Consider the following 72089-nt stretch of genomic DNA (forward strand, 5'->3'; position numbering starts at 1 on the left):
TGAAGAAATATTGTATTATGATTAGTCATTGTCGGATGTGCCTTATGGAAGTTGAAATGACTTTTCATCTTCTTATGCATTATCGTGAGGTGACCGGTATTTGGATTATTCTTTGGAGCATAACTCGAATTCAGGGTGTGATGTGCCTGAGTCACTCATGATAGTTGTTGGGAGGTTTTGATCAAGCCATCATATATGGAGGTCTCAATCATTGGATTATCATCTTATTATCTGCTGGCTATTTGGTTAGAAATAAATTGTCGTACTTTTGGTGATTGTATTTGACCGATGCGTATAATTCATAACGTCATTATTATGATACTATCTCAAAACTCATCCTGAAAAGCCCGTGGAATCAGTAGGTGTAAACATGAAAATTTGACATACCCCAATTTCCAATTTATAATTTTAAAATAATATATTGATTTTTTTTAATTCAAAATAATCCAAAGGAGAAGACAAAATTAAATTATGATTAATTATTGTGATAATTAAACCTTAATAAGGAAATTAAATAAAAAGAAAAAAATAACTTTGGATTAAAATATTATATTTATTTTACCCAAATTAAATTAAAAAGAGAGTGAAATAATTTAATTATAATTTTAGACATAAGTTATATGTAATTTATAGCCTAAAATAATTAAATAAATACCCTAAAATACCCAAAATTAAAATAAATTAACATAATTTTTATTATGTTGTCAAAAATATTTTTTGTATTAATTTGGTAAAAATAAAATAAAAGAAAGGGTTAAAATATTGATTTCAAACAACCATTTTATTAAAAAATAAAAACTGATGATCTAGTGTGGTCGAAATTAATTAAATCGGTTGCAATAGAAATTTCATCCATTGGATCAGTGCTTGCGTAGCCAGTTGTAACCAAAGCAACGCGCGTCCTAGACTACACAGGATCAACTAACGGAACATCAACCCCGTTAGCCCAAACGCCTGACAGACCACCAATAGATCGCAACAATGCGTTTTATTTTAATGAAACAACGTCAATTTGATCATCTTTTTCGTTGAGACAGAACAAACGCCAGAGAATCGTGCCCAATGTCGGCGTCCTTCCAAAAGCCTTGTCTTCGCCATTTCTCATCCTTATCCCTCAAAAATTCACCAATGTGCATGACTCTCCATCGCCATCATTTTTCCTATGGATTGAATTCAAAACATACCCTAGAACTAGGCCTGCGAAGACAAAACATAAACGAAGAAGATGAACTTTAGAAGCGAAATCGAATATGTATTTGACTTAGAACCGATCTAGCTTGGGTATAAATACTCCCTAGCTAAATTCCGAAAATTAGAAGAAACTCAAACCAAACCAAACCAAACCAAGCCAGTGCCAAGTTGAATCCTCTCGGTCATGAATGATAATTACGTCTAGGTGGCGACTCAAATCTGCAAAAGAAAGGCAAAAGAAAGTCGATGTACATACATACCGATTTTTGGGTGTACACTATTTACATGAATGCCATTGTTAAGGGCTAGTTCAATTATTAGACTAATGGTTTTACTAGTCGCATCAAATATAAAATGAGCTTGAGCACAATGGAGAGCTCTTTTCATTTTAGGGTTTGATCATGCTGAGAGTAAGGAGGTATACATAATGTTACGCGCTAGCAATGTATGAATTGTTTTCATTGGGGAATTGTTATAGCTTGTATGTTGAGTTGTCTCTGTACGATTACTATTGTGAGAAGTTGTGAGAGTTCAAAGTTCCTTCTAAGATCTCATTCTTTGGCTTGCGTGTATTTATGGCTAGATTTTGACGGACGACATATGTATGAAGAAATATTGTATTATGATTAGTCATTGTCGGATGTGCCTTATGGAAGTTGAAATGACTTTTCATCTTCTTATGCATTATCGTGAGGTGACGGGTATTTGGATTATTCTTTGGAGCATAACTCGAATTCAGGGTGTGATGTGCCTGAGTCACTCATGATAGTTGTTGGGAGGTTTTGATCAAGCCATCATATATGGAGGTCTCAATCATTGGATTATCATCTTATTATCTGCTGGCTATTTGGTTAGAAATAAATTATCGTACTTTTGGTGATTGTATTTGACCGATGCGTATAATTCATAACGTCATTATTATGATACTATCTCAAAACTCATCCTGAAAAGCCCGTGGAATCGGTAGGTGTAAACATGAAAATTTGACATACCCTAATTTCCAATTTATAATAATATTTATAATTTTAATATAATATATTGATTTTTTTTAATTCAAAATAATCCAAAGGAGAAGACAAAATTAAATTATGATTAATTATTGTGATAATTAAACCTTAATAAGGAAATTAATTAAAAAGAAAAAAATAACTTTGGATTAAAATATTATATTTATTTTACCCAAATTAAATTAAAAAGAGAGTGAAATAATTTAATTATAATTTTAGACATAAGTTATATGTAATTTATAGCCTAAAATAATTAAATAAATACCCTAAAATACCCAAAATTAAAATAAATGAACATAATTTTTATTATGTTGTCAAAAATATTTTTTGTATTAATTTGGTAAAAATAAAATAAAAGAAAGGGTTAAAATATTGATTTCAAACAACCATTTTATTAAAAAATAAAAACTGATGATCTAGTGTGGTCGAAATTAATTAAATCGGTTGCAATAGAAATTTCATCCATTGGATCAGCGCTTGCGTAGCCAGCTGTAACCAAAGCAACGCGCGTCCTAGACTACACATGATCAACTAACGGAACGTCAACCCCGTTAGCCCAAACGCCTGACAGACCACCAACAGATCGCAACAATGCGTTTTATTTTAATGAAACGACGTCGATTTGATCATCTTTTTCGTTGAGACAGAACAAACGCCAGAGAATCGTGCCCAATGTCGGCGTCCTTCCAAAAGCCTTGTCTTCGCCATTTTTCAATCTTATCCCTAAAAAATTCACCAATGTGCATGACTCTCCATCGCCATCATTTTTCCTATGGATTGAATTCAAAACATACCCTAGAACTAGGCCTGCGAAGACAAAACATAAACGAAGAAGATGAACTTCAGAAGAGAAATTGAATATGTATTTGACTTAGAACCGATCTAGCTTGGGTATAAATACTCCCTAGGTCTTCTTCTTTCAATCCATCTATCAAAATCCAACTATGATAGCCTATTCGAAGATCTTCAAAGGAGCTCCGACGACTATTTTTTGAAGAAATTGTTCTAGAGTTTCAAGCTTCAATCCAGAGCTTTGGAAAGCTTCATGAAGATCATAAGTGTGTTCTTCAATCATAAGTAAGCTTCCAAACAATCTATAATTCAAGTTGTGATTCTAAATTGAATTTTTTTCAATTTCAATTTGGTTGATCTTATTTAGTGTTAAATTTTGTACTTTCCATAGTCGAAATCGATCCTTAGACGATTTTAAGGCTTTTTATTGAAAAAAATTTCATCAATTCAACCCTAATAAAAAAAAATAATTGATTTGAATATTTGGAAATTTTGAATTTCGTGTTCTTGAGCTTTTGAGCTTGGATTTTGATTCAAATAAATGTCTAACATATTTTTAATCATGTTAGGATAAGTTTCAAATCATATAACATACATCCCGATAATGTTTGATCGAACTGAAATTTTTTAAAATAAAAGTTTAAATTTCAGTTTTAAAATTTGTTACATAGCTTGATTGATGTTCTTGTTTTGGTCATGTTTGATTAAAACATGATTTGAAAGTTGTTGGAACAAGAATTAGGCCATGAGATGGCATAATTCGAAAGTTCTCAAATTTTACCCTCAAAATCATTTTGAAAAATCAATCGTCTTAGTGCTCCATTGACCAATTTTAGGATTAGGTGTTGTGATCCCAACATCCAGTCGAGTTAACAACAAATTACTGATCACGTTTTCATGATTTGTATCAAAAGTCGTAAACTTGCAATTTTATACCAAATGAAGAATACTCGGTGTGCTTGGACCGAATCCCATAGGACCGAGGACCAAGAAGAAGGACTAAGTAAATTAACATAGGATCGAGACCAAGGACCTATGTTCTTGAGTTAGAACCGAGCCTTATGACCGATGTTCTTTAGCTAGACCGAGAAATCCGATCGAGGGTTTTCACCTAGGACCGAGAAATCTAACTTGGGACTAAGACTCCTAGGTCTTAGGATCGAGAGGTCCAAACCCATGACCGATGATCTCAACCCAGAGCTAACCCCATACCGAGAGGTTTCTACACCTCAACTAAGAAACATAGCCCTAGGCTAGTCTAGGATTGATTACACCTAGACTAGTAATTTTAGCCAAGGACCGATAACCCTTGGCACCCTAACCTAATACTCCGGTCCTCTGATCGAGTATCCCGAACCTGGATCAAGAGATTCCTCGGTTTAGATCGAGTCTCTCTGGTCCCCGAACGACAAAAAGGACCCAATCCTTATTACTAAGGTCCTAAGGCTTGTTTGATTCCACTTTTTAAAACTCAAAATTATTTTTGTAATTTAGGAACCCCAATTCATTTTCAAATGATCCCGAAAGATCGGAAAATGATTATAAAATATTTTTGGAATATTTCTCAAACAAATATTTTGACTAAGGCTTCGTTTGAAATTTATTTATAAATTCTAACACCCTTTTCTCATATTTTTCAGGTCCTTTACTCAATCCTCTAAACGCAATCGCATGTATGCACCTCTAAATAATTTTGTACAATTATTTATGTAATCCAAACTTATCCTTGTTTAGGACCCCCAGACTACTAATTAAAGAAAGTAAACGCTATAAATAAATCTTTTGAGATAGACTTTAAAAAATAAAACTGTTTCCAACGGGCGTAACTAAATAGAGAACACCTTATGGAAACTCTAGTATAAAGTACGGTTGTACACGTACATTTTATTGATTTTCTAAAATTAATTGGCGACTCTGTTTTCAAATAAATATTTTTTTCTTAAATTAATTATGCTTAATTAATTTAAACCAGATTTCAAATCAAATCGTCATTTGGTTACAACAGATTCCCAGATTATTAAATTTTGAATAAAATTAATTATTTTTATATAATTAATTTTAAAAGCTATCAGATACTATCAAAATCTTTTGAAATAATGTTTTATTTAAAATAATACCTAACACGCAAAACAATGTTGAAACCATCGAATCTCGAGCTACCTTGGGTCTCCCGTATTGCCACGTGTTCCCTGGCACGTGCTAAGCTACATAAGGATTTTTGTGGGTTATAGTTTGGGGAGTTCATCGCTCTTTTGAAGACCTTCGTGCACGTTAATTTTTTGGTACATGTGGTCTAAAGTGTTTGTTTTTCTACTTTATGATATTTTTTTATTTTAATTTTTTTTTTTATGTCATGTTGTGTTTGTTGTGCCTAAACGTAAATCAATTTTCAATTAAAAAATTTAAAATATTAAACAATACTAAAATAATTCAATTAATTAAAATTTCAAATAAACTATTTTACATTAAACAATAAATTTATTCAAAAAAAACTTAAAAAAAACATTAAATAACCCACATGAAACAAGCCTGATCAGTAATAGCTAGTTAGAGGACAATAATAGTTGAAAAAAGAAACTCTTAGAACATGGTTTTAAAATAAATATTGAATTATTTTACAATAATTGATGAGATTGATTTTAAAAAGTTAATTGTTTTTAGTAAAAAAAATTATAGGTATTAAGATAAAATGTTTTTTTTTAAAGAAATAGAGTGTTATATTATATTAGTTAATATTTTAAATATTAATAATAATAATAAGTATAGTTGAATTTAAAAAAAAAACTATACCAAATAAGGCGTAAACAATGGATTCCTCACCGGCCAAGCGTTGGAAACCCTCTAAAAATGATAGTTTTTAAACACCTGTCGGATACTTTATGGTTATTCGATACATATTTCGGTCTTCGAGTTAATCTTAATAAGTCAGACATTTTTTCTTAGATTCAGTTTCGAATAGAAGAAGGATGAGCTTGACAAATATGTTGGGGTTTAGAATCAGTGGTATTCCGTCAACAAATCTTGGTATATTATTGTGTGCTAAATTATGATTCAATGTCTTTTAAGATAAGATTATCACTAAAATGGAATGTAAAGTGTCTAGGTAGAAAAATAAAATAATTGCGAAAGAGGGTCGGCTAATCATATTTAAAAGTGTGTTGTCATCTATACCCACATATATGATTTATTTATTCATTCTCTTAAAAAGTGCGACGGTGAAAATGGAGAAAATAATGTGTAAATTTTTATAAGGGTTTTCTAAAAATTAAGAAAGTTTAGATATTCGAGATATGATTTGAGTTTAAGGTTTAGAGTTTACGATTTAGAAAGGTTTAAGAAAATTAGATCCTGAAAATATCTTAACAATTAAGTTGAGATCGACTGAAGTTTGATATCCAATTACTTACCCGAACACAATCTTGCTACTTTGACAAAAACAAGTTGTAATATTTAATTCAACCACTATTCATTATTGTTGGACGATTGGATTGGATTGGATTGGATTGGATTGGATTGGATTGGATTGGATTGGATTGGATTGGTGGTACGCGTGATGAGCTAGTCTTCAAGAATTGGATTTATTGCAAAAGTTTGGACAAGTACTAATGATGTTCAATTTCAAACCCAGGCCGGCCGAAGTTTAATTAAGGTATTGTTGGAATTTTTTTTTATTTATTTAATTTGTTATATTTTATATGTTACAATGAAAATATTAGTAATTTTTTTTAATTATATTTAACTTTACTAATCTAGTTAGTTAAATGTTAAAATAGAACTTACTAACCCTAAGTTAATAGGTTCGAGCCCGTCAGACGACAAATTTTACGCCTGATTAAATGGTTAAGTATGTTTGCGGGTTACATACTTAATCGGTTGAATAATTTTTTTTTTCTTTTGAAGGTGCCAAGGAGGGAGGGGCCTGGGCGGCTTTTTCGCTTGTCTCAACATATGGCCAGCTCTGTCAAACCTTAAAAAGAGATCATATATAAACGGCTACCAATAAATATTGTAGTTTCATACTTGTTCCTAGTTTCTCCGAACTTTATATAAAATAGTGTAGATTTAAATCAATTAATGTATTAAATTTTACTAGTTTCATACAATGTCTTTAAAGAATTAACATTATTTAAAAGAAGAAAAAATATCAAAGGCAAGATAAATAATAACAATAGTATTTGAAAAGACTTTAGCACTCAATTTTAAAATGTTAGTATATAATATTATTAATTATATATTATAAAATATATATTTTATTAAATAATATTATATTTTTTTTATTTATTTTCTTATAACACTAACTTTTTCTCTCTCTCTATAATAATATATTAATTTTTTCTATCAATATTATATCTAATATAATAATATTTTTTTCTCACCATAAATTTTTTATATCAATAACCCTAATTATATTGTAATCGTATTTTCATCTATAATATTTTGATTTTTTTTATCATAAATTCAACTCTAACCTAATTTTGAAAATCATGCTCTTAAATTAATTTTTTTTATATGTTTATTCTTATGTTTATCTTTATAATCTTTTCTCATTTAAAAATAACTATCATATTTTTTTTTATTATAGAAACATATTACCTAATATATCACAATTAATATTATCAATGGATACTTCAAAATCACCGAAAGCATATAATACGATCACAAGTAATTTTTCTATTTTTGAAATCAATGATCTAGTTATATATTTAATATGTTTTTGATAAAATATACAACTATTATATTTATTTTAATTTTGGAGGCAAAAAAATTTGAATTTGCATTTTTGCCTCCAAGCTATTGGGACCGGCCCTGATGGCCAACTCAGGTCCCCACCAGGTATCCTCCCAAATTTGATATTCATACGTCACACTCCACGAAACGTGAATGTACGTGCTCGAAAACCCTTTCGGAAGGTGAGGATATCACTTCCATGTTGATTCTAGTACGATGATTATACTTTTTGATGAACCGTTCAGATTAATCCAAGTCGTAATTACATTTGATCTACTCTACATAGAGAATTATAGTATACCAAATATATATAAAGGGGAACTTTTTATATTTCATATAAAAAATATATATAACTGAATTAAATTAAAGTTGAATGGGTATATATATAAAACTTTGGGACGTTTTCTATTTTTCTTTTGTTTAACCTGTTCCTTTTTTTTTTCTTGATTGCGATTGTTTTTTAAATACTATTGTTTTAAAATATACATGATAATTTACTTGTCTAGTTGCTAATTAAAGAAACTTTTCATTCAGTTCCTAATTAAGTTCTTGATTCTCAACTGTATTTTTTTCCTTTTTTTTGCTAATGCCTCAAATAGGGGTTGGATTTATGAGAGTAACGACTTACTGTATTTTGAACTTAATTAGTACCATAATGTTTTTTTTTTCCATTATTAGTTATGAATGTTTTAATGATGTTTGTCTTATTAGAATAAAACTTTAAGTGTCCAATGAACAATACCACGCACGCTATAGACTTAAATTGTAAACCACATTTCTTCACCAATTGTCTCTATAAATAAATAATGCTCCTTCCATCCTTCACATAGCAATTTGTATCTTTTAAGCAATGGCCATAATCGTCCTTCATGCTACGATTTTATTTCTAGCATTTACAGTGACCATTCTCCTTTTCAAAAAAATAACAACTACTTCAACTTTACCTCCTAAATCTTGTTTACCGCCAGGCCCTAAACCATGGCCGATTATTGGCAATATTTCAATAATAATAAGAAATAAACCATTTTATCGATGGGTGCATGATACAATGTCAAAAATGGGCTACGAGATATTTTGCATTCGCCTAGGGAGCGTGCATGTGATAGCTGTTACCTCTCCAGAGATTGCATGCGAGTTCCTGAAGAAACAAGATGAAAATTTTATGGCACGTCCTACGTTCCTATCAGCTGAGCTAGCGAGCGGTGGATTTTCCGGGACGATCTTTACGACAGTTGGTGACCAGTGGAGAAAGATGAAACGTGTAATGGTCTCTAACATCCTCTCTTCGGAAACTTTCCATTGGATGCACGACAAAAGAGCAGAGGAGGCTGATCATCTCGTTAACTATGTCTACAATGTTAGCCAGAGCAATGCGGACGGTGTAGTCAACGTTAGGGTTGTAACACAACACTTTTGTGGAAATATGATTCGGAATATGATTTTTAGTAAGAGATTTTTTGGGAAAGGCACCGAAAATGGGGGACCTGGAGCTGAGGAAGAGGAACATTTGGATGGGAGTTTCACTGTACTCAAGTGTTTGTATAATTTCTGTATTTCTGACTATTTTCCGTTTCTTCGACGTAGAATAGATCTCGATGGAAATGAGAAAAGAACAAGACAAGCAGTTGAGAGTGTGAGGAAATATCAAGATCCGGAAATAGATATGAGAATTAAACAATGGCAAGAAGGAACAAAAAAAGAGAAAGATGATCTTCTTGATGTTCTAATCACTTTAAAGGATGACCAAGGAAACACTCTATTGACATCGGAAGAGATTAAGGCTCAAATTTTGGTAATGAAAACATAAATCTCTTTTCTTATTGTTGTACACTTGTATATTCATAGTATAATCTTAAAGATAAAGAGAAGAAAATAAGAAAAAAAAATGAAAGTCTAATTTATTCACATAAATTTTCAAATTTATACAAATGCATTACAAAATAATTTCTTAATTAATATATGTGTGCAGGAAATAATGGTAGCAACAATTGACAACCCATCAAACGCGGTCGAATGGGCTATTGCTGAGATGATAAATCAACCAGAGACATTGGTAAGAGCCGTTCAAGAATTAGACCAGGTTGTCGGAAAGAACCGGCTTGTTCAAGAATCCGACCTGAACAATCTCAATTACATTAAAGCTTGCGTTAAAGAATCTTTTCGTCTCCATCCAATAGTCGCATTCAATCTCCCACATGTGTCTATCTGTGACACCATGGTGGCTGGTTATTTCATACCTAAGGGTAGCCATATTCTTTTGAGCTGTCCAGGTCTGGGACGTAACTCTAAAATATGGAATGAACCGCTTCGATTCAATCCTGAGCGTCACCTTAATTATGATGGCTCGCATGTGATATTGAATGATCCTGATCTCCACCTATTGTCATTTAGTATAGGTCGGCGTGGTTGTCCCGCGGTTAACCTAGGATCCACCATCTCAATTATGTTATTGGCTCGACTTCTTCAAGGTTTCACATGGAGCCCCCCTCCAAATACTACTTGCATTAAACTTTTGGAGGCTATTGATGAGATGTCTCTTTCCAAGCCTCTACTAGCCCTTGCAAGTCCGCGCTTGGATGAGAGGTTGTATGCATGCATCACTTAACCCTTAATAAATGCAAAGATATGGACAACTAAGTATAATGTATTTTTTGTTCTAATTAAGAAGCATTATTTTCTAAGCTATGTGTGCATGTGTCATCACGTTATATTTGAAGTACTTCAAAGGTCACCTAGTTATAAGTATGTGGCGTGTCTTATATAAGCTCTTTGTAATAAAATATAAATTTATTATATCATGTTTTTATTATTATGAATGTGTAAAGAGTTTTTGTTTTGATTATGATTTAATAAAATATAACATAACATAAGCATATATATATTTGGTAAAAGTTTCACCTAACAAACTCAAAAACACAATATTATTAATCATTTTGGAAACAAGATTGTTGAACTAGAGGGTAATGCAACCAATGCAATTGCATAAATCCCTCATTTTCAGTTTCAGGGTCCTAAATTTTAAATTATTAATATATAATATTATTAATTATATATTATATATTATAAAATATATATTTTATCGTATAATATTATATTTATTTTCTTATAATACGTTAATTTTTCTCTATATATATAATATTATATTTATTTTCTTATAATACGTTACTTTTTTCATATATATATATATATATATATATATATATATATATATATATATATATATATATATATATATATATATATATATATATATATATATATATATATATATATGAAATTATATTTATTTCTTTATAACACGTTAAAATTTTCCTTTTTCTCACTCAATATTATATAATAATATATATTACTTATTTCTCTATATTATATATAATATATTAATATATTAATTTTTTCTCTCTCTATTTTATATCTAATATATTAAAATAATTTATCTCTCCATAACTCTTTTATATCACTAAACCTAATTATATTTATTTTATTTTACTTCAACCTTAACAAAATCATCTTTAAGGTTAAATTTTAATACTTTTAAATTTAATATTATATTTATCTTATAATTTCTTCTCATTTTAAAATATGTATTTTTTTATTATACAAACATTATACCCAATATATCACAAATATTATCAATGGAGGTTTCAAAATCACAAAAAACATATCAATACTTATACTACCACAAATGATTTTTTTTTCTTTTTTATAATGAATGATCTATTTAATTATCTATTTAATTATATATTTAATATGTATATTTAATATATTTTTGATAAAATATACATCTATTATATATATTTATTTATATATATATATATATATATATTTATATATATATATATATATATTTATATATTTATATATATATTTATATATATATTTATATATTTATATATATATTTATATATATATATATATTTATATATATATATATATATATATATTTATATATATATATATATATTTATATATATATATATATATATATATATATTTATATATATATATATATATATATATATATATATATATATATATATATATATATATATATACTGACTAATGAATTCAAATATAAAAAACTAACATTAAAGCCAATTAATTATGGGTATCAAAATCAAATTTTACTTTTTGTACCGTACCTTAGCCGCCACATTCTCATCATTATCAAGAATGAAACAAATAAAAGAAAGAGTCAAAATAACAAGGAAATTAAAAAGCTTTGGAACATAATATAAAGTGGCCGGATACCTAGTACGAGTGGCTGGAAAATAACGAGCAAAAGGAGTAGAAGAAACCCTTTATACAGAATCGGTATTCATGCATATTGTCGCAACATTTTTTTTAAAAAAAAAAAAATCAAATCTTGGACAGACACAAGAGTTTCCATTCTTATAGTTGAGATATATTTATGCTGTTTGAAAATTATAAAATTATAATTTAATTTTTTTTGTTTAAAAAATATATAATAAAATAATTTTAATATATATTATCAATTTTATTAAAATATTAATTTGACATAACTAATTAGCATAACTTAAGTGTTAAAAGATTTTTTAAGTTTCAATTTTTATTAAAAAAAAATATCGGTTCAAACAATGTTAATTTTATAAATTTGAAAAATAAAATATATTTTTTCAACATTTTAACTTTATAAATTCAAAATCAAAATATTGGTTCAACATCTTAATTCTTAAATTAATATATATATATATATATATATATATATATATATATATATATATATATATATATATATATATATATATATTAGTTCAAAAGGTTAACTTATTAAATATTTTAACATTCTAAATTCAAAAATAAATTATCGATGGAAAACTTTAATCGTGTTTTAAATAATAAAATATTAAGTTATTTTGTTTGAAAAATATTAAAAAAAATAAAATTTGAAATTACAATTCTGTCCTAAAAAAATGTGATTGAGAATTATAAAATTATATTATATTAAATTTAATAAAAATTTTAATTTGAATTTCAATTCTTAATATTAAAAAGTTTACCAAACTTAAAAATTTCAACTCAAACAATGGTATTTTTAGTCATTTTAAAATAAAATTAGACTGCCTTGGGTGGGTCCTGTGCTCATTACATGCATGTTGCTATATTTCCAATGTTTATAATAAGTTTCCTTTCATTATATCTTGTCTAGGTAAAAAACAGAAAATTAGTGTTAAAATAAAAAAGAGAATTGAATTTAAAAAACTATTGTGAGTGGGCACTACATATGTCATTCTTTTCATATATATCACGTAGGGTGCATATATCACGTAGGGTGCTGACAATTTCACCCGACATGAAGATACAATCGAACCATGTTGGTGTTGGGTAATGTATTTTGAGTTCGGGTTAAAATTAAGACATTTTAACTTTTATTATGAAACAAGTCAAATGACTTAAAATAGAAACGTCAACTCGTTTACAATTTTCTTTTGTAGAGTACGTATTGTGTTTGTCATTTCCTGCTAATTTAAAATTAAATAAATTTGTGATTTAACTTTATTATTCTTTTATATTAATGACATTTTGATAGATAATAAAGAGATGTCATATTAATTATATCATATTAAATTGAGTAGGGTTTGAATTGAATCAGGTGAATAGGATAGATCATGTCAAATCAATTATAAATAAACCGATTAGGTTAGAGATTTGTCACGAATTATTAAACTATGTCACGTTCAGTTTAATATCGTTCAACTCACAAACATAACATGCCAACCTGAATCCAATCTGAATTGTTGTCCCTAATATTACTCAATCCAGATGATGGAGGAGAAAGGTTTATGACATAAAAATAAAATATGAAAGTGACTTGTATATTCTTTTGGCAACGTTTTTATTAAATTTTTATTTTGTATATATTATGACCCTTTAATTGCTTTTTCTTTAATGAATCTGATTTTATTAGAATTAAGATAACAAATGATCATGTATGATGATTGGAAATGTTATAATAAAATTTAAGTGAATGTGTCCAAAAATAAAATGATAAAAGAGTCAAATATTTGTTTTACGTTTAGTTTTTTCTATAATACAATTGTATCATATTAAATTCAAAGAGATTTCAAATAAAAATGGATACACTGATAATATTATCAAATGGAGATTTCAATCAATTTTAAATATAAAACAATTAATTATATTATCCAAACGAATAATTATATTAATTCTATATATTAAGTATGACATTTATCTTAACTAATTGTCATGCGATTGGTTATTGTAATGAACTTTTGTATTCTTTTTGTATTTAATTAATAATTTTTAATTATTTTTTAATAACTGATATTATATATATATAATAATAATAATAATAATAATAATAATAATATAATTAATTAACTATAGTTTAAATAAATGTTTGGACAATTTTAATGAATTTATTCTACATTAAACCTAACTAATAAAATCTAGCAAACAATATTTCATCACAACAAGTTCGATCTGGCTAAAAGATTATCCAAAAACAAGTTTTGGGGGTTCAATCTCAGACTCTGAGCTGATCCAAATTCTAGCTAATTAATGATATATGATGATGGTCCACCATTTGGATTTACTTTGAAGATTTAAAAGATTCATTGAACTTGATTTATCATTCATTATCTTTCTATTTTGCCATCCACTCATGTATATATAAAGTATTGAAACTAAGTTTTGTTTTATATAATTAATAGGCTTAAATTAGTGTTGAAAAAAAAAGTTTACTTGTGATCAATTGTGCTTTTTCTTCTTTGAGATCATTTTAGGATTTTGCTAACCGGTCAAATTGGGGATGGAATTAAGAAGTAACAATTGATGATATTTTAACACAAATATCATTTTTTTTTTCTCAATCGACCTCTCATCTCGAAACTTTATTTCCACTTCGGTCAAACAACTGATTTATTTATCCTCACTTCGACTATCAACTATCTCATTCCATATTTTATTCGGGTTCAAATTTGTTGTTCCAGATTTTGTGTTTCATATTGTAACACCCTCACAAAATTGATCATTTTATTGAATGAGTTAAAAGTAATAAAGAAAAATAATGAAAAGTCAAACATATTTGGATATATTATATATATATATATATATATATATATTATTATTATTATGAATGTTTTAAGATCGAAATGATGAAACTAAAAACTCATTTTATTCAATTTTATTTATATTTAACAATTTAATTACTTAATTTATCAGTTAAAACAATAAAAAAAATATTTTACTTTTGAATATTTTACATAAAAAACAACATTAAAAAAAATACAAACTAAAATAACAAATTTTTAATCGAATAATAATACTTTTTTTTCAAAAAACTTTATAAGTATCTTAAATAACCCAGCATCTGAGGAAAAAATAAACTCTTACATGTTTTTAAAATAAATCTTGGATTATTTTAAATTAATTAATGAGTGTTGATTTTGAAAGGTGCTTTTTTTAATGTTTAATTATGGTTGAATTAAAAATAATGAGAGTGAATGTTTAATTATGTTTTTTATATATATATATATATTTGTTAATAATTGCTCTGCTGATATTGAATAATCAGATTGGATGTTTAATTATGGTTGAATTAAAAATAAAAATAATTAAGTCAACCCAATTATTGTAAACCTTTTCCTCGTCGGCCAATAACTTGTTTGATGTTGGGATTTTTTTTTTATTAAATAGAAATTCTCCTATTAATTTTTTAAAACTATTTAATTAATCAACTTAAACTAACTCTACTTTATTTTTATAAAATTTAAATTTTAAATACAAAATCACATTAAAATTCCAAATAGCATATTTTATTGAATAATTTTTTTTTCTTCAAAATTTCAAAATAACCAAACATCAAACGAGCTCCAATTGTCTCCATAAATAATGCTTCTTCCATCCTTCATATATATATACATCTCTTCTCCACATAGCAATTTGCATATTCTAAGAAATGACCATCATAGTCCTTCATGCTACTATTGTATTTCTAGCTAGCATTTACGTTATTAACCATGCATTCTCTTTTTCAAGAAAGCATTAAGTACTCCATTAATACATCCTAAAGCTTTCTTACAACCCGGCCCTAAACCATGGCCAATTATTGGCAATATTTCAATATTGATAAGAAATAAACCGTTTTTTCGATGGGTGCATGACACCATGTCAAAAATGGGCTACGAGATATTCTGCATTCGTCTAGGGGGCGTGCATGTGATAATTGTTACCTCTCCAGAGATTGCATGCGAGTTCCTGAAGAAACAAGATGAAAATTTTATGGGGGACCTGGAGTCGAGGAAGAGGAACATATGCATGGCATTTTTAATATACTCTCTTGTTTGTATAATTTCTGCATTTCTGACTATATTCCATTTCTTTCGCATGGGAATGAAAAGAGAACAAGACAAGCTGTTGAGACAGTGAGGATAATTAAACGGTAGTCTAGGTAGGAAAACAATTATTCATAAATTAGAGTGATCTGTTTATTTTTATTTTTTCTTTGTCTGATTTATTCTAGGAGTAGATAACAAGATCCTTTTAAACTAGAGTGAATTAAATTAGCTCTTAGTCAACATCAGTTTACTTTCTAACATTGTTCATAAAAGATATAATTTTCACTATTGGTGAAATTGTAATCAAATTTAGGAGAAGAAATCTCTTTTACCGAAAAGAGTCGTTTGTGGTTAGGGATGACAATAGGTATATATGTAAACTTGATATTTGTAAGTGTTCGATAATCGAGTTGGGTGATTTTAAATTAAGTTTGGGGTAGGAAATGGAAAAGGGAGAAGGTTATGTGCATGATCGGGTTCGGGAACATAGTGTGCGAAACTAAAATTCTGATTATATTAATGTTAAAAAAATATTGAAGCCTTCAACCCTTAAACGATTTTACGTAAACTCTAAATTTTACGAGTTTACAACTTTTAAACGATTTTACGCAAACTCTAGATTTTGACAGCCTTGCTTAAACTTATTCTCAAACTCAAAATACAATAAATGTCACATCAAACAGTAATTCATCTAAAATTCAAAAACACATTTTCAAATTAAAAAATAATATTTTAAGAATATTTTATTTTACATCAACTTTTTAATTTTTTTAATAACTATCTGTATATTTATTAATTTTACAAATTAAATTCAATATTTTTTTCAAACTCACACATTAAAGAGAATTATAGTAAAATTAATTATAAATTAATAATTTATACATATAAAAAAAACAAATTAAATATTATTACATAAACTCAAATTACACTACACGAACACAAAATATTACATTAAAACAAATATTGTTAAAATAAATAAATTAAACATCATTAAATATTATTCATTATTATAAACTTTATGATATATTTATGATGAAACAAATATTATTAAAAATATATAGGAGATAAATAAAACTAAAAATATAAATAAATAATATAAAAAATTATTTAAAATAAAAGTTAAAGTATCAAATGAAATGTTTGAAATAAATAATATAAAAAATTAAATATTCAAATCAACAAAGGTTAAGTTTTTAAATTTAATTAAAATATGAATTTGCGAGCGAATTAAGGAATTCGCATTTTTCCGTTCGATTGGAGGGTAAAAATAAGTATGTTATTGTGTTTGTAGTAAGGTTGAAGTTGGTCATAGGGTGACCATTATTTATTTTATTTTACCCAGACTTCACTCAAATATAACTTTTTAGTAATAAAAAAAATATTGATCTATCTTAACTTTTCACTTTTTTTTTTTAAAATCAAAATATTATTTTTCTATATTATCTCTTTGTATCCAACCATAATAACTCTTTTAACTTTTTTCTTTATTTTCTATTCTTTTTAATTATTTATTCAACTCTTCTAACCACATTTGTAATATATATAATGTTTTTATTTGTGTTTTAAAATTTTGATATTACTAGTTTTAAAATTTATTTATATTTAATAAGTTATATTTCACACTTAATGGACGGTACCAAAAAATAATTTAATCTTCCTTGTTACATAACGATATGCATTTACAAACTAATTTCTATAAATGTGTGCAGGAAATGATGGTAGAAGCAATTGACAACCCATCAAATGAAGAATAATTATATAAATAGTCACTGGTAAAAAAAGGATCTTTACCGACGGTTTTTCCCGAGGGTTTTGTAAACCTCTCCTAAATACTCCCGAGAGGAATAAATCTTTCGCTATTAAAAATAGATTCCGAGAGGGGTGTAAAACCTTCGGGTTTGTTACTTATTACCGAAAGTTCTACAAAGAACTTTCGGTTTTTAACATCCCCAAAAACCCAAAAAAATTCTAAGTGTTGGGTGTGGGTTATTTGCGAAGGTTTTAGGAAAAACCTTCGGTTTTGAAGTCCCTTGGTTTTTTAATTGCGAAGGTTTTCAAAAAACCTTCGGTTTTGCCTTTTTTGAGAATTTCATTTCCGAAAGTTTTACAAAGAACCTTCGGTTTTGCACATTAAAAAAAAATCAAATTTTTGAAATTGGTTTTTCCGAAGGTTTTTTAATAAACCCTCGGTTTTGACTAATATCAAAACCGAAAGTTTTATGAAAACCTTCGGCCTCAACCTCTATAAATACAAACCCTAACCCTTCTCTTTTTCATTCCGCTCATCCCTCCTTTCTCTCTCTTCCGCCGCCGCCGCTTGCCTCCTCCCAGCCGCGGGTTCTTCTCCTCTCTTCAGGTAATTTGTTTGATTTGATTTTTTTTGTTTATTGTAAGATTTAGATTTCTTAAGTATAATAGATCTAGATTTATGTTAGTTTACGTTATTTTGTTTGATTAATATATATATACATATATCTGAAATGCATTTAGGATATGGGTGATTCGACATGGAATAGACTTCGGCGTACACCGGAGAAACTGCCTCTGTGTTACCAGAATATGATAGCACAATCAGAAATTGCGGCACGTGAGGAAGAGGTAAGAAAGATGACGCTGGAAATGGAACAAATCCGACTAAGGGATGCCGAAAGAGGTCGTTTGCTTAGTGAAATCAAAGCGGACCGGGCCGAAATGTCTCAGAGATTAGAGAATCTCGAACAGGAACTTGTCTTGTTGAGGAGTCGACTGAATCAACCACCCCCTCCTTCCACCCCATCTAATAATTAATTTCTAGATTTATTATGGATTTATTATGGGTTTATGACAGTTATGTTTTAATATTTATGAATTATTGTTATTATGTTTGTTTGGTTTGGTTGAATATGTTGGAAATAGTTATGTTTTTGTTGACTTTTCATATTTTTTAAAAAAAAAACCGCATCACCCAAACCGAAAGTTTATTTGAAAACCTTCGGTTTTGACCCATTTTTTTAAAAATCTTGAGGTAAAAACCGAGGGTTTATGTGAAAACCTTCGGTTTTTACCCCTCATTAAAAAAATCTGGGGAAGGGTAAAAACCGAGGGTTTATGTGAAAACCTTCGGTTTTTACCCTTGGGAAGGGTAAAAACCGAGGGTTTATGTGAAAACCTTCGGTTTTTACCCCTCATTAAAAAAATCTGATTTTTTCTAAGTTTGGGGAAGTGTAAAAACCGAGGGTTTATGTGAAAACCTTCGGTTTTTACCCTTCATTAAAAAAATCTAATTTTTTTCTAAGTTTGGGGAAGTGTAAAAACCGAGGGTTTATGTGAAAACCTTCGGTTTTTACCCTTCATTAAAAAAAATCTAATTTTTTTCAAAGTATGGGGAAGGGTAAAAACCGAGGGTTTATGTGAAAACCTTCGGTTTTTACCCCTCATTAAAAAAATCTAATTTTTTCCTAAGTATGGGGAAGGGTAAAAACCGAGGGTTTATGTGAAAACCTTCGGTTTTTACCCCTCATTAAAAAAATCTGATTTTTTCCTAAGTATGGGGAAGGGTAAAAACCGAGGGTTTTCAAATAAACCTTCGGTTTTGACCTTACACTAAAAAAAGCAGAAGGGTAAAAACCGAAGGTTTTCAAATAAACCTTCGGTTTTGACCTTACAATTAAAAAATCATAGGGTAAAAACCGAAAGTTATACTATTAACTTTCGGTTTTACCACTACCTGATTTGTTAAATTATTTTGTTTTAAACCTACTAATATAGACTCTTAACTAATATAATCAATTGTGTGTTATATTTTGAAAATGAAGATTGTGTTTGATGTTAAAATCTTTATGATTGTGTTTGATTATATAAAGAAGTGTATATGTATGTTTGTGTTTGATGATCATATGAATGTGTACAAATTTTGATCATTTATATTGTGTGTTGTTTTAAGGATATCAAATAACGTAAAATAATGACCTTCAAAGTCATTAGAAGGTTAAAGACCTATTAATTTAGCAATTTTTGAAATTTTAATTCCGAAAGTTAATTGTATAACTTTCGGAAATAACAATCAAAACCGAAAGTTATACAATTAACTTTCGTTTTTATTTGAGTTAAATTGTGCACATTTCAAAACCGAGAGATTTAGACATATCTCTCGGAATTTAATTGATCAAAACCGAGAGGTTTATTTAAAACCTTCGCAAATACCGAAGGTTAAGCTAATAACTCTCGGTTTTTCTTTAAAAGGAAAAACCGAAGGTTAAGCTAATAACTCTCGGTTTTTCTTCAAAGGAAAAACCGAAGGTTCATTCAATAACTCTCGGTTTTTCTTTCAAGGGAAAAACCGAAGGTTAAGCTAATAACTCTCGGTTTTTCTCATTTGAAGAAAACCCGAGAACTAGAGGATATCTTTCGGTAAATACACAATTATTTTTAACGACAGAGTCAATACCGAGGGATGGCGACAGTTACCTTAACTCTCGGATTTTGGTCTATACCGAAAGTTATAGGGTCAAAACCGAAAGTTATACAATTAACTTTCGTTTTTATTTGAGTTAAATTGTGCACATTTCAAAACCGAGAGATTTAGACATATCTCTCGGAATTTAATTGATCAAAACCGAGAGGTTTATTTAAAACCTTCGCAAATACCGAAGGTTAAGCTAATAACTCTCGGTTTTTCTTTAAAAGGAAAAACCGAAGGTTAAGCTAATAACTCTCGGTTTTTCTTCAAAGGAAAAACCGAAGGTTCATTCAATAACTCTCGGTTTTTCTTTCAAGGGAAAAACCGAAGGTTAAGCTAATAACTCTCGGTTTTTCTCATTTGAAGAAAACCCGAGAACTAGAGGATATCTTTCGGTAAATACACAATTATTTTTAACGACAGAGTCAATACCGAGGGATGGCGACAGTTACCTTAACTCTCGGATTTTGGTCTATACCGAAAGTTATAGGGTCAAAACCGAGAGTTTTCACTTTCGGTTTTGACCATTTTTTTACTAGTGAGTGATTCTGATTAGAGTTGGAAGGTAAAATAAAAATAGAGTTTAGAGATAGATATTTCATTACTCGACGAGAATGTACCGATGCCAACCCTAGCTGTGGTCGATTAGTGTGCTCATTAGGATCGGCCCTGACAATTTTGGGCCCTATGCAAATTTAAATTTTGGGGCCCCTAAAATAGTAAATAAAATTAATTTTTAATAATATAAATTGAGATATAAATGATTAATATATTATAATACGGAAATAAAAGATTAAAAAAGAGATAAAAAAGTTATATATATAATATATATTTAATATTAAAAGAGAAAAAATGAAAAAATAAGATTAATAATATATTACTATAAAATGTTAAAAAATGGGGCCTATAAAGGTGGGGTCCTATGCAAATGCATAGGTTGCCTTCCCCTAGGGTCGGCCCTACATGCAATAGGAATATGGAATTGTTGGAATCTAGAGAGTGAAATCTTTTCACTTTATCTGCGTAGATTTTGTAAGTTAATTTCAAAGCGCATTTACCATAATACACCTTATGAATTTTTTTAAACACGCCAAGTAAGGTTAGCTACACTACATTGGCTAATACACCTCATTAATATGACATGTAAATCGACAATTCAATGCCTAAGAAGCAATGTTCACAATTAGTCAATCTTTGAGGATCAAAGTTGGTCCTCTAAAAGGTTATTTGTGTCGTATTTTAGCTCTGCGTCAATCTGATGTCATTGTAAAGCTTGATTTACAACACAAAATTCCCATATGTTTACTTTATCTTGTTCAATATTTTAATGTATTAATTTGAATCTTTTTCTACATTTTCCTTCCTAAATTTTGTGAACGAGTTTCTTCATTGTAGTCTATCCACTATTCCGACATGCATTGGCAACTATATCTTACTTGTCGAGGTATAATATCTTTTGGTTCCAATATCTAGCAATTGTATGTATTAATATTCTTTTGACATTGATATGGTAAGAATACAGGTGAATCTTTCATCAAATCTTTTGACAGAGTTGCCAGATACTTTTGCAAGTTTACATATATAATTTGAAAGTTGGTATTTTTGTTTCATTTCTTCTTTTGCCCCATTCTTTTGCCATTGTATTTGTGGTAGAGCTAATAGTTATTTATAAATTATTTTGGATGTTAAATTATTGAGGAATTGAAGCACCATATATGCTCATATGCCAAACCGATAAACGTGCACAATTAATATCAAGCACGCATGTACTAGTTATGATTCACATTACAAGGGAAATTGTAGCATGATTCAAGAAATGACAAGGTTGTGGGAAAAAATATGTTGAATTTGAAGAATCATCTACATAAATTTGGATTGGGCTGAAGAAAGAATATGATTTTATTCCTATTTTGATAAGGAAGACCAATAATTATGAACTCAAGATTGAACACTAATTTATTAATACTTAGTGAATTTTGTTTAAGGAAACAAAAGATGCAGACAAATCATGGAATAGGAGATAAGATGTTTAAAGAGCATTAGTTCAAGGAAAAATTGAATTGAAACATGAAATAATTATCAAGCTCTTACCTACTTTTTGTTATGTAAGTTGTAAGCGAAAACTTTATATTTTCTTCCAATTTTAGTAATGTAAGCTAAGCTTAGAGCATTAAAATGCATAAGTTTAAAAGGTACATAAAGTGTTGAAATTGAAGCAAGGTTAAAGTTGCAATAATAATAATAATCTTAACACTCATACGCTATTTTTTTTGCTTTGGTATGCAGGTTCTTACACTTAGCAACAATGTCGAATAATGTCGACGGTAAGTACCTCCCCAGAATAATGTTTAAATGTGTAAAAATGTACCTTCTAAGACAATTTTTTAACTCTCATTCTATTTCAATCATTCACATTTTATATTTTAAAAGGTACCGCTGTCATTAATCAATGCATTGTGATTTTAGTTGAAAGGATGAGATCGATTTGAGTTGGAATCTTTGTTGATCGAAAAGGGAGTTATCGAGATATTTTCCACTTTATGCGAAATGAATCTACATGAAGGTATTTTTCTACATTTTTTATGTCTTTTTTCTTTTAATTATGGCAATATTCTTTATTGGTAGTACATTGTTAGAACTCTAAGTATAATATTAGATGAGCGGATATTGTGATTCTTTTTCTTATCTTCTTGTATTAGATGTTTCTTCTTATATTGTTGATCTGAGTTTCATACTTTTTGTTTGAGTTATATACTTTCAAAAGAAAATTAATCATTTTATTTAGTTTTTTCTTTTGATGGTATTGATGGCTGACTGAAGTATTCATCCTCAAGTTGTCATCTGCAAGAAGAAGAAATGTGGATACAACAACAAGGTTTTTATTTTTTCAAATTGTTTATATTTAGTTTACATCAATATACTTTTTCTATTTTTAATCTTAAAAAAATATTCTTTTACATAATTGCAGTGGATGCCCAACTAGATGAAAATCATCCATTTTTCTATTTAAGTTTTATTGTTCAAAATTATTTTGTTTGGTTTAGATCTTTTAAATCTTTTGACTATGATTCGATTAAATGAGATATGTTATTGAGAGAATTTAGGTTAATTTTGTTATAATTAAAATTGTCAATAATTAGTATGAAATATTTTTTTTAATGATTATTTAATTTTAAAAAATACATTATAAAAAATTATCAAAAAAATATATATTATTAAAATTAGAAAGATAGTAACGCTTAAATTAATGTTACTGACGCTTAATTAAGCGTCGTTATAATTTGACCTGCTTATGGCGACGCATAAATAAGTGTCGGTAATATTTTGACGACACTTTTAAGGATTGGCAGAAGTTTTTTTATTGTACTGTATGTATTAATTAATAAATTAATTGATATGATCGATAATAATAATAATAATAATAATAATAATAATAATAATAATAATAATAATAATAATAATAATAATAATAATAATAATAATAATAATAATAATAATAATAATAATAATAATAATAAAGTAATGTTTAAGAATGGTTGAGTTTATAAAAAAAATTATACAAAACAAGTCCTTCTAAACAATTCCTCACCGGTCAAGAGCTGTAAGTCCTCTAAAAATGATGATTTTCATTGATAACACTATCTGCATGTTCAGGATATCTAAAAAATATTTAAACACCTTCATAATATTTTATAGTTATTCGGTGCATATTTCGATTTTCGAGTTAATTTTAATATAAGTCACACATCTTTTTCTCAGATTATGTTTTGAATAGAAAAGGGATGAGGTTGACAAATATTTTTGGATTCAGAATCGGTGGTCTTCCGTCAATATATCTTTGTATGACATTGTTTGTTAAATTACGGTCCAAGGTCTATTGGGATCCGATTATCACTAAAATGGAATGTAAATTGCCTATGTGAAAAAGTAAAATAATTTCGAAAGAGGTTCGGCTAATCATTAAAAGTGTGCCATATACAAACCAATAATTTCTGATGGCAATGGAAGGTGTCCCAATATTTCTGATTTTGCATCCAATGTAATCAAAGAATCTCCGTCAATAGATAAGTGAAAAACTCCATTTAATAGCAAGTTGTACCACCTACTAAGGTCTTTATACATTTCCTTGCTTTTCCTCCAACAATTCTCCCTTGAATCATATATTTCAAACACATGTTTAACGTCTTCAAAACCTCGATCACGATAATTGTATCTGATATAGAGATTAACCGCCCTAAAGACTTTGTAATGTTGTAGGACTCCTGGGGGAGGCTGATTTGAATTGGACTGATGACCATCAAACCAAACACCCAAAACATAAGAATCGGTAGAGTCAGCACATGGGTATGAAAAGGTTGAAAAAGGTAACCTTTGAGATTCTCTAGTGGAGGGGTTAACCAAAAGTATGTCCATCTCATTGGATATACATATAATTCCGTCGTAAACATTTTTTAACCTAAATGAATGATGCAAATAAAATATTCCAATGTTTGTAACCATTGGTGATGAGAAGGGGATATCAGCTTTTTCCTCTCCATCAATAGTGGATGTTAGTTCGTTGCACTTTCTCTTTACCTTAAGAAACGAAATCAATACATCAGGGAATTGATGAGGAAGCATGCAGTCAAAAACTCTCTTAAAAAATTCTGATTCGAACCGAAGGAGCATGAAAGATGACCCACCTTCCTTGTCATTTTTCTTTCTACATGCCCGATGATTATCATAAAGAGAAATAAAATAAGAACTTCGTAACATAAAGTTCCATTTTTTGCATACCGATCTGCATACTATAACATATTTGACTGGCAACCTTACAATAATATTCAATATCAGATCATCAGGAATAAAAGAAATGTTTCTCATTTGGGTATAGCCAACAATCCTGAAAAAACCAAAACAATCAATTTAACTTTTGTTCAAATATCCTTATCAACTCTAAAGAAAATAACTAGATTTATATTTATCAAGCATTGAAAGCAACAGTGACGGTTAGTCAGATTAGCAGTGATTTTGATCAATAGTGACGTTTTCCTTGATAATTCATACCTCTAATAAGATCAATTCTTTATGGATATCAAGATCTCTATTGATCGATATGAACAATAATTAGTAATAGTAAACGAAATAAGGTGGAAAAAAACTTACAAAATTAAAGTGATGAGAAAGTAGAAGACGAGAAAAATATCAAATGAAAGTTCTCCATTTAAAGACCACTTATAATATGATTAGTTAGTTAGCACAAGAAGAGTTCAACCCTAAACCCAATTACATTCCTAATTTGCTGGTCAACTTATAAAAATATTCCAACTTTATATATGTATATCTACTCAAATATGTTAATTTTATTTATTAATTGACCAGTTAATATTGGTTTAGATTTATATAATGTTTTTTTTTTTATAAATTTATATTTAGTCATACTACTTATGTTAACGATTAGATTAAGTTATTTTTCCATCAAAAAATTCCTTTGATTCCGCTCAATTCTATTGGGTCAGTTATATAATAATATGATAAACTAAGTGAAATATTTTTTTAATTTTTTTTTTTAATTTGGGCGTGAAGATTTGAACCCTAAACTCGGGGACATTAGTAATATGATTCACAATGAGTTATGAATCTCCACGCTAAGTTATGAAATACTAATTTATGAATAATTTTATAAATAAAATTTTAATAAATTTAATTTATTTAAAAATTATTAATATTTTATTTAAAAATAATAAATTAAACTATTAATTAAATCAAAATGAGTTTTAATAGAAAAGTTGAAGATTAAATACAATAAATATGTTTGTGATCAAAATTTAGTCAAAATTTAAACTCTTAACAAATAAATATTTACTTTATTATTAGCCCAGGTGAACTATTTATAAAAAAAATCTTAAATTTTTATATATATATATATATTATCAATTGTTTTAACAGTTGATTTATTTATAAATCGTCAACCGAGAATATGCTTGGTTGAACTGTCAAAACTCAGTTCGATTGGTTCGGTTGGTTTTCATCACTTCAGTTCAATTTTATTTACCCTTCAAACTAGGGGTGTTCAATATTTGGTCTGAACCGAATATCCGACCGAATTCGAATTTACAGAATTCGAATTTCATTTTCGGTTTTCGAATCGAATTTCAAACCAATTCGAATTCAAATATGGTTTTTGAATTAGTTTTCGAGTTTGGGTTTTAACTCGAAAACCAAACCGAAAACCGAATTCATTTTTTATTATTTATTTTTCCATTTTTTATTATTTATTTTTCTAATCTTAGCTTAAGAAAAAGTTCAAAATAATCAAATTATAATAAAAGAAAAAGAAAACAAAAGCATCAGTGGTCTAGTGGTATAGATCCGGGTTTGATTCCTTGCTGGTTCAATTTATTTTGAGTTATGCTAGTTTCAAAAATTAAAAAAAAAACGAATTCGAAATTCGAACCGAATATCGAATTCGGTTCGGTTTAATTAAAATTTATTCAAATTTGGTTCAGTTTTCGAATTAGCTAAAAAAAATAAAAATTTGAATAAACCGAACCGAGGAATTCGAATAACCCGAAAACCGAACCGATGAACACCCCTATTCCTAACTTAGGTCGGTAGTGGGTTATAATAAATGAAGACTATGCAATTGACAATATATCTCGCGGATTGAATTTATCCTATGTTGGGTCGGTTTTATAATTGTTTAGATATTCAACCATATACATCTAATAATTTTATTGGTAATTTCCAAAAATACACAAAATAAATATTTGACACTAATTGTGAGTTTGATAATGGAGTTGAAAGTCTACATGTTATGAATAATTTTCATGCGGAAATAAGTACATATTAAACATTTAAGAGTATTAATTATTAATTTATTATTATTTAATTTATAAAAATTAGCACAGCTACTTTACTATTATTTTACTATTATTGAGTCCCAATTAATTATTTATGGTCATTAATTATGGCTATCTATATCTAACCAAAATCATAGCTGCAATCCACGCTAGACAAATAATTGGGCCCACATAACTTTGCAAATAATGATTTTTAATATTGAAACAATATGATTAACAAAATTGTGACAAATGTGCCTAATGAAAAAAAAAAAATATATATATATATATATATATATATATATTGTTTTCAATATTAAAACAGTATTAACAAAATTGTGACAAATGTGACTAATGAAAAAAATAAATACAAAAAATAATTAAGTACCAAGTGTAAGAGGGTTCTATGTGAGAAAAAAAAATCACTCTTAAATTGAAGGTATACGGTTCCTCTCAACATTAAATATATATATATATATATATATATATATATATATATATATGTTTAAATTTTATTATTCTAAACAAGATAATATTTATAAAGATAATACAATTTTATTAATCTACCATTTGAATATCAAAAAAAACAACAATTAAATTCAAGTAATAATAAGAAATTGTATAATATATCCCCTCTCTAAGCTACGACAACAAGAGGTGAATATTCTCACTCAAAAGTCCTGATTCAAGCATGTTAGATGACAAGTTTTGTGTCTGAATAAATGTGTTTGCGCGGGGATACATACTTAATTCGTTGTTTCATTTTTTTTTTCAAAAATCCACATGTATATCATAATGAATCAACAACCCTTGTCTCAAAACAACAATGAACTAGAAAAGTCACATTACCCTATTCAAAACGTAATTCACTCTACTAAGAATTTTGTGTGTTTATCTTTGTGACATTTATTTGTTGGCTCTATATGTTTTTATCATTTATATTTCTAATGAGTTAAACTTGTACTCTCCGGAGAATACTCTAGTTGAACATCTTGACTAATATTTTCAAAGTCTTAAGCCTTCCATTCATATGTTTCCATTTTATAGCTTATAAGAATCTCATCACCAATGAATACCCAAGTTTCGGTATCTTGTGATCTCAACGGAGCTAAATCCTCCACCTCCAATTATTAGTTGTCCACTACGAGGTCCTTAATTAGCGACTTATGATATTCTTGAGTCACCTAACAACCGGGAAATTAAGTATCGTAGTTGCTAATTTCCCTTCGCTAAAGTTCATACTGATAAACAGAGTTGTAATAATGCAATTATAAATAGGCGTGTTGATAAATAGGAGTTGGATTTATTAGAAATTTGGAGTATAGTGAATAATTTTTATTTTTTTGTTTTTTTAAAAATTATTCACTATACTCCAAATTTCTAATAAATCCAACTCCTATTTATAAACACGCCTATTTATAACTGCATTATTACAACACTATTTATCACTATATATGGTCCACCATTTGGATTTTGAAGATTTCAAAGCTTCATGATACTTGATTTATCCTATCTTTCTATTTGTCCATCACTCCATATATATATATATATATATAGTATTGAAACCAAGGTTTGTTTTATATCATTATCCGGCTTACATTGGTTGTTTGAAAAAAAAATTCTTTATTCTATTATTAGACCTTAGAAGGTTGTAATGATCCAAATTAATAAAGAGATAATGTGCTTGCTTTTTCAAATTCTATTAAGATATCACTCCTATAATTACGTATTATTTGTTTTCGTTGAAAAATATCTCATGGGAAGGAATGGATTTCGTTCTAGTGCTCGAAAATAATATTCCAAAGCTTTTCTTTTTTTTTTTGTTGGGAAAATAAAGAGGATTTTTTCAATTTAATTCACCAATTCATGGAAAGATGCTGAACTTTTATATTTGAAAAAAAATTCACGAAGAATCTCTGAAGTTGAAGTAGATGGCGATTGATTAAGTAATCCTTGATTATAATTTCCAGTCGGTCACGAGGTTTGGGTTGTCTCAGCATGGTGGCATGGTGGAAGAAGGTTGATATATGTTATATTGACTTAGGTCTAGTTTAAAAAATTGATAAAAAAAATACTTTTGGTGAGATTCAAACTCATCCTCTATATAGAAATTCTATTTTTTTTTTTATTTTGAACCACCAAACTACAACAATTTATGTTTAAAATTATAATAAATTTAATAAAATAGTTTGATATTTTTAACAAATGGGCTGCCTGGGGAGTGGGTTGCCCTAGACCACCTAGGGCTTACCCAGGGCGGCCCTAAATACTGTCTTGTCTCTATAAATAATGCTAGTTTCTTCCATCCTTCCATTGCATCTCTTCTCCACATAGCAATTTGCAACTTTTAAGAAATGACCATCATAATCCTTCATGCTACTATTTTATTTCTAGCATTTACATTATTAACCATTCTCTTTTTCAAGAAAACATTATATACTCCAATACCTCCAAAAGCTTGCTTACCACCAGGCCCTAAACCATGGCCAATTATTGGCAATATTTCAATATTGATAAGAAATAAACCGTTTTTTCGATGGGTTCATGACACCATGTCAAAAATGGGCTACGAGATATTTTGCATTCGTCTAGGGAGCGTGCATGTGATAATTGTTACCTCTCCAGAGATTGCATGCGAGTTCCTGAAGAAACAAGATGAAAATTTTATGGCACGTCCTACTCTCTTATCAGCAGAGCTAGTGAGCGGTGGCTATTCCGGGACGATCTTTACGACAGTTGGTGACCAGTGGAGAAAGATGAAGCGTGTATTGGTGTCTAACATCCTTTCTTCGGAAACTCTCCATTGGATGCACGACAAAAGAGCAGAGGAGGCTGATCATCTCGTTAACTATGTCTACAATGTTATCAAGAGCAATGAGGATGGTGCAGTGAACGTTAGGGCTGTAGCACAACACTTTTGCGCAAATACGATTCGGAATATGATTTTTAGTAAGAGGTTTTTTGGCAAAGGGACTGAAAATGGGGGACCTGGAGTCGAGGAAGAGGAACATCTTCATGGCGTTTTTAATATACTCTCGTGTTTGTACAACTTTTGCATTTCTGACTATTTTCCGTTTCTTCGCCGTCGAATAGATCTCGACGGGAATGAAAAGAGAACAAGACAAGCTTTTGAGACTGTGAGGAAATATCATGACCCGGAAATAGATATGAGAATCAAACAATGGAAAGAAGGAACAAGAAGAGAAAAAGATGATATTCTCGATGTTCTAATCACTCTAAAGGATGACAAAGGCAGCACTCTATTGACATCCGAAGAGATTAAAGCTCAAATTTTGGTAATAATAACTGAAATCTCTTTTCTTATTGTTAAAAATAAATTATTTACATGTTTTGAAACTTATACAAATGCATTACAAACTAATTTCTTAATATATGTGTGTAGGAAATGGTGATAGCAACAATTGACAACCCATCAAATGCTATTGAATGGGCTCTTGGTGAGATGATAAACCAACCAGAGACATTAATAAGAGCAGTTCAAGAACTAAACCGGGTTGTCGGAAAGAACCGGCTTGTCCAAGAATCTGACATGAACAATCTCAATTACATTAAAGCTTGCCTTAAAGAATCTTTTCGTCTCCATCCAATGGTGGCCTTCAATCTCCCACATGAGTCCATTTGTGACACCATGGTGTCCGGCTATTTCATACCTAAGGGTAGTCATATTCTTTTGAGCCGTCCAGGTCTGGGGCGTAATTCTAAAATATGGAATGAACCACTTCGATTCAATCCGGAGCGTCACCTTAAAAATGATGGCTCACATGTGATATTAAATGATCAAGAGCTCCATCTATTGTCATTTAGTATAGGTCGGCGTAGTTGTCCCGCGGTTAACCTAGGATCTACCGTGTCAATTATGTTATTGGCTCGACTTCTTCAAGGTTTCACATGGAGCCCACCTCCAAATACGACTTGCATTAAACTTGTGGAGGCTAGTGATGGGATGGTTCTTTCCGAGCCTCTACGAGCCATTGCAAGGGCACGCTTGGATGAGAGGTTGTATGCATCACTTAATTCGTAATAGATGCAAAGTAATGGACACCTAAGTATATTCATGCTTTATTTACATACCTTGTTTGCTAGCTATGTGTCTTTCATCATGTTATAATGATTTCTTCATTTGGTCACCTAGTTGATATGTGACGTTTTTTATATTTGCTAAGATCATGTAATAATAAATAGATTTATTATATCATGTTTTTATTATGTATGAATGTAAAAGACTTGTTTTCTTTTTAAATGTCTTACTAAAATCCATAGCATTTAACCTAACATAGATGAGATGACTCTAATATAACATTTACTATGTGGCTTAATTGTTCATTAACTAAATCATCCTAGTTTAATGATTCACAAGCTTAAGTGTGTCTGTGTTAGTGTTATTATTTAGTGGGTAGTTTGTTAACTTCAATTAATTTTTTTTATCCCTCAGTTAAGTCTTCAATGTTAGTGGAGTTAATGGGGGCACTAATGTGTTAGTTGTCTATTTTTTATGCTTAGTTTTAAAAAGGCTTTGTTTTGTTTGATGCTAATGAAAGTGTGTTTTTTATTTGAATGTCAAGATGGTAGATTGTAGCATTGTGAAAGATTCGCAACAGGTGATTCAAATTGTTGAACTAGTTTCATTATCTCGGACACGCAAGTCTAACCGCATCAATCCACATTTCACACGGTATTCTCCAAGATTGAATTTTATTGATTATTGTTATTTTTCAGTTTAACTATATTTTATTTATTTATTTATTATGATATGGAAAATTCCAACTCTCATATCTGAGTTTATTAATAATGAGTACTTGTTGAGATTTACGAGGAATTAAAAGCTTAAGTTTTTAAACAATTATGTCGTTACAAATGTGCATGGTCGGTCTAGAGAATCCAATTTTATTTTTAAAAAAGAGGAGAAAAGAGATCGAGCCTGCAAATTAATACAAGAGTTGACAATGAATTAATTTTTGTGAGAAATTTTTTCATATATTTCAACTATAGTTATGAATGTATTTTTTTTCATGTATTGTTTCGTTTATTTGGATTGGTTATATTAAATTTATGAACAAAGATAAGGAGAGCGACGCTGAGAGCAACCCCAACCCCAACCCCAACCCCACAACTACTGGAAAAGATAAACTAGGATGAAATTTTTTCTTATAAATATAAAAAGTTAGAAAGAGAAAATCATGTTTAAAAGCATCATATTTTAAACATGACTTTCTCTCCCTAATTTTTTACCCAATAATTCTTTTTTCCACATCTGCCTTACTTTTTTCACGTGCCTGTCAAGTGGTGGGTCGATGTTGAGTCGATACCCCTAACGTCTCTATCATTACTCTAAATTTATATAGCGCATACTTTTGTTTTGGCTCATATTTTGTTTTTCTTTTGTTTGCCTCATTTCGTTTCTAAAATTATTCTCTATACATACGATTTCTTAATTAATAATTAAGAATATTACATAATAATTTAATAAATTTTATGTTAGTTTTGATTAATTATTTGAGCATCTCGATCCTAATATTATTAAGTTGGATAGAATTTGTAAAATTTATAGGGGAAACAAACAAAAGAAAATGGAATATTAAAATCAGCAATTGACTATATATATTATTATACATTTAACAACAGTAATTTATTCTCATATCCTCTGTAATCATCAATAACAATGAAAAGATTAAAAAACGCCATAGAAGATATCAACACACCATTTGAAAATGAATTTTATCATATATATATAAATTACTGAGCGACAAGATTGTTCTCCATCGAATAAATAGAAAATAATGTTGGGTTTGTTTGAGCTCCCAACTATGAAAAATGCCTACTAGTGGTTCAAGTTCACTTTTAATTCATTAAGGTATTATAGTATATTGAAGGGTTATTGTTTAACCTAATTGCTCTAGTATTTAAAGATTGGAAGCCGTCAATAAGAAGTAGAAGTCAAAAATTAAAAGAGATGAAGAAAGAGAAAATCTTGTAGCAGATTTCGTCTACAGCCGCGCATAGTTCATCAAACTGACGATTGAAGATTCTACCAGAGTTTTTTCTGGGCTTAAATGTTCTTCCTAATTTAAGTTTTTATTTGACTTGTTTGGGACCAAAAGGTTGTATCTTTTTGGTTACGCTCTTTTATCTTTTTGCGGTATTAAAGGTGCAGGTTATACCTTGATTGTATTCCCGACTCTGATTATAGTGAAGCTTGAACTGAATACGTAAAGTCCCATGGTTTTACTCCTTGACTTGAGGAGGTTTTCCACGTAAAAAATTCGTGTGTGCATTGTGTCATTTTATTTCCGCTTTTATTTATGCTTTATTTGTTCCTAAGTTTTTCAATCAAATAGGAATAAATTATACATTTTTTCCCAACAAATAATGACAAAGATTGATATAATTTTATTTTAATGTTGAAGAGTTACGGAATATCAATAAGGGTAGCTGGAAATGTTATTAAAAAAAATTAAAAATATTTTGAGAGTTGTTGCAAATAAAGTTGGGAAAAGGACTTTCTCTTGGGCGGTGACATTTATTCGTTTACCATTATGAAATTTATTGTCATGAATAAACATGACAAATTTTCCAGTTTTTGGGATCTGAATTTGTTCTTTTAAATATTTCATCATCATTTCTCTATCTACCCATGCCTCATTCATTTTTTTCTTTAAAAAATTATATATGGATCTTTAATTAAAACAATTATACTAATTATAAAATAAAATGTGTGTACAAATTTAATATATAATTATAATAAATACTATAAAACTTTCCTAATATATATGAAAATATTAATATAAAAATTTGTTAGAAAATAATACAAAATAATAATTTATTAAATGACACTGTAGAGAAATAGAAATAAATATGTATTGAAATTTTGGGACATTTGGATGTCCTTAAGCAATTGCTTAGTCCGCATCACTCTAGGGCTGGTCGGTTGTTGCCATTATTACGAATTGAATGGACTAAAAAAATAATCATAAAACAAGTTTTTTAAAATTCATAAACAAAATAATTTATTGGAGATATAACATAGCTATCAAAAATTAATTATTACAACTTATTTGTTTAATAATAAATGTAGTCTAGAAAGTTCATGATATTAAAATAATCATCTATCTTTTATATATTAAAATAAAAACACTAAAATTTTATATAAAAAAAAGCTTTATTAATACCAAGTTATATATGGAAAATTTGACTGAATGACCTTAATAATTATCTTAATTGCATTTGTGTTCAGCGCATAAATTTTAATGTGTTTGGTGACACATTTTATTTTATTTTTTTGACAAAAATGTTCTCATTGCGAGACGTAACCGGATGCCATGTGAAAAGTTCACAAATGCCCTGTGAAAAGTCCACAATTGCGAGACGATTTTTTTTATTTAAAAAAAAAAATCGTCTCGCGAATGCCGGTTGCGTCTCGCAACCGTAGTCGCGTCTCGCGATTGTGGACTTTTCACAATGCACCAGTTGCGTCTCGCAACGGGGGCGTTTTCGTCCAAAAAAAAAATAAAAGGTGTCACTAGCGCTGGTCAAAAAAGTAAATAAGACCATATTTAGGGTCATTATATATGTCAAATTTCCTATAGACTTAACCGACAGAGTCTTGGGGGCTCCATTGGCTTAATTTGATGCAATATTAAATCTTTCAAAGGGAAAAAAATATCTTGTATGGATTTCCTCCCCAACTATCTCATTAAATATTTTGCTCATTCCATCCTTCACATATATTCATGTCTACTCCACATAGCATTTTCCATCTTTTAAGCAATGTCCATCATCATCCTTCATGTTATCATTTTATATTTGGCTATTACATTGTCCATTTTCCTTTACAAGAAAATAATAAGTACCCCAATGTTACCTCCTAAAGCATGTTTACCACCGGGTCCTAAACCATGGCCAATTATTGGCAGTCTTTTCATTATGACGAGAAATAGACCTTTTTTTCGATGGGTGCATGACACCATGTCGAAAATGGGCTATGAAATCTTTTGCATCCGTTTAGGGAGTGTGCATGTGATAGTGGTTACATCTCCAGAGATTGCATGTCAGTTTTTGAAAAAACAAGATGAAAATTTTGCTTCACGTCCTTCGTTCCTATCATCAGAGCTAGTGAGTGACGGTTTTTTCACGACCGCCCTTACGACATTTGGTGACCAGTGGAAAAAGATGCGACGTGTATTGGTTACTAACATTCTCTCCCCGACAACCCTCCATTGGATGGAAAATAAAAGAATTGAGGAGGCTGACCACCTTGTTCGTTATGTCTATCATGTTATCAAGACCAATGGCGGGGAAGTAAACGTTAGAGTTGCATCACAACACTTTTGTGGAAATGTGATGCGAAATATGGTTTTTAGTAAGAGTTCTTTTAGGAAATTTGCTAAAAATGGGGGACCAGAACCTGAAGAAGAGGAATATGTGGCTGGGATTTTCACTATACTAAGTTGTTTAAACAATTTCTGCATTTCTGACTATTTTCCATTTCTTCGTTGTAGAATGGATCTCGACGGCAATGAGAAAAGAACACGACAAGCTATTGAGAATGTGAGGAAATATCAAGACCCGTTAATAGATATGAGAATAGAACAATGGGAAAATGGAACAAGAAAAGAGAAACATGATCTTCTTGATGTTTTAATTACTCTAAAGAATGATGATGGAAAGGTTCTATTGACATCAAAGGAGATTAAAGCACAAATTTTGGTAATACAACTTTAATGTATTTCCTTGGTGTGTTTTATTAATGATATACACTTATTCATAGATTGTAAGACAAAGAAGCAATTAAGTAATTTTAAAACCAAAAGTAATGTTATTGGCATGGAAATCAATGATGTTTTAACATTGATGCATTACAAAATAATTATTGTATACATGTCTACAGGAAATAATGTTAGCAACGATTGACAACCCATCGAATGCTATTGAATGGGCTCTTGGCGAGATGATAAACCAACCAGAGACACTGGTAAAAGCCGTTCAAGAACTCGACCAAGTAGTCGGAACTGATAGGCTTGTCCAAGAAACTGACCTTCATAACCTCAATTACATTAAAGCTTGCGTCAAAGAAGCTTTTCGTCTCCATCCAGTTTCCCCATTCAATATCCCACATGTGTCAATTTCTGACACCATAGTGTCTAGTTACTTCATACCTAAGGGAAGTCATGTTCTCTTGAGTCGCCCAGGATTAGGGCGTAACTCTAGGATATGGGATGATCCGTTTCGATTCAAGCCTGAACGTCACCTTAAGAATGACTGCTCAGGTGTGATATTGAATGATCCAGATCTTCATCTATTGTCATTCAGTATAGGTCGGCGTGGTTGTCCTGCGGTCAACCTAGGATCCACCATTTCAATTATGCTTCTAGCTAGACTTCTTCAAGGTTTCTCATGGAGTCCACCACCAAACACTACTTCTATTGAGCTTGTGGAGGCTATTGATGAGATGGTTCTCTCCAAACCTCTATATGTTTTTGCAAAGCCACGCTTGAATGAGAGGTTCTATGTTGAACTTAACAATACAAAGGTGTAGAGCTATGGACAACTAAATGTATATATAATATGCTTTCATCTGAGCTTTGTTAATTGTGGAAATTTAGGTGTTTTACTAATAAAATATAATTTTGTTGTATATTATGGGGTCATTATAATGTATGGATTTAAAAAAAGAAAGAAAAAAAAAGAGTTTTTAAAGGTTTTAATAAAATTTATATGATGTTCTTATTAACTTTTCGAATTGTGGGTTTTATGAAAAAATATTTATCAATGATTGTTTTCCGGGTTAAAATTATTAGTAATCATAGTATACTTAAGAGTATGTCCAGCGCACAAGACCTCTGCCCATTTTTTTTGTCAAATCAATCTTCCACCTCAGCTGAAGACGAGCACATGTTGTACTTGGTCAAAACACTCCAATGCTCCCGTCCGCCATTCTCTGAATAATTAAAATGTTATTTTTATTTTATACTATTTTAAATATTATAGAGTATATTATATTATATAATAATTAAAAAATCAGAGTTGGGCATGCCCGGCATAGAGGGCGCTGCCCTCTTTTTTCTTTTACATACAATGCATAAAATTAAAAAAAGCAATGACATGCCCTTTTACACGCTGTCCAATACGTTCAATGCGGACACATGTCATGCGCTGCATATGCTTTAAGGTTTTTCAATTAATGAATTGTGCGGAAATAAAAACAAGCTAAACAATTAAAAATAGTATTAACTTTTAATTTATTATTATTTTTTAATTTAAAAAATTAGAATAACTACTTTACCATTATGTTCCCACTTCTATTATTGAGTCCAATTAATTTATGGTCATTAATTATAGTTATCTATCTATATCTAACTAAAATATATCATAGCTGCAATTCACGCCAGACAACCATGCACATACTTTTTGCAAATTATAATGTTTTTTCATTTGTAAAGGAGAACTTTGATGCGATCCAAAATAAGTTACTGTGTAACAAATCAGACTAAATTTGTCACATTAAAATTAACAATTTACCGGCACTTAATAGCGTCGCCAAATAGACCACTATACATAGTTCACAGGAGGAAATACGGTCTGTGTAAATTATAGTGACGCTCAAATTAGCGACGCATAAGTTAGAAAAGTTTAAATTAGCAACGCTTAAATTATCGCCGATAAAATAAAATTAGGGAAACCAAAGTCATTTTTTACACTTAATTAACTCGTTCAATACGTTTTGACTAATTTAAAACCTTTTAAACTTTTTTTTAACACATTTGTTTAACTTGTTTAGCATACGTTTAATAATTTTTGTTTCACTTAACATATTTTGACATTTTAGTTTGTATTTTGACATTTTAGTAATTTGTTTTCGATTGTTTAACATGTGATTAACTTGTTTAATATGCTTTGATCTATGTAACATTTTTTGAATCAATTAACACATTTTTACTCCATTAATACATTTTTTTATTATATGTGAAAAATAAATTATAAATAAAATGTTGAAATAAATTAATAAGTTATAAATAAATTTATTTTAAAAATCACATTTATTTTTTAATTATAATTATTTTTTCCCAACAATTTTTTTTTGGAAAAGAATGGGAAAACGGATTAAGTATGTAGCCCGCAAACACACTTAACCATTTAACCAAGCGCAGAACATGCCGTCTGACGGACTCAAACCCAGAAACTTAGGATTGGTATCCACCTCTTTTTTCCAACAAAGTTTATTATACTTTTACGATTTTAAAATTTTATTATAATTTTATTAATGTGATTTAATAGTCTAGTTTAATTTAAATATGATGTGAACAGCACAATACACAAATATAAAATAGTTTTATATTGTATAGTTTGTGTGTCTTACTAGGTCAATTTTAAAAACAGTAGTCCAAATCAATATATATTTAAAAAAATGACTTCAACATTAATAGGGTACGTTTTTTGAATCATTTTACAAGAGAGAAAATTATAAAAATTATTTTTATTTATTGGTGTATATAATATTTAAAATTAATTTTTAAAAATAAAGTGAAAATACTTACGTTTTGGTGCAATATCCTAGTAATTTGATAATTTTGTGTTTATAATACAAAATTTAAAATACACAAATAAAGTGTGACATGTTTATCAAATTTTATATTGATTTTGAAATATAAACTATTGGTTAAAATGTAGTGTATGTTCAAAACTTATATATATCATATTTAATATTGTTTTTTAAATTTAAACATTTTAAATTTTATGAGTGGGTCAACCTACAAATTAAAATACGATATTTACTCTAAAAAAACGGATCGTGTATATGAAGCGGGTACCCAGTTATTCGAGAAAACTGCTTTTCTATTAATATATTTTTTTTAAATCACATTTAATATCACACTTTTATTAAACTTTATGTGATTTTAAAATATAAAACTTTATTAGATTAGTTGGTTAATATATAATATTTTTTTAAATTAATTTCTTTAAATTTTTTGGGTGGGTCAACTTGTAAATTAAAAACATTACTCGTCTACTAAACAAAATGGGTCATGTATTTTTGTTGATAAAATCCAGTGATTTGAGAAAATTGTGTTTCTCTCTATATATGTATATATTATAAAATAATTTAAGTTAAAAATATTATTTAAAAAATATTATAAATATTTATCACATAATTACAGGTAAATAAACTTATTTAGACATATATATACTTATATACCTAACACATTTAATTTAATATATAAAACACGTTTCAAAGTTGAGCATAAAGATATCCAAAATATGTTTACCTGTTGAGTAATGAGTGATTGACTTGGATCAAACACTTTTAAAATTGTAAAATTGTAAAATTGTGTGATTTTTTCTTGAGGTTGTAATCAGTAATTTTAACTTGGAACACAAGTTTTCGCGATGACATTGATGATAACGGCAATGGTAAATCTTTGTCACAACTCGGATGTAATTGTAACAAATCTGAAACAGTTAGATTAACTAACTTATTTACAACTCTATCAAAAAGCACAAATAGTGCAGCTCCTGACTCGTCACCAACCTCAATCTCTAATTTATATCTAAAATAGATACAAAATAATTAATGAAAAAACAAAATAGTTATAATTAAATATATGAATATAGTTTGTTAATGATCAAAGAGACAAAAATAAACACCTTGGAGTAGGATTTTTTTGTAACTTTAACACATGAGTTGCAAAAAAAAACATCGCCCTCGAGCGTTACTTTTCTGCGACCATCATCACAAGAGTAGTAAAACCAACCATTGTAGTTGCATACATTATTGATTGTCGCTTCAACGGTACGTATACATTCCTGTTAACCAATAAACCAGTAAGATAACTATAAAAATATTGAAATACCAATTTTACCAACCTTGCTTTCCTCATTTGACAATAGGTTGTATAATTCCTCAATTGTGTGTCGATCTTTCATCATCTCATCTTGTAAAGACATCGAACTTTCAACAGTATCATCCAACAAACATACTTGAGATGGATGGACAACAAATCTACAATTAGTTGAGTAAAGGTGGCACAAAAATAATAGTCATTAAAACAACAAATATTTAAACAAAGAGTATTGTTTAAAGAAAGACAATATCAACCTTTCTCGCATAATCACCACCTCTGGAATCATTAGATTTTGAAAAACTTGTGTGGCCGTTGTTGAAGAAAGGACATGATGACCTATTAAAAGCACATAAAAATGGTTAACACAAAATATTAAGACATAAACATATTTTTTTTTTAAATTCATACCTTGGTATAACTTGACAAAAAGCCGGTCACAACTATTACGATAGGATCTTGGTTGTTAGATCCTTCAACAAATTCAAATTTTTCGGCTATGTTTCCCCATAAAGTTAGATTAATATCTTCTCCACTATAAAATAACACATAGAAAAAGTAAAAATTAAAATATTTAATAAATTAAAATATTTAATAGAGTAAAAAAACAAAAGAACTCATTTAACTTATAGATTTATAAATGACAAACCTATCAAATTGAAGGTTTAAACCACGTTTTGCAACTGTGTTATATCCAGTTTTGCTAAAAGTCTTAGAGCCCAAACTGATAAGACGAGCTATAATAACTATAACATAAAAAAGGAAAATGTAAGTTAAAAATTAAATGAAAGACAATAGTTAAACAAACACTACCTGTTAGTTGTGAGCAATTGTCACTTCTAGAAATAACCTCCTTGTAATCAGAAAAATTAAATTTATATCTCGGAATATTTAGAATCTCAGAAAGTAGCTAAGCAAAATTTTCAAAGAGTTTGGAACTGGTTTTTACTGAGCGTTTGACTTGACAACTCGAAAATTTTGAAATATGTACATGTTACCCTCCTTTAATAAGTTTCGATGTCTTGGAACAAATTGACGATCGATGCTGACGTGAATAACCGCACCCTATAAATTACATGTTAGTTTGCACTAACATACATTAATATATAACAAAATATTAAACACACTTACCTCCTTGTCTATTAATAAGAAATCAACACTTAGCAATTCATTATTTTTTTTTAGTATTTATTGCATCCCACATGTACATAACTCTTGCAACTAAATGTTTGTAGTTGCCATCCGTAGTCAAATCTAGAATTCCAATCCAATGGAGACATGTGTCCATTTTCTGATATTTTGATATGAATTGACATTATAATAGTTAGTATAAAATATAAACATAAAAATAAAATTTAAAATAAAAAAAATTTAAAATAAAAAAACTTTTAAAATATTTATATGTAAATATAGATTGAATAATAATAAAAAATTAAATAATATAATATATTAAATATGAGAATAAAGACAAATATTATAAAATAATGAGAAATAATAAATATAATATATTTAAAAAAATTCTTTTATGATTAAAAATAAATATCGTGTATTAGTTTTTAATAGATTCACCATCTTCTTCTGTAAAAAATAGTTATTTATTTTTATGAAAATTTAATATATTATGCAAAATATTTTTTATATAAAAACATTAAGAATATTTAAGTGAATAATTGGATTGTTATAATTAATGAAAAATATATGTGAAAAAATGACCAAATATTTAAAAATTAGATGTTATGGACATAACAACACATTTATTTAAAAAAAAAAAATATTTATATATCATATGTTAATAATAATAATAATAAATTATTAATATAATATGAATATATTAAAAATGAGAATAAAGATAAATATTGAAAAATAATGGGAAATAATAAATAATTAATTGAATGTTATAATAATATTTCAAAAAAAATTATTTATTTCTTTTGTGATTAAAAATAAATATTATTAAATACATTAAACTTTATCATGTGAAATTGTTTGGAATAGAATAAAAATCTTATACTCAAAAGATAGAGATCATTTTTTTTTCAATTAATAAAACTATATGTATTTAAAAAAATTAAATATATTTAACCTAAAAAATTATTTTTATTTTATTAAATCATAAAATATAGTCATTACTCCTACTTTGACTCAAAAGAATGATGAATATTATATTGGATAACTTCAACTAAAGTAATTTTAAAAATATTTAAATTGAATAATAATAAAAATATTATTAATATAATATAAATATATTAAATATGACAAATATTATAAAATAATATGAATAATAAATAAATTAATTAAAGATTATAATAAGTAATAATAATATTTAAAAAAAATTGGAGAATAGAAAAAAATATTATGCTAAGAATAAAGAGATTATATGTATTTAAATTTTTTATTTTATTAATTAGTCATAAAATTTAATCAAAAGATAGGACGTTGTTGCAGCCCCTGAAATAATCAAATTCCTGAAGAAAAAAAACAATAAACAATAGATTCATAATATATTACCAATTTAATTATTGAATGAAATAATGATGTTGATAGAGAAATTGATGTTAATATAATTTAATTATTACTCACTTTAACCAAGATGGAATTCAAAAGATAGGACGTTGTTGCAGCGGCCTGAAATGATCAAATTTCTGGAAAAAAACAATGAACAATAGATTGGTGAAACATAACATATTACTAATTTAATTATTGAATGAAATAATGATGTTGATAGAGAAATTGATGTTAATATAATTTAATTATTACTCACTTTAACCAAGATGGAATTCAAAAGATAGAATGTTGTTGTAGTTGCCTAAAATGATAAAATTCCTGAGAAAAAAAAGCAAAACAGTGAAAGCCGTAAAAGGAGACTGAATAGGCAGAATATCACTCTTCTCTCTTAAATTGAACCTTATTGATGTAAAATTATTTATAGGAAAACAAATATTTAGATGGAAAAGAAGATGAAAAGTTGGGTTGATTTATTATATTGATTTAATTTTATGTTTTTCATAATTATTGTTTTTGTGTTAAATTTTATAATTACTATAATAAGATAACTGAAAGTTAAGTTTTATATTATAATTAATATAATATAATAACTGAAAGTTAAAATTTTTAATTAATATAATATATAATTGAAATTCTTAATTTTATTGTAGGTTTTAATGTTTTATAATTAGTATTTAATGCTAAACATGATAACTACATTTTTTTTTCTATTTTATAATTAATATAATGGGTTAACGGAAAGTTACATTTTATAATTAATATAATATATATTTGAAATTCTTAATTTTATTGCAAGTTAAGTTTTATATTATAATTAATATAATATGATAACCGAAAGTTAAATTTTATAATTAATATAATATATAATTGAAATTATTAATTTTATTGTAGGTTTTAATATTTTGTAGTTAGTATTTAATGTTAAACATGATAACTTTTTTTTCTATTTTATAATTAATATAATGGAATAACTGAAAGTTACATTTTATAATTAATATAATATATATTTAAAATTCTTGATTTTATTGTAGGTTTTAATGTTTTATAATTAGTATTTAATGCTAAACTCAATTAATATATATAAGTATTTGGTTTAATGTGTATATGTAAAATATTAAATTTTAATATATTTTAATAATAATTATAACATTAATATATATATACAAATTAAAATTAATTAATATATTTACAGCGAGGAAAAAAAAACAATTCATAAATGAAGAGAGAGAAATATGAAAAAATACTTGTGATATGAGAATTATTTTGGAGAGAGCGTGAAGTACACCCTCAACATTTCAAATTAAGCGTTATTAGATATATATAGATCTGTCGCTAGTCCTTACTAATAGTTGCTATCGATCAGTTCCGCATTTAGATAAACATTTATTAAAACTAATTTTTTATTGGTTGGTTAATAGTGTTTAGAAAGAAAAACTGTTCATATATTGATACATGTAAACTATTTTGAGATAAAAGTTAATTAAATGGAAGACAACATTATTTAATTAAGGTAAACAAATATATATATATATATATATCCAAACAAGAGAATCTAATAATAACAATGCAACAAGTGACTGGCCAAATCAGGGGCAAGGTATCCTTCCAAATTTGATCTTCCTACAAATCGACTTTGTTTGGATTTGTATCTCCCAAATCTGACCTACTTGAAATAATCTGTAAAAACGTAAGAAAGAAGAACACAAGAAGACACAGATTTATAGTGGTTCACTCAAATTGAGCTACGTTCACTTCAGTCGCCATAAAATTTCAATGAAGAAGAAAGAATACAAAGTTTTTGCCTCACACTTTATCTCTCTAGAATTATGTCTTATTTTTGTAAACCCTTAATAATCACATATTTATAAGGTAAACATTCCGGTAATAAACATAAATAACTCTTGATCAAGCTCAAGCCCAAAACCAAATACAAACCTGTTAGATAAAATCAGACCGGTTCAAATAAACCTAACTTAAATAAACTTTCCATGCAGGAACAAGGAACCGGACCGGATGAACAAAAGAACCGACTAAAGAAAACTAACCGGTCAAGCTACTAAACCGATCAAGAGTATTCGGAATGTGACCGCATAAAGAAAGGATCGGCCAAAGCCTAAAACCGGAATCATCAAACAGCCGATCATCCACAAGGCAGAGGAATAACCGGAAGAAGTCCAGTTACATTACTCATACCAAAAGTCATTCGGCTAAGTCAAATGACCGACCAGTACAAGAAGACAATTCGGGTATCTGTTGAGAACGATACCAAAGGAACAGACTGAACACTTCCATATTCATGCAAGTCTGAGGAAAGACTGTAGGCTGCAGAAGACAGTACTACCGGATCTTTCCACTTCGGGATAAGACAGAAAGGAAATCTTCCAAGTACAGACAACTGTCCAACAGACAGTGCCTACATCAAGTAAAAGACAAACCCGGCAGGTTTGTCTTACACACCGGAAGAACAGACCACCAGGTCTGAGACAGAATACCAGGTCTGAGGTTGACCATCAGGTCTGAGGAAACGACCGCAGGTCTGAACCTCTGAAACACTGAATCACTGTATCTCTGATCAGCCAATCAGATTCAAGGCAGTGAAATATGACCGTTGGCATATTTCACCTATAAAAGGAGACAGTTGTAGAAGAGTAAATGCGGGACATCGTGGGACATTGTGAGATATTAAGGCACACTGTGAGACATACAAGAGACATACATTTGAGACAACAAGCATTAAGAGCATTCACTACAAGTGATAAGATTGTGTTGCTTTAGAAAGCCTAAGTGTTAAAAGTTAAAGTGTGTTTTACAATTTCGGTGTAAATTGTAAGAGTGTTATCGAGCAGGAAATAAGTCTCGATCGGTTTGTACTTGTATTCCTTAGTGAATATCCTTCTCGCGGTTTCGAGAAGAAGGGGTGACGTAGGAGTTTTATCTCCGAACATCCATAAAATTTGTCCTGTTATTTACTGTCTGCCGGTTTCATTACTTGACCGATCTATACCATTATAACCGACTTAACCCTATCCAAGCCGAACTTCCAGGTCACCAAAGCTGACCCATCAAACTTCAAACCTCCCTTAAACAATACCGACTCTGCCTATCATACAAGCGTGCCGCTTCAACCTGAAAGCAAACCTCTTCCGCGCTTGAACTTAGTTCAAGGGTTTGTGACAGGTTGTGTAGTATTGAAACCCCGGTGTTAATCTCTAACAGGATTAACCACCACCCTTTGAGTGAGAACCGCTAACCGGTCCAACCCCCGGTTCTCTAGCGGCGATCTAGATCCTAACAAAACCCAATAAACTTTAATTAACAATATAGAGTTTATTATAAGTGTATATTTCATAACTCAACCAACTTCACTCTCCATAAAAAAAAAAAAAAATACACGTTATGATGATTAGACATATTGATAAACCATTCAGATTAATCAAGTCGTAGTTACATTTAATCAATTTCGAGGGAGAATTTACTGATATTTTGAGAGTAGAATATATAGTATAAAAAATTATATAAAAGTGAATTTTTTATATTTGGTATAAAAGTATAATGGAGTTATTAAATTAAAGTTGAATGGTATATACATAAAGTTTTAGGAACTTTTTTCTATTAATTTTTTTTTTTACAATTTTAAGTTTGTTTCTATTTTTTTTAATTTGTCCCTTGTATTGTTTCTTGATTGCGATTGTATTTTTTGTTTTTCAAATCTACATGAAATATGACATAAATGAACGTCGTTTAAACATAATAACAAAAACAATACAAAAATACGAGTGTTCACTTTCTCACCCAATAAACTTAAAATACAACGAGATTAATTATTTGAGAACAATAATGCAAACATAACATAAAATTTAGCGTTAACGAGCTCGAAAATTCTCAATAAGATAGCAAAAAATACTATTCATTCCTAATTAACATTTGAGTACGTCATTATAGTACGTTAATTAAGTTTGTTGAAAGTGTTACCCACCAAGGTAGTCTAGTGGTAAAGTCGACTTAAGAGATCAAAATGTCACGGGTTCGATTCCATCTGAATGCGCTTTGAGTTTGAGTTTAAGCCGTTAGAAAGAAAAGATGTGGACTTAAAGGGGCATTTGGGTTCTTTATTTAATCTATGGCCGAAGAAGTTACACATGGGATTGATGGAATTGGCAATATTTTCTATTGTTGTACTCATACATGTGGACCATGCAATCTTTCAGTTTTAGACTCGAAAATATTTCATCATGACAAGTTCTATGGCTAAAGATGATCAGGAAACAAGTTGTGGGGAGTTCAGTCCGAGCTTTACCAAACACTAATGATGATATGATGGTCCCCATTTGGATTTTGAAGATTTCAATGCTTCATCAAACTTCATTTTTCTTTATTTCTGTTTGGCCTTCCACTATATACACTATTGAAACTAGGTTATGTTTTATATCATTATTTTGAACATAATTAGTACCATAATGTTATTTTTCTTCTAATTGTTAGATTTATGAATGTTTTAATGATGCCATCGTAATGAAACATGTAGTTTATCTTATTAAGAATAAGCTTTAATTGTCCAAGAAAAATGTGGTTTCCCAATATAATTGGATTCTTTTCAAACTAGTTTATTTTGTTTATTTTTTTTTTCTAAACTAACATAATCTATTATTTAAACTTAATTTTATTATTTTTTTCTTATTGTTATTTGACTACTCATCATAAAAATTATTAAGTAAGTATTTATAAAATGATTAAGTGAATATTTATTATATTACTCATTATTTTTTGTTGAACGATATATTTACGCCACAACACTATTCTTATGACGATAATAGATGTCTCTTCTGAAAAACCGGTAAAAATTTAATGATCTCATTGATTTTCTAGAGAATCTCCAAACTCATTACGCCACAACGCTATTTATAATATGTTTGTTCGTTAATTAACATTTTTACTTATGTTTTTATTATTGTTTCTCAAATTTAAATATATTTATACGTAAATTGTATATATAATCACTTATATCTATATATGCAAAAATCAATAAATACATTCTAATTAAACTCAATATTTTTCGAATTAAATTAACATCACACAAAATATTCATAATAATTTATACCATCAAAACAACAGTCATATCAAATTTCAAATATACTGACAATAAGCCACATGGAATGTTTTTATTATTCTTCTATACCATTTAGGTATTATTCTGATTTGATGTTTGTTTAATTTCTGTTCTAATTGCTATATATCATAATACAGACGCACATAAAACTTCATGTTCACTTTGTCTGGTTGGTTATAACTCATAAATCTTCATTTAACTAACCAGAAATTAAAAAAAAGAAAGAAATACCACATCAATCATCCAAAAGTATACTTAGAAAAAAGCACCTCTAAACAAAGTCACCAATCTAGATCCAAATGAGAAGATGGCGATCATATTTTTTTCAATTGTCACCGAAAGATGTTAAATAATCATAAAACAACGATTTTAAGGGATTGATTTACTATCTTAACACCGAATAAAGAGCCAACGAAACAAGATTACGAACAATTACGCGAAACGAGATTGAAGATAAGAAAGATAAGACAACATATTAACCTTTTCTTGATCGATTATAATCATCATAATAATGAATGATGTTGGATTAGAGAAATCATTGAATAATTTGGTGGAAGATAATGCAGAGAATAATTTGGAAAAATATTGACCGAGGACAGGGATTAGGAAAACCCTGTCGTCTTGAATAACTTAAAATTACATTAGAAGAATGACTAACCTTTTGAACCGAAAATTTTGGGTTCGGATTTTCTGTTGAATCGTCCGATTGGACCGGATTTTGACTTGTTCAAAAGGTAATCGCATTAAAACCAAAACTTAAAATGGTTGGACAGTTAAACCTCCCTATGTATTTTAAAACTATGGTTTGAAAAGTCAACTAAGTTTGTTTGAAAAATAATAATCAAAATATATAATTTGAGAAGTTAATTTTTGTAACAAGTTCTTTAAACCCCAATATTAAAGAATACCAATTTAGAGGTAAAAAAATTACTCTTAAATTGTAAACCTTTTCCTCACTAGTTGTATCTATAAATAATGCTCCTTCCATCCTTCACATATGCATGTTTTCTATCTCCACATAGAAACTTTCTTTTTTTAAGCAATGACAATCGTCCTTCATGCTACCATTTTATTTCTGGCATTTACATTAACCATTCTCCTTTTCAAGAAAAGAACAAGTACTCCAAAGTTACCTCCTAAAGCATGTTTACCACCTGGCCCTAAACCATGGCCAATTATTGGCAATATTTTTATAATGATGAGAAATAGACCGTTTTTTCGATGGGTGCACGACACCATGTCGAAAATGGGCTACGAGATCTTTTGCATCCGCCTAGGGAGTGTGCATGTGATAGTGGTTACCTCCCCAGAGATTGCATGCATGTTTATGAGGAAACAAGACGAAAACTTCGCATCACGTCCTTCGTTCCTATCATCAGAGCTAGGGAGCGGCGGTTTTTTCACGACGGCCTTTTCTACTTATGGTGACCAATGGAAAAAGATGCGACGTGTAATGGTCTCTACCATTCTTTCTCCGACAACCCTACAATGGATGCACAACAAAAGAGCTGAGGAAGCTGACCATCTTGTTCATTATGTCTACCATGTTATCAAGAATAATGGTGGTGTAGTCAATGTCAGAGTGGCAGCACAACACTTTTGTGGAAATATGATGAGAAATATGATTTTTAGTAAGAGGGTTTTTGGGAAAGGAACTATAAATGGGGGACCAGGACCTGAAGAAGAGGAGCATGTCGCTGGGATTTTCACTATACTCAAGTGTTTGAACAACTTCTGCATTTCTGACTATTTTCCGTTTCTTCGACGTAGAATGGATCTCGACGGGAATGAGAAAAGAACACGACAAGGTATTGAGAATGTGAGAAAATATCAAGACCCGCTAATAGATACGAGAATAGAACAATGGAAAAATGGGACAAGAAAAGAGAAACATGATCTTCTTGATTTACTTATCACTCTAAAGAATGGCAATGGAAACGTTCTATTGACATCAAAGGAGATCAAAGCCCAAATTTTGGTAATAAAACTTTATTGTCTTTCCTTATTGTTTTATTGATGATATACTTTTTTTTTTGGGAAAATTATTGATGATATACTTATTCATAGATTATAAGACAAAGAAACAACTAAGGTTAACAACCTCTCTCAGATCCTGAATTCCAGCACGAAGTTCCACTCGTCTGATTAAATTTGTTGAGTAGATTTGCGGATTATGTGCTTAACTCGTGGGGATTAGTCTCACTCCGAAGGAGGAGCGGAACCCAACGTTCTAAAAAAAATAAGCAACTAAGGTTAAAAATAAAATGTAACAATTCTCTATTTGAATGACATGACAATCAATGATGTTTTCGTATTGATGCATCATAAAATAATTTTTTTATACATGTCTACAGGAAATAATGCTAGCAACTGTTGACAATCCATCAAATGCTACTGAATGGGCTCTCGGTGAGATGATAAACCAACCAGAAACACTAGTAAAAGCCGTTCAAGAACTAGACCATGTAATCGGAAAGGACAGACTTGTCCAAGAATCTGACCTGCATAACCTCAATTACATTAAAGCATGTGTCAAAGAAGCTTTTCGTCTCCATCCAGTTACCCCATTCAATGTCCCACACGTGTCAATTTCTGACACTATGGTGTCTGGTTACTTCATACCTAAGGGAAGCCACGTTCTTTTGAGTCGCCCAGGACTGGGGCGTAACTCTAGGATATGGGATGAACCACTTCGATTCAAGCCTGAGCGTCACCTTAAATATGACAGCTCTCGTGTGACATTGACTGATCCAAATCTCCACCTTTTGTCATTTGGTATAGGTCGACGTGGTTGTCCTGCAATAAACCTAGGATCTACCCTTTCAATTATGCTTCTAGCTCGACTTCTTCAAGGTTTTTCATGGAGCCCGCCACCAAACACTACTTCCATTGAGCTTGTAGAGGCTAACGATGACTTGGGTCTCTTGAAACCTCTACATGCTTTTGGAAAGCCACCACTAGTAAAAAATGTGTTTTTAACGGCGAAATTTTACGGCGGTATTTAAAACCGTAGTTAATACCTTATTTTTAACTGTGCTATATAAAACCGCCTTCAAAAGTCTTACATTTCACTACGGTATACAAAACCGCCTTTAAAAGTCTTATATTTAACTGTGGTATATAAAACCGTAGTTAAAAGTCTTATCTTTAACTGCGGTTTTTTATACCGTAGTTAAAGTCTTATCTCTAACTGTGGTTTTTTTTTTTTTTGTACCTCAATTAAAAGTTCTACGTTTAACTGCGATATATAAATCCACATTTAAAAGTCTTATATTATTATAAATCATAAAAAAAATTATTAATAAATTTTAATTTTAATTATTTTAAAAATTGATTGAGATAAGTTTTAAAAGAGAATATTAGATAAGTTAATTAAAATATATATACTTGTAAAATATTATTTTATCAAATGTTAGTTCAATAAACATACATGAATTAATAATGAAAAAAGACGAAATAATAAGATATTATATTGAGACTTCATATTTATATATAGTTTTATATCGTACGCACTTGATTTAGTTTATAAATAATTTTAAAAATAATATTAAATTTTATTAATATTTTTCTCTCTCATAATTAATGACTAATTAAATAATAGACTAATTTATCACTAATTACTTTTATAAAATAATATATATATATATATATTAAGATAAAATATTTATTATTTTTTAACCTTTATATTTGGTATGCACTATTATATTTTTTAAATTATATTTTTTAAGTCAAATAAATTTTAAAATATAGTAAACTAGTTTTTTTTATTTACATTATTAAAATATGTTTAATGAAGATTTGATATTGTCAAGACTATTTTTTTATTAATTAATGGAGATAAATTATTATCAAATATTTATTTAAATTTTTGTTGTATTATTTTTTAAACTTATATTCTAATTATATTCATAAAATAATGTAATATATATATATATATATATATATATATTAACAAATATTAAAACTTTTAAACAATGTAGATATATATATATAGGACGATGAAAAAGAGAATGATTTGAAGTTGAAAAAAATGAAATAGGGTAACAATGATTTGAAGTTAAAAAAAATGAAAGAGCATGAAGAAAAGAAAAAAGAGAAACTTATTTAATTTTTTCAACCAATTAAATAATTTATTTATTTTCTCTTCCCTAAGTTCCTCTCCAATCTTCTCTCATATATATAATTTTTTTTTTTTTTATAAAAGTAAGTTAAAAAATAAATATTAATTTAATTTAAAAAAGCTAAATAAGATTATTTGTATGCATTATCTTAGAAAATTAATTAAAATATAAGTTTAAAGAAGTGACTGAGTTAATAATTAAATATTATTATAAATTAAAATATTAACTTATTATATCGGTTAATTTAAATTAAATTTAGTTTCATAATTTTATATACATTTAGTTTATAAATAATACTAAAACTAATATTAAATTTTATTAATATTTTTTTCTTTCAATAATTTAATAGACTAATTCACCACTAATTATTTTATAAAATAAAATTCAAAATAATTAAAAAAATCTAGTTTATAAGTTTGTATTTATATAACAAATGTCTTATACAAAGTAATTTGTTATGTGAATCACAATTATATAAGGATTTTAAATATTTTTTTATTTAAGATTAGTTAATGTAAATAATTAATCACATTTACAAATATTATATCTAAATTTCATATAATATAATATATATATATATATATTATATTTATTTTAATTGAAGATAAACATTTTATCATTTTAATCAAAATTTATATTTAAATTATGTCTTTTATAAAATAATATATAAATATATATTAAGATAAACTATTTATTGTATAAACCTTTATATAATTTATTATTCACTATTTAGTCATTTTTATCTCATTTAGATTCTTAAAATATGTTTAATGGAGATTTGATATTGTCAAGATTATTTTTTTTATTGATTAATGGAGATAAATTGTTATCAATTATTTACTTAGCATTTTGTTGTATTATTTTTTTAACTTATATTTTAATTAAATTCTTGAAATAATATAATAAATATATATATATATATTAATTAACATTATTAAGACTTTAAACCATAATGAAATTTGTTATAATTACTAATATATTTATTATTATAAAATATATATAGTGATTGATTCAATAATTATATATTATTATAAATTTAAATATTAAACTATTATATCGATAAAAAAATTTAGTTTCATAATTTTATATATATTTAGTCTATAAATAATAATAAAAATAATATTAAATCTTATTAATATTTAATCACTAATTAAATAATAAATTAAATAATAGACTAATTCATCTCAAATTAATTCATATAATTAAATTTTAATTAATAACAAAAGTCTAATTTATAACTTTATATTTATATAGATAATAAACGTAGTAAAAACTAGGTAATTTGTACCGTTCATCACAATTACATAAATATTTTTAATTTTTTTTATTTAAAATTAATTTTACATTAAATAATTTAATCATATTTACAAATAATATATCTAAATTTAAAATAATATATATATATATATATATATATATATATATATATATAATATTCATATATTTTAATTGAAGATAAACTCTCTATCATTTTGTTCAAAATTTATATCTAAATTTCTTTTATAAAATTATATAAAATTATATGTATATATATATATTAAGATAAACTCTTTATCATTTTTGTGTAAACTTTTATAATTTGATATATATATTATGATAAACTCTTTATCAAATAAATTCTAAAAATATGGAAGACTAGTCATTTTTATCTAATTTACATTCCTAAAATATTTTAATGAAGATTTGATCATTTCAATGAATATTTTCTTATTGATTAATGGAGATAAATTGTCATCAATTATTTATTTAGCATTTTTGTTATATTTGTTTTTGAATTTAGTTTAAACTCAAAGGTATTTGAAATTGTAATTTGTTTAATTATTAATAATATTTTTTATATTTTAATTTATAAATTATAAAATGCAATAAAAATATTTTTGGTTTTTAATTAATGAAAATAAAAAAAATAAAAACTAATTAAGAAAGTGTGTGAAAGTATTTATTTTATTTTATTTTTAATTTATGTTTAGATAAATATTTAGGATTGTTAATAATATGGTAATCATAAGTAATAATAAAATAACGGAAAAATATAAACCTTTTAGTACGAGAATATAAATATTTTTTTTAAAATATTATTGTATATAAAATTTATTATTATATATCAGTTTTTTAATTAATATTAGTGTTTATTTTTTATAATATTTGTACTTTATAAAATAAAATAAAATTTGTAATTTTTAAATATGAATAAAAAAAAATATAAGAATTTAATTAAAATATGAAATGTATATAATATCCTTGAATTATATAATATGTAAATTTATAAATATAATTGAAAATTATTGTATTTAATATTATGTAATTTTTAATTATATAAAATAATAAAAATATTAAGGAATTAAGGGTTATTTATTCCACTTCACCCAGTCCTCCATTTTCTTCTCCACGGTTTCACCTTCCTCTTTTTGTGGAGCTTCAACCTACTCACTATCTAAATTCTCTATTCTCTTTTTGCGCATTATCTACATACTCTATTATCTTTCTAATTATTCACCTAACTAGATACATTTGAAGAAGATTTTTGCATAGCTTCACCTCCCTGTACATTTGAAGAAGATTTCTGATTTGTAAGTATAGTACTTTTATTTCATCATCTTCCATCTTTTTGAAGAAGATTTCTGATTTGTAAGTATAGTACTTTTGTTTCATTGTCCTCCCTCTTGTAGATAATGATTATTTGTAAGTTTGTAAAGATGCATTTATTAAGTTGTGTTATAGTGTATTAATAGAAATATGAAAGAAATTTGGTCATTGAATATAATTAACTTTATTTATGAATTTTATGTTATCAAAATGTGAGTGTCATTGATATAAATTTGAAAAAACTAATGAATGTTCTAAATTCATTTCCTCATTTTTTTCCATGATTTTATTTAAGTGATAGTGATCTCTTTAGAACAAGTACGTCCAATTTAAGACAATGACAAATAGATGGAACAATAAAATTTCTTTGAGGAAATTTGCAAAGCCGCATTAACATGTTAGTATGAATTCTCTCTTCCAATTAATTTATCATATGTAATTTATATCAATTTATTTAATATAGGAAATATTTTACTTAGTAAAAAAGTGTAATTTGTTACTAATTGATAAATTTGTATTTGAATCTTTTATAGGTACGGGAGAAGGAAGGAATAAAAAGAAGAGAAGTTGTTTCAAATTTTGGAATTTGATCATTTTTATTGATATAATAATGTTTATTTTGTATGACTTTAAATACTATATAATTATATTTTGATGTAATTATATTTGGATATAATTGTATTTTTAGATAATATTATAATATAAAAATGGAGTGTTAATTATATAATATTATTTTATATAATATTATTTTGAATGATTTTTATTGTTGCCAATTGACTATTAAAATATTGTAATAAAAATATTGTTTTTATATATAGTCAACTAAACTATTAATTGTGGTTTTAAACCGAAGTTAAAAGATTATTACTTACTGTAAAAATATCACATTTATATATAGCCAACTAAATATTAACTACGGTTTTGTATTGCCTTTATAGCCACTATTAACTACGGGTTTTAAACCGCAGTTAGAAACTATTACTTGCAGTGAAAATACCGCCTTTATAAGTAAACAATTTACTACGGTTTTAGAAACCGCAATTAGAGACTATTAACTGCAGTCTTATAAACCGCAGTTAAAGACTATTAACTGCAGTTTTATAAACCGCAGTTAAAGGCTAGTATCTGCGGTAAATTTACCGCCCTTAATTGTCAAAATCTCTTTAACGGCGGAACTATTAACGGCGGTTGACTACGGTAATTTTACCGCTGTAATTGTCTTTTAACAACGGTAAATTATGCAATAACGGCGGTAAAAACCGCCCTTAAATGTTACTTTTTTACTAGTGCACGCTTGAATGAGAGGTTGTATGTTGCACTGAATGAAAAAAAGGTGTAGAGCTATGGACCAGTTAATTATGGACCATTTGTTAAAATAGTGTCCTTCAATCTTTCCATATTGGTATTTTATGTGTTACACGTATTAGCTCTAGAATTACTACGGTTATCCGAGTAGCAGCTACCATTAAACAAACTATAACTGATTTAATGAGCCATTCGCAGTTTTATAGTCTGAATTAGTTCATATTTACACATGTATGACTTAATCTTTGAGACAAGTATATGACTACTGGCAGGATCAACCAAGTAGCATTCATTTCCAAACACTTGACTTGCATCTTCCAAATAAAGTATATGAATGGGTGAAAACAAATCAAAATGTCGTACATAAAAAAGACTAATGTTGTTTAAGTTGATAGATGTTGGACACCTAATACACATACAATATTCCACATCCAAGACAACAAGTAGCACATTAGTGAACCATCGATTATTATCGAAGATACAAAAAAACAAATGGGTCAAAGTAACCACATTAAGGTCCATCCCGTGTAGCAAAACTACCCAAGAGAAAATATGCATCTAGTCAACATAATCACTTCCATCACTGAGGTAACCACCACAAGAATCCAACCAATGCCAAATGTTTGAATAGGAAAGGAGCAAATAAACTTCGTTGCTCTAGGCAAGGATCAATCCACCACTCACACGACATACGTTCACTTCGTTCACCCCAATTAAACAATTAATCTACCAACATCAAGTTAGCACAAAAACCACTTAACAGAGACAAACTAGTACCGCTAGACGTGGAAATTTGACACATTATAAGGCCCAACCATCATTCTCGAATTTTAAGACGTTCACTAGCTAAACTCCAAAAATCGGAAGAAACTCAAACTCAAACCAAACCAATGCTAAGTTGAATCTTCTCGGTCGTGAATGATATCCGTGTCTAGTATTCTCCGTAGAGAATCATGTCATCCTCGATAGAGACCGACAAACCATCTCATTAGTTTTTCCCATAAAAATCTAATCTTGTGACCCAGCTAGGGGCGACACATTAGAAGACTCATTCATCATCCTCGAATTTGAAGATGCCCTAGCTAAATTCTGAAAATCAAAAGAAACTCAAACCAAATCATTGCCAAGTTGAATCCTCTCGGTCGTGAATGATAACTGCGTCTAGGTGGCGACTCAAATATTCAAAAGAAAGTCGATGTACATACATACTGATTTTTGGGTGTACACTATTTACATGAATTCCATTGTTAAGGGCTAGTTCAATTCTTAGACTAACGGTTTTACTAGTCGCATTAAATATAAAATGAGCTTGAACACAATGGAGAACTCTATTCATTTTAGGGTTTGATCATGGTGGGAGTAAGGATGTATACATAATGTTATGCGGTAGCAATGTATGCATTGTTTTCATTGGGGCATTGTTATATCTTGTATGTTGAGTTATCTCTATACGATTACTATTGTGAGAAATTGTGGGAGTCCAAATTTTCTTCTATGATCTCATTCTTTGGCTTGCGTGTATTCATGACTGGATTTTGATGGACGACATATGTACGAAGAAATGTTGTATTATGATTAGTTATTGTCGGATGTGCCTTATGGAAGTTGAAATGACATATCACCTTCTTATGCATTGTCGTGGGATGACGGGTATTTGGAGCATAACTCAAATTCAGGGTGTGATGCTCGAGTCTTATGGTAGTTGTTGGGAGGTTTTGATCAAACCATCATATATGGAGATCTTAATCGTTGGATTATCATCCTCTTATCTGTTGGACTATTTGGCTAGAAATGAATTGTCGTACTTTTAGTTATTGTATTTGACCGATTCGTATTATTCATAACGTCATTATTATGACACTATCTCAAAATTCATCTTGAAAAGCCTATGGAATCGGTTGGTGTAAGTATGGAAATATGACATACCCCAATTTATAATAATATTTATAATTTTAAAATAATATTTTGATTTTTTTTTTAATCCAAAGGAGAGGACAAAATTAAATTATGATTAATTATCGTGATAATTAAAACTTAATAAGGAAAATTAATTAAAAGGACCAAAATAACTTTGATTAAAATATTATATTTATTTTACCCAAATTAAACTTAAAAGGCGTGAAATAATTTAACTATAATTATTTTAAACCTAAGTTATTTGTAATTTATAGCCTAAAATAATTAAATAAATATCCAAAAATACCCAAAAATAAAATAAATGAACATAATTTTTATTTTTTTGTAAAAATGTTTTTTTTTTGTATTAATTTGGTAAAAATAAATAAAAGAAAGGGTTAAAGTTTCGATTTCAAATAACCCTTTTATTAAAAATAAAACTGATGATCCAGTGTGGTCGAAATTAATTAAGTCGATTGCAGCAGGAATTTCATCCATTGGATCAGCGCTGAATTTTCATCCAACACTCAGGAACACGATGTGTAGCCGATTGTAACTAGAGCAACACGCGCCCAGGCCAACACATGATCAACTAACAGGACGTCAACCCCGTTAGCCCAAACGACTGACGGACCGCCAACGGATCGCAACGACATGTTTTATTTTAATGAAACGACGTCGTTTTGATCATATTTTCCGTTGAGACAGAGCGAACGCCGAAGAATTGTGCCCGATGCCGACGTCCTTCCAAAAGCTCTATCTTCGTCATTTCTCATTCTTATCCATCCAAATTTACCAATGTGCACGACTCTTAATCACCATCATTTTCCCTAGGGATTGAATTCAAAACCTACCCTAGAACTAGGCCTGTGAAGACAAAACATAAACGAAGAAGATGAACTTCAGAAGAGAAATCGAATATAAATTTGACTTCGAAACCGACCTAGCTTGGGTATAAATACTCCCTAGGTCTTCTTCTTTCAATCCATCGGTCAAAATCCAATATGACAACCTATTCGAAGATCTTCAAAGGAGCTCCGACGATTGTTTTTTGAAGAAATTGTTCTAGAGTTCCAAACTTCGATCCAAAGCTTTGGAAAGCTTCCTTAGGATCATAAGAGTGTTCTCCGATCATAAGAGTGAAGCTTCCAAACAATCTATAATTCAAGTTGTGATTCAAAATTGATTTTTTTTTTTAATTTCGATTGGGTTGATCTTATTTAGTGTTCAATTTTGTACTTTCCATAGTCAAAATCGATCCTCAGATGATTTCGAAGCTTTCTGTTGAAAAAGAATTCATCAATTCAACCCCAATAAAAAAAACTAATATGATTACTACATAAACGTTACACAAAACTAAAACTAAAACTAAAACTAAAACTAAAACTAAAACTAAAACTAAAACTAAAGATATTTATTATAAAATAAAATATTGTTTTTTTTATTTAACATTCTTAGAAACTAGCAAATAATAGTAATTAAATTTAGTTAAAAAATTGGAGTTAACAAAAATAAACATAAATATAATTTTTAAGTTAGACTAAAGTGGAGCCGAGAGAGTGTTTTGTATTTGAGATTAACTTGGTAACATATTTGACTCTATTAAATTTATTTTGAAACAACAAAATTTTTATATAGTGAAATAAAATTAGTTTTATATATTGTAAATAGAATGCCTAGAGAAGGTATAAATTGAATAATATTACAGTATAATTATATAATTTAATTTTCAAAAATAATGTTTCTATAATTAAATTAAGGGAAGAACATTAAATTTATCTATGAAGTTGCAGCAATTTCTTAATTTTATCCACAATCTAAAAATCTATTATGTGTATTCATGATCTTGTAAATTGTCTCATATTTATTCAAACAAAAAAATATATAATAGTGTTAAGTTTTTGACATGTTAGTTGTACACGTAGATTTTTTTAGATTTTTTTAATCCACATCATTTGTACACTCATCGTCCTCCTCTTTTAATTCTAAAAATATTTTTCTATTAAAAAATATATTACTCTCAAACCACCTAGTAACAAACAATTTTAATTAAACTAACAAAGATATCATGCATTGGATGGTTGTAGTTATAAAATAAAAATAAATAGAAAATAAATAAAAAATAAATTTATAAAATTATCTCATTCATTAATAATTATAAAAAATAAAATAATTCAAAATACATAAAAATATTCTACATAACTAAAAATTTATCTTTCACATTTCAAAAAAGGTTTTTTTTATCAATGTTTGTGTTCATACACTCACATATAATAATTAATTCTTTTAAAGGTATTTGAACCCTCCTGGTTTAGTATGAAATGTTAACACTTTAATCATTAGAGCAATTATAATTGTTGAAATAATTTTATAATTTTGTGTATATATATATATTATAAGTTAGATTTTGAATAATTATATAAATTATCTATTAGAGTCTAATATTACTTATTATTATATACTTATATAAAAAAATAAAAATATAAAAAAATCAACTAACCAATTTATTTAAGTTTTATATCTATGATGATTTTGATTATTTAATAACCAAATTTGAGGATACATTCTTAAACATTCGGTTACACTTTTAGGCATAAACTCTTAGATTTTTATCACCAATGTTTGTGTTACTCAAACCGACATTCCCTTCTTGAACGAACTTTTAGATTTTCTTATCAATGTTTGCGTTATTTAAGCTGACATTTCTTCCATGGACAAATCCTTAGGTTTCTTACAAATTATTGTGTTACTCAAGTCAACATTTCCTCCATGGACAAACCCTTAGGTTTAAGTGAATTAACCACGTGACTTGTCTACTCTCACAAAACCGACTGTGCAATGATTGATTTAAATTAAATATTATTATATATATTAGTTTTTTTATTATTTATTTCTTAAAATAATAATAAAAATATTTAATAAAAGACTAATATATTTAACCACCCTAAATCAAGATTAATAACTGACGTAGAGACCCATGTCCTTGATCGGATGAGAGCCTCTTAACCACTAGTCTGGCTGGAGGTGAAAGACCACCTATAGTTTCCTTCTTGACCGAGGAACTTCGACTGCATCTGAAATGGCGGTGCTACGCAAGAGTTGAATGTGTTATAGCTCAAGATAAAATGTTTTTAAAACTTATATATAATATATTTAAGCGGGAGTTATTTTGATTGTTTTGAAAACAAACGAAATAAGGAGTTCATTGTAATATCTAATTATTTTGATTGCCTTCTAATTTAAGACATATTTTTATTTTAGTTTTTTTATCAGATATTTTATTTTATTTTTAAAGTATGACTTTTTTTTAATTAGATGAGGCCTATCAGTTTTAGATATAAATATGAATCAAGATATAATTATAGCTTAGTTTTCGAGTGAGAAAACCAGCCTGCTTCTTTCTTGACCACCTAGAAATTTCGGTCGCGCCTAATTTTCGACCGAGAAACTAGTCAAACCCACGATCGAGAAAATCTAGCACGTAAAGCGCATTGACCGAGCGTTCATGCACGTTGACCCAAGCCAAATCATGCCCAAACTCGCGACGTACGACCCATTTCTGTGGATTTTTTGCTTTCAACTTTTAGTTTTTCAATTTTATTTTTTTACAATTAGAGGCATTAAATATTTTTTTAAAATTCAAAAAAATAAAAAACGAATTTAAAATAATTTTAAAACAACATTTTAATAAAGACTCGTTTGAATTTATTTTTAATTCTAATGCCTTAGACTAATATTTTCAATCACCCTTTCTCAAAATTTTCAATTGATATTGCATGTATTAATATTTATTTAATATTTTAAATTTTAATATGTCGAAACCCAATATATGTTAAAATTTTGAAAAATAATTAAATAAATAAACTGGAAACTAATTTTCAAACATAACCAAAATTTTGAGAAGGAAATACCTTCCTGGCAAAAAAAAAATTATATATATATAGCTCGGTTGTTATTTCTCATGTCAACAAACAAACATTAAACTCATAAAGAACTCTGAATAATTTACAAACATTTTTTGATTTTATTTTAAAGTGACAAACTCTACAAATAAGAAGCTATTCATTTTAAATTATTTTTTAAAAATAATAATTTCTTCAATTAAATGTATAAGCACATAATAATTCCAACTTGCACTGTTTAATCATAGAAAGAGTTTTATTATTATCCTATGATTTGGAGGCTTCAAAATATTTTCACACAAATCGAGACTTATAAAACCCGGACGGAGGAACTTCGGGCTTCATAGCTTAATGGCACAAATATATAAGAAAATATTTTCATATTTTATTTTTATTAAAATATATATAGAGAGATATAATGAATCGCCTCTATTTATTTTTGTGAATCATTTAAAATCTAAAAAGAGTAAAGAACATATTGCATGCATTTTGTTTGTTTGAATAAAAAAAAATTATATTGAAAGTTATTAATTAACCGGATTACTTTGGTAACCTGAAATTTATATTAAAATTAGAATTAAAATTATAGTAAAATTCAATTTAGTGTAATTTATCATTCTTAATTTCACTTTTTTTAAGTCAGAATGGTAATTTCAATTATTTTTTTTTATGTTTTTTTAAACACGATTATGATGCGTTTGATAACACTGAAATTGACTTTAGAATTAGAATTGAAATTAGAGGGTTTAATTTTATTTTTTAAGTTTAATAAATTCTTTAATATTAAAAATGAAATTTAGAATTTTAATTCTAATTCTAATTGCAATTCCACCTATCAAAATCTACCTTTAAAATATTTTACTTTGATAAAAGTAGATGTGATTGAGATTACAGCAATTGTGACATTTTATTTAAATTATTTTCACTGCTTTATATTTATAATGAGTTTAAACAATTATAATTAAAATATCACAATAATAAAAAATCAAAATAAATAAATTCTTAAGATTACAATTCAAAAATAAGAGAATAAAAAGAATTTGCACATAAAAAATATATTACAAAATTACAATTATATATCCTTAATTTAAATAATAATAATAATAAAAGATTGGTATCTAATCTAATAAATTAATCGTCTAAAATTCAGAGCAAACAATATGGCACAAAGATCTGTTCTAATTCTCTTTCCTCTGTTGTTCTTCTCATGTCAAATTCTTTCATCATCGTCTTCTTCTTTGCGGGTTATTAATTCGCCAAGTACGGAAGCTCGGAGGCTTATCCGCAGTTTTAACTTGTTTTCCAGTTCCGGCGTCAACTCCGGCGGCGGCCCCTCTTCCGGCCGATTACCCGATGCAGTACTGTCGTCCTCATTAGTCGAAAAGCAATTCAGACTCCCAGTCCGTGGTCCTTCGATTCGGAATTTGGGCCATTATGCCGGCTATTATCGACTTCCTCACTCTAGAGATGCAAGGCACGGTATTCTTTTTGATTGAAAATGTTTATAATCTGAAACATTACATATTTGTTTGGGTGGTTCAGGATGTTTTACTTATTCTTTGAGTCGAGAAAGAATAAGCGCAGTGACCCAGTTGTGATATGGTTGTCCGGAGGACCCGGAGCTAGCTGTTTAAAATCTATGTTTTATGTAAACGGTCCTTACCATATAACCAACAACAATTCTCTTATCTGGAATAACTTTGGTTGGGACCAAGTCTCCAACTTGATCTATGTGGACCAGCCAATCGGCACCGGTTTCAGCTATAGTTCCCATAGTTCTGATTTTCGTAATGATCAAGAGGGTGTTAGCAATGACTTATATGACTTCTTGCAGGTCGATTTAATTTCTTACCTAATTTCCAAACAAACAAACAATCAACCAAACTGATAATTATATGTTAAAAAATAGGCATTCTTCGCTGAACATCCTCAATATTTGAGGAACGATTTATACATAACCGGATCATCATATGCCGGCCACTATATCCCGGTCTTAGCTTCTCGGATTCACAATGGAAACAGAAACGGAGATGGAGCACCCATTAACCTTAAGGTATAATTAATTAATTTCAGTTCATAATTCATCATCGGTTAATTATTAATAATTTATTTATTTATTTATTTATACAGGGTTTTGCTATTGGAAATGGATTGACAGACTTTGCAATTCAATACAAGTCAATGCCAGAATATGCTAAAAGTGTGAATCTGATCACAGAATCTCAAGCCATGGAAGTCTCCAGATTGATATCAGCCTGCGAGAGAGACGCAGCTAAATGCAGTACTATTAATATTTTCTTTTTTTTATTATATATACTTATATTAATTTGTTGTTTCAATTCTCATGATCATGTTCTTAAAACAAAAATTAAGATGCAAGGCGAGGAGGAGGAGATAGCTGTATAAAGGCGCATTCTTCCTGTACTAACATATTCGATGGTATAATGAGATTAATTGGTTATAGGAATGTAAGGAATTAAGGAATGAATGAATGTGTTACATTTTATTTATTTACTTTTGTGTAAGTGTATGTAACAATAATAATATTATTGGTTGTGCATGTATAATGCAGATTTACGACATTCGAAAGAGATGTGTGGGTCACCGTTGCTATGATTTCTCGTATATGGAAAACCTAATAAATGAGGGATCGGTTAGAGAAGCCCTTGGAGTTGGGAATATTAGTTTTGTTTCTTTGAACCGTATTATTTATAATGCGTTTCGTAAGGATTTTTCGAGGAATCATGCAATGAGAATTCCTCCGCTCCTTGAAGATGGAATTAAAGTCTTGATATATGCAGGAGAATATGATCTCATCTGCAATTAGTTTGGTAATCAATTATTAAAACTTTTCTTCTTTCATTCATTCTTTCTCATTGCAACAACAAAAACATTCCATTCCAGGGAACTATTGGTGGGTTAGGGAAATGAAATGGTCATGTAAGAGACAATTCAATGGTGCTTCCACAACTTCGTATGTAGTCGACGGTGATATTAAGGGAGAACTTATAAAATATGGACCTCTATCATTTCTTAAGGCAAGAAATCAAGCTATATATATATATATATAATTTACATATAATTTGAATAATTTGTGTGATTGAACGATCAGGTTCTTGACGCTGGACATATGGTTCCTATGGATCAACCGAAAGTGGCATTGGAGATGCTGGATAGATGGATAAAAGGGACCCTTTGAATGAAAGAACTATTGCTTCAGTTATTAATTTTATTTTCAACCCATGAATAGTTTCTAGATACTTCTTTTAAGTCCAATTATGAAAGTTGAAACCCGTAGTTAAAGTCTTGAAACATACTAATAAAATCTTTAAAATAATAAAGTGAATGTCAAACACAAGAGAACTTTTGAGGCATATCAAGTGAGTGATATGTACTCAATTTAATTGAATAAAATAAATGTTTCAACAAAGTATATATCAATTTTAAAGTTTATATTTAATTTTTTTTTTTTTTTTGTATATGATGATGTTTGGCTCATTTTGATTAGTTTAGGTTAGGGTTACAAATGAGTCAAGCTACTCGTGAGCTGTTCGCGAACTGCTCGATCAAAGCTCGGCTTGAGCTTGACTTTGATCGAGTTCGAGCTAAGCTCGAGCCGACTCGTTTAATATTCAAGCCGAACTCGAGCTCATATAATGCTCGCTCGATGACTTGTCAAGTTTTTTCGAGCCTGATATATATGGAAATACTTTTAAATAACTTTAATTTTTTTTTATTGTGAGAAATTTGTGCTTATATAGATCGTTCATAGATATATATGGAAAAACACTATTATATATATTAATCGTTCATAGATCTATATAGAAAAACACTATTATATATATTAATCGGTTCATAGATCTATATAGAAAAATACTTTTAATATATATTGTTCATAGATCTATATAAAAAAATATTTTAATATATATTGATCATGGATCTATATAGAAAAACAAAGAGATAAAAAAAATATTAGTATATTATATATAATAAAAGATAAAAAAATATTAGTTTATATTTTGTATATAGTATGAAGAGATAAAAAAGATTAGTATATATTATATATAATATGTTGAGAGAAAAAATGAATTTACAATATTAATAATATATTGTAATATATAAATAAATTAATAGATTCTTGTTATAAATAAGTTAATAAATTCTTCTTATATTTGTACCCAAATAATTTAATTATAAATAATAATATTTAATAAAAAATAGGTTGATTTTGTTTTTGTCCGTATCTACCTCTAAACCTTAAAGTAAGTTAAATTTTAGTTATTTGTTTTAACATGTGTTTTTTATATTAATTATTTTTAAGCTTAAATGCATGTAGGTGTACTTGTGCAATGCTTGAAAAACGTGACTTAAAAAATATTAATATATTGAATGTTCAAACAATTTATATAGTATTGTACTTTAATTTTAGAATTTTATATTTTAGAATTTTGACTAATAATTGTGGTTGAATGCTTTTTGGATTATCATGGTTTTGGTATTTTAAATAGTTATGATTTTTTCATATTTTCAATATTATGTTTTAAATTTTGAATATGTATGAAAGTTTGATATTTCATTTTGAAAATAAATTTTAGTTTGAGTTCGAGCTTAAATTCGAGCTCGAGCTCGAGTTTGAGCTCGAACTCGATCTTAAATTCAAGCTTGAGTTCGAGCTTTTCGAGTCGAGCCGAGCTTATAGGTAAATAGTCGAGTCGAGCTCGAGCTCAAATTTATAAACTCGTTCGAGCTCGAGTTCGAGTCAAGCTAATAAATACTAAATCGAGTCGAGTTCGAGCTCAAACAAATTCGAGCTCAACTCGGCTCATTTGCAGCCCTAGTTTAGATAAGTGTTTGACAAAATTTTCTTTATGATTTACTACAGTTTTTTTCATAGTAAATAAGATTTTATGGTGTAATTAATCTCTTCAAAATATAATTTTAATTTGACATTATAATATGAAAATATTGTATTTTATTTTTCTTCCTCCATGTAATAATATTAAAATATATTAAAAATGAGGAGAGAAAATGGAAAATAGAAATGTGATATCATATCATTGGTTAAAGATAAAAGGACAAGGAGAGATAAATAAAAATGACTTGGGTCTCTTGAAACCTCTACATGCTTTTGGAAAGCCACGCTTGAATGAGAGGTTGTATGTTGCACTGAATGAAAAAAAGGTGTAGAGGTATGGACAAGTTAATTATGGACCATTTGTTAAAATAGTGTCCTTCAATTTTTCCATATTGGTATTTTAAGTGTTACACGTATTAGCTCTAGAATTATTACGGTTATCCGAGTAGCAGTTACCATCAAACAATCTAAAACTGATTTAATGAGTCATTCGCAGTTTCACAGTCTGAATTAGTTCATATTTACACATGCCTGACTTAATCTTTGAGACAAGCATATGACTACTGACAAGATCAACCAAGTAGCATTCATTTCCAAACACTTGACTTGCATCTTCCAAATAAAGTATCTGAATGGGTGAAAATAAGTCAAGATGTCATACAAATAAAAGACTAATGTTGTTTAAGTTGATAGATGTTGGACACATAATACACATACAATATTCCACATCCAAGACAACAAGTAACACACTGGTGAACCATCGATTATTATCGAAGATACAACAAAACAAATGGGTCAAAGTAACCACATTAAGGTCCATCCCGTGTAGCAAAACTACCCAAGAGAAAATATGCATCTAGTCAACATAATCATTTCCATCATTGAGGTAACCGCCACAGGAATCCAACCAATGCCAAATATTTTAATACATTTGTAACATGATTGAATAGGAAAGGAGCAAATAAACTTCGTTGCTCTAGACAAGGATCAGTCCACCACACACAATCCAATCACCACTCACACGAAATACGTTCACTTCGTCCACCCCAATTAAACAATTAATCTACCAACATCAAAGTTAGCACAAAAAACACTTAACATAGACAAACTAATACCGCTAGATGTGAATATTTAACACATTATAAGGCCCAACCATCATTCTCGAATTTTAAGACGTTCACTAGCTAAACTCCAAAAATCGAAAGAAACTCAAACCAAACCAATTCTAAGTTGAATCTTCTCGGTCGTGAATGATTTCCGCGTCTAGTATTCTCCGTAGAGAATCATGTCATCCTCGGTAGAGATCGACGGGCCATCTCACTAGTTTTTCCCATGAAAAGCTAATCTTGTGACCCAACTTGGGGAGACACATTAGAAGACCCATTCATCATCCTCGAATTTAAAGACGTTCCCTAGCTAAATTCTGAAAATCAGAAGAAACTCAAATCAAACTAGTGCCAAGTTGAATCCTCTCGGTTGTGAATGATAACTGCGTTTAGGTGGCGACTCAAATCTACAAAAGAAAGTCGATGTACATACATAACGATTTTTGGGTGTACACTATTTACATGAATGCCATTGTTAGGGGCTAGTTCAATTCTTAGACTAACGGTTTTACTAGTCGCATTAAATATAAAATGAGCTTGAACACAATGGAGAACTCTATTCATTTTAGGGTTTGATCATGGTGGGAGTAAGGATGTATACATAATGTTATGCGGTAGCAATGTATGCATTGTTTTCATTGGAGCATTGTTATATCTTGTATGTTGAGTTGTCTCTGTACGATTACTATTGTGAGAAATTGTGGGAGTCCAAAATTCCTTCTAAGATCTCATTCTTTGGCTTGCGTGTGTTTATGACTGAATTTTGACGGACGACATATGTATGAAGAAATGTTGTATTATGATTAGTCATTGTCGGATGTGCCTTATGGAAGTTGAAATGACATTTCACCTTCTTATGCATTGTCGTGGGATGACGGGTATTTGGAGCATAACTCAAATTCAGAGTATGATGCTCGAGTCTTATGGTAGTTGTTGAGAGATTTTGATTGAACCATCATATATGGAGGTCTCAATCGTTGGATTCTCATCCTGTTATCTATTGGACTATTTGGCTAGAAATGAATTGTCGTACTTTTAGTGATTGTATTTGACCGATGCGTATTATTAATAACGTCATTATTATGACACTATCTCAAAATTCATTTTGAAAAGCCTGTGTAATCGGTTGGTGTAAGCATGAAAATTTGACATACCCCAATTTATAATAATATTTATAATTTTAAAATAATATTTTGATTTTTTAATTCAAAACAATCCAAAGGAGAGGAAAAAATTAAATTATGATTAATTATCGTGATAATTAAACCTTAATAAAGAAATTTAATTAAAAAGACCAAAATAACTTTGATTAAAATATTATATTTATCTTACCCAAATTAAACTTAAAAGGGGTGAAATAATTTAATTATAATTATTTTAGACATAAGTTATTTGTAATTTATAGCCTAAAATAATTAAATAAATACCCCAAAATACTCAAAAATAAAATAAATGAACATAATTTTTATTTTTTTGTAAAATATTTTTTTGTATTAATTTGGTAAAAATAAATAAAAGAAATGGTTAAAGTTTCGATTTCAAATAACCCTTTTATTAAAAATAAAAACTGATGATCTAGTGTGGTCAAAATTAATTAAGTCGGTTGTAGCAGGAATTTCATCCATTGGATCAGCGCTGGATTTTCATCCATCGCTCAGGAACACCTTTTGTAGCCGGTTGTAACCAAAGAAACACGCGCCCGGGCCAACACATGATCAACTAACAGGACGTCAATCCCGTTAGCCCAAACGCCTGACAGATCGCCAACGGATCACAACGACATGTTTCATTTTAATGAAACGACGTCGTTTTGATCATATTTTCCGTTGAGATAGAGCGAACGCCAGAGAATCACGCCCGATGGCGGCGTCCTTCCCAAAGCTCTATCTTTGTCATTTCTCATCCTTATCCCTCCAAAATTTACCAATGTGCACGACTCTCCATCACCATCATTTTCCCTAAGGATTGAATTCAAAACCTACCCTAGAACTAGGCCTGTGAAGACAAAACATAAACGAAGAAGATGAACTTCAGAAGCGAAATCGAATATGAATTTGACTTCGAAACCGACCTAGCTTGGGTATAAATACTCCCTAGGTCTTCTTCTTTCAATCCATTGGTCAAAATCCAATATGACAACCTATTCGAAGATCTTCAAAGGAGCTCCGACGATTGTTTTTTGAAGAAATTGTTTTAGAGTTCCAAACATCGATCCAAAGCTTTGGAAAGCTTCCTTAAGATCATAAGAGTTTTCTCCGATCATAAGAGTGAAGCTTCCAAACAATCTATAATTCAAGTTGTGATTCAAAATTGAATTTTTTTAATTTTGATCGGGTTGATCTTATTTAGTGTTCAATTTTGTACTTTCCATAGTCGAAATCGATCCTCTGATGATTTCGAAGCTTTCTGTTGAAAAAGAATTCATCAATTCAACCCCAATAAAAAAAACCCAAATTTGATTTAAAAATCTGGAAATTTTGAATTTCGTGTTCTTGAGCTTTTGAGCTTGAATTTTGATTCAAATAGCTGCATAGCATGTTTGTAAACATGTTAGGATAAGTTTCAAATCATAAAACATACATCCTGATCATGTTTGATCGAACTGGAAATTTTTAAAATAAAAATTTTAATTTCAGTTTTAAAATTTTTTACAGAGCTTGATTGATGTTCTTGTTTTGGTCATGTTTGATTATAAACATCATTTGGAAGCTGTTAGAACAAGAATTAGGTCATGAGATGACATAATTTGAAAGTTCCCAAATTTCCCCCTATAAATCATCTTGAAAAATGAATCGTCTTAGGGCTCGATTGACGATTTTAAGATTACGTGTTGTGATCCCAACATCTAGTCGAGTTAACAACAACTTACAGATCATATTTTCGTGATATGTATCAAAAGTCGTAAACCTGCAATTTTATACCAAATAAGAACACTTAGTGTTCTTGGACCGAATCTTGTAGGACCGAAGACCAAGAAGAAGGATTGAGAAAATTAACCTAGGACTGAGACCAAGGACCTATGTTCTTGAGTTAGAACCGAGCCCTAGGACCGGTGTTCTTGAACTAAGACCGAGAAATCCGACCGGGGATTTTCACATGAAATTGAGAAATCTGACTTGGGACCGAGACTCCCAAGTCTTAAGATCGAGAGGTCTAAACCCAGAACCGAGGATCTCAACCCTAAGCTAACCCCATACTGATTGGTTTCTACACTTCGACCGAGAAACATACCCATTGTCTAGTCTAGGACCAATATGCTTTTACACATAGACCGATAATTTTAGCCAAAGAACGAGAATACTTGGCACCCTGACCTAAGACTCTAGTCCTCCGACCGAATATCCTGAACCTTGATCGAGAGCTTCCTCGATCTAGACCGAGTCTCTTCGGTCCCCGACCAACAAAAACAGACCCAATCCTTAGGACTCCCGTCCTAAGACCTATTTGGTTCCACTTTTTAAAACCCAAAATTATTTTATAATTTTGGAACCCCAATCCATTTTCAAATGATTCCGAAATATCGGAAAATGATTTCAAGATATTTTTGGGATATTTCTCAAACAAATATTTTGACTAAGGCTTCGTTTAGAATTTATTTATAAATTCTAACACCCTTTTCTGATATTTTCCACGTCATTTACTCAATCCTTTAAACGCAATCGCATTTACACACCTCTAAATAATTTCGTACAATTATTTACGTAATCCAAACTTATCATTGTTTAGACCCCTAGACTATCAATTAAAGAAACTACACGTTATAAATAAATCTTTTGATAGATAAACTTTATAAAATAAAACCGTTTCAACAGGCGCAGAGGACATAACGCGAAATCTCTTTCCCGAACGTAACTAAACAACAAACCCCTTATGAAAACTCTAGTATAAAGTACGGTTGTACAAGTACATTTTATTGATTTTTCTAAAATCAATTGGCAACTATGTTTTAAATAAATATTTTTTTTTTATTAAATTAGTTATGTTTATTTTATTTAAACCGGATTTTAAATCAAATCGTCATTTGGTTACAACAAATTCCTAGATTATTAAAATTTGAATAAAATTAATTATTTTTACATAATTCATTTTAAAAGTTGTCAAGTACTATCAAAATATTTTGAAATAATGTTTAATTTTAAAAAATATGCCTGACACGCAAACCAATGTTGAAACCATCGAATCTCGAGCCACCTCTGGTCCCCGTATGCCGTATTACCATGTGCTAAGCTATAGAAGGAATTTCTGGGGTTACAGTTGGGGAGTTCATCACTCCTCTAAAGACCTTCGTTAATTTTTTCATGCATGAGGTCTAAAGTGTTTGTTTTTTTACCTTATGGTATTTCTTGTATTTTAAAATTTTGTATGTCATGTTGTGATCAAACGAATATTATTTTTCAATTAAAAAAATTAAAATATTAAACAATACTAAAATAATTCAATTACTTAAAAATTCCAATAATCTATTTTACATTAAACAATAAATTTTATTAAAAAAACTTTTATAAAAATATTAAATAACCCACCTGAAACGAGCCTGATCGATCGGTAATAGTTAGA

General features: G+C 28.6%; 5 protein-coding genes and 1 pseudogene across 5 annotated transcripts; 5 read left to right on the plus strand and 1 right to left on the minus strand.

The window, feature by feature from the left end:
- The first annotated feature begins 9278 nt into the window (after nt 1-9278).
- LOC124912783 (tyrosine N-monooxygenase-like) lies at nt 9279-10323 on the plus strand. Its single transcript, XM_047453431.1, has 2 exons — nt 9279-9510; nt 9688-10323. Exons 1-2 carry the CDS (start codon nt 9382-9384, stop codon nt 10321-10323), a joined length of 765 nt encoding a protein of 254 aa, XP_047309387.1. The 5' UTR covers nt 9279-9381.
- Nucleotides 10324-24434: 14111 nt separating this feature from the next.
- Nucleotides 24435-25094, minus strand: LOC124912784. The gene has a single exon (XM_047453432.1). The coding sequence runs from the start codon at nt 25092-25094 to the stop codon at nt 24435-24437; it is 660 nt and encodes a 219-aa protein (XP_047309388.1).
- A 4547-nt stretch (nt 25095-29641) lies between these two features.
- LOC124912660 (tyrosine N-monooxygenase-like) lies at nt 29642-31394 on the plus strand. Its single transcript, XM_047453308.1, has 2 exons — nt 29642-30591; nt 30699-31394. The coding sequence occupies exons 1-2, from the start codon at nt 29650-29652 to the stop codon at nt 31335-31337; spliced, it is 1581 nt and encodes a 526-aa protein (XP_047309264.1). The 5' UTR covers nt 29642-29649; the 3' UTR covers nt 31338-31394.
- Nucleotides 31395-35062: 3668 nt separating this feature from the next.
- LOC124912590 (isoleucine N-monooxygenase 1-like) lies at nt 35063-36927 on the plus strand. The gene is made up of 2 exons (XM_047453232.1): nt 35063-36019; nt 36201-36927. Exons 1-2 carry the CDS (start codon nt 35081-35083, stop codon nt 36846-36848), a joined length of 1587 nt encoding a protein of 528 aa, XP_047309188.1. The 5' UTR covers nt 35063-35080; the 3' UTR covers nt 36849-36927.
- An 11876-nt stretch (nt 36928-48803) lies between these two features.
- On the plus strand, nt 48804-50766 carry LOC124912785 (valine N-monooxygenase 1-like). The gene is made up of 2 exons (XM_047453433.1): nt 48804-49739; nt 50116-50766. Exons 1-2 carry the CDS (start codon nt 48804-48806, stop codon nt 50764-50766), a joined length of 1587 nt encoding a protein of 528 aa, XP_047309389.1.
- An 11965-nt stretch (nt 50767-62731) lies between these two features.
- On the plus strand, nt 62732-64770 carry LOC124912786 (annotated as a pseudogene).
- Nucleotides 64771-72089: the final 7319 nt, after the last annotated feature.

Source organism: Impatiens glandulifera, chromosome 8, assembly GCF_907164915.1.
Source record: "Impatiens glandulifera chromosome 8, dImpGla2.1, whole genome shotgun sequence".
Taxonomy (NCBI): domain Eukaryota; kingdom Viridiplantae; phylum Streptophyta; class Magnoliopsida; order Ericales; family Balsaminaceae; genus Impatiens; species Impatiens glandulifera.

What these genes read in the sequence shown, in the direction of transcription:
- LOC124912784 (XM_047453432.1), bottom strand. Translation starts at nt 25,094, where the DNA reads ATGCTTCCTCATCAATTCCCTGATGTATTGATTTCGTTTCTTAAGGTA.
- LOC124912660 (XM_047453308.1), top strand. Translation starts at nt 29,650, where the DNA reads ATGACCATCATAATCCTTCATGCTACTATTTTATTTCTAGCATTTACA. An exon ending in AGATTAAAGCTCAAATTTTG is followed by an intron (nt 30,592 to 30,698) that starts GTAATAATAACT and finishes ATATGTGTGTAG; the next exon opens with GAAATGGTGATAGCAACAAT.
- LOC124912785 (XM_047453433.1), top strand. Translation starts at nt 48,804, where the DNA reads ATGACAATCGTCCTTCATGCTACCATTTTATTTCTGGCATTTACATTA. An exon ending in AGATCAAAGCCCAAATTTTG is followed by an intron (nt 49,740 to 50,115) that starts GTAATAAAACTT and finishes ACATGTCTACAG; the next exon opens with GAAATAATGCTAGCAACTGT.
- LOC124912590 (XM_047453232.1), top strand. Translation starts at nt 35,081, where the DNA reads ATGTCCATCATCATCCTTCATGTTATCATTTTATATTTGGCTATTACA. An exon ending in AGATTAAAGCACAAATTTTG is followed by an intron (nt 36,020 to 36,200) that starts GTAATACAACTT and finishes ACATGTCTACAG; the next exon opens with GAAATAATGTTAGCAACGAT.
- LOC124912783 (XM_047453431.1), top strand. Translation starts at nt 9,382, where the DNA reads ATGAGAATTAAACAATGGCAAGAAGGAACAAAAAAAGAGAAAGATGAT. An exon ending in AGATTAAGGCTCAAATTTTG is followed by an intron (nt 9,511 to 9,687) that starts GTAATGAAAACA and finishes ATATGTGTGCAG; the next exon opens with GAAATAATGGTAGCAACAAT.